At 50.0% G+C, this 69,470-nt stretch overlaps 3 protein-coding genes and 2 pseudogenes across 3 annotated transcripts in view; 2 read left to right on the plus strand and 3 right to left on the minus strand.

Annotated features, from left to right (window-relative positions):
* Positions 1-598: 598 nt before the first annotated feature.
* On the minus strand, positions 599-9,116 carry LOC100453485 (keratin, type II cuticular Hb1-like; annotated as a pseudogene).
* Positions 9,117-12,489: 3,373 nt separating this feature from the next.
* Positions 12,490-21,992, plus strand: LOC134759478 (keratin, type II cuticular Hb1-like; annotated as a pseudogene).
* Positions 21,993-36,836: 14,844 nt separating this feature from the next.
* LOC100937267 (keratin, type II cuticular Hb1) lies at positions 36,837-42,391 on the minus strand. The gene is made up of 9 exons (XM_024256957.2): positions 42,023-42,391; positions 41,006-41,214; positions 40,126-40,186; positions 39,271-39,366; positions 38,893-39,057; positions 38,505-38,630; positions 38,013-38,233; positions 37,703-37,734; positions 36,837-37,416 (listed from the first exon to the last, which is right to left on the minus strand). Exons 1-9 carry the CDS (start codon positions 42,389-42,391, stop codon positions 37,178-37,180), a joined length of 1,518 nt encoding a protein of 505 aa, XP_024112725.1. The 3' UTR covers positions 36,837-37,177.
* A 10,193-nt stretch (positions 42,392-52,584) lies between these two features.
* Positions 52,585-60,050, plus strand: LOC103892046 (keratin, type II cuticular Hb6). Its single transcript, XM_024256960.3, has 9 exons — positions 52,585-53,186; positions 53,998-54,206; positions 55,026-55,086; positions 55,846-55,941; positions 56,154-56,318; positions 56,577-56,702; positions 56,974-57,194; positions 59,127-59,158; positions 59,298-60,050. Exons 1-9 carry the CDS (start codon positions 52,818-52,820, stop codon positions 59,477-59,479), a joined length of 1,461 nt encoding a protein of 486 aa, XP_024112728.1. The 5' UTR covers positions 52,585-52,817; the 3' UTR covers positions 59,480-60,050.
* A 5,135-nt stretch (positions 60,051-65,185) lies between these two features.
* Positions 65,186-69,470, minus strand: part of LOC100446133 (keratin, type II cuticular Hb3) — a 7,127-nt gene continuing 2,842 nt past the window's right edge. Inside the window, exons 3-9 of the mRNA XM_002823257.4 lie at positions 68,802-68,862; positions 68,574-68,669; positions 67,752-67,916; positions 67,361-67,486; positions 66,784-67,004; positions 66,202-66,233; positions 65,186-65,703 (exon numbers count right to left, since the gene is read on the minus strand). Of these exons, the coding sequence (XP_002823303.2) occupies positions 65,516-65,703; positions 66,202-66,233; positions 66,784-67,004; positions 67,361-67,486; positions 67,752-67,916; positions 68,574-68,669; positions 68,802-68,862 (889 nt within the window). The 3' untranslated portion in view covers positions 65,186-65,515. The remainder of the gene's footprint in view (positions 65,704-66,201; positions 66,234-66,783; positions 67,005-67,360; positions 67,487-67,751; positions 67,917-68,573; positions 68,670-68,801; positions 68,863-69,470) is intronic.

The following is a 69,470-nucleotide window of genomic DNA, read 5'->3' on the forward strand; positions in this document are numbered from 1 at the left end:
GGTGGTGGTTGTTGTGGGGAGGAGGTGTGTGTGTGCATGGGAGGAGGGTCCTAGAGTCTAGATCCCCGGTAACAGGTCTGTGCCTAGGACCTTAGTGGAGGGATGGGTTTGTATCTGGATCCATGGGAGTGGGTAAGGACATCTGTGTTAAGTCAGTGCTTGATGGGGGCCTCTATGTCAGAGTCTCCGACACACAGGTCTGTGTGTCTGTGAGTGTGGCAGGTGTTCTGTGGCAGGGCCTATGCATGGGGAAATGTGTCCCTGATGGGCAGCAGCACATATGATGGGTACTGTGGAGCCACAGGGAGGTCTCTGTGTCTGGGACCCCAGGGGGTGATGGCGGTGGTGTGGGTGGGGGAGCTATCTGGGATGTGTTGGCTTCTGAGAGGAGGTCTGTATATTTGATCCTATGGTCAGGGAACTTTCAAATGCTGAGGTGGGGGCTGGGGTGGAGAGTGGAAAAAGTGGACCAGCAGCCACAGTGATGAGGTTCCCACCCAAGGTGTCAGGAGATCCAGGCCCTCTCCCTCCCGACTAAGAAGACGAAGTGCGCAAGAGGAAGGAGGGACTCTCAGGGCACAATGCATATGACCAGGAGCTTTACTGGAAATGCTGAGACAAGCACAGGGGAGAGGGAGGGAGCCAGGCAGCCAGGCAGGAGAGGTGGCCTGTCCTGCACGTGTATTAGAAGACAGTGGATTAGAAGGCACAGCAAGTCCACACCAAGGGGCCCCAGGCTCATCTGTCCCTCAGAAGCCACAGGCATCCAGGCCTCCGGACTCGGGTCTTTGCCTACGGCTGCGAGGACAGTCCTTTAGATTCGGGGGTTGGGAGAGCTGCGGGCTAGGAGCCCTGTGCTCCCGGAAGCAGTGAAGGGACTAGCGGGTGGGGATTCGAGACAAGAAGGCGCGGCGTGGGGGCCGGTGGGGAGGTTGGGCCCCGAAGCCTTCCTTCCCCACGTCTGGAGACCGTGGGAGCTCCGGGCTGCCTCAGGAGGCTGGGGCTGCTGCTGGTGTGGCGGCGTCGGTACAAAGTGGGGCGCTCAGGCGAAGCGCACGGAGCGGCCGCTGCCGCAGCTCTGGCCGCAGGGCGCACAGAGGCCGGTGCTCACCGCCACGTTCCCGCTGCAGGGGGCACTGCAGACGCTGCCCGTCACCGGCCGGGAGCCCGACACGCACAGGTCCCCTAATACGACCCCGCCGCGGGAGCTGCTGACGCCTGCCAGAGTGGGAGGACAGGGCTCAGTCTCCTGGCGGCCAGAGGCCCCTTCTGCTCAGAACTTCTCCCCTCTGTTTCTATCCGCTCCCCTCAAACCCTCACATCGGCACTCCTTCCTGCAGTCTTAGCCTCAAGCGTCCTTGATACACTGTTAGCCCACGTCCTCTCTATAGGCAGACATAGCCATGCTTCGCCTCACAACAGAGACATGTTCTGAGAAATACAGCATTAAATGATTTTGTCATTGTGGGAACATCATGGAGTGCACATACACAAACCTAGATGTTGTAGCCTACTACACACCTGGGCTCTATGGCAAGGGTGGCCAATCTTTTTTATTTTTTATTTTTATTTTTGAGACGGAGTCTCTCTCTATCGCCCAGACTGGAGTGCAGTGGCGCGATCTCGGCTCACTGCAACCTCTGCCTTCCTGGTTTAAGCGATTCTCCTGCCTCAGCCTCCCTAGTAGCTGGGATTACAGGCGCCCATCACCATGCCCGGCTAATTTTTTTATTTTTAGTAGAGACGGGGTTTCACCATGTTGGCCAGGCTGGTCTGAAACTCCTGACCTCAAGTGATCCACCTGCCTTGGCCTCCCAAAGTACTGGGATTACAGGTGTTAAGCCACCACACCCAGGCCCCAAAGGTGTCCAATCTTTTAGCTTCCCTGGGCCACATTGGAAGAAGAATTGTCTTGGGCCACACATAAAATACACTAACACTAACGGTAGCTGATGAGGTTTAAAAAATCACACACACACAAATCTCGTAAGTTTTAAGAATGTTTACAAATTTGTGCTGGGCCACATTCAAAGCCGTCCTGGGCTGTATGCAGCCTTCTGGCCACAGGTTTGACAAATTTACTCTATAGCATAGCCTATTGCTTCTAAGCTACAAATCTGTACAGCATGTGACTGCTGAAGACTAAAGGCAACTGTAATGCCATGGTAGGTATTTGTGTATCTGAACATAGCTAAACCTAGGAAAGTAGAGTGAAAATATGGTATAATCTAATGGGACTACTGTCCTATATTCCATCCATCCTTGACCTAAAAGTCCTTATGTGGTACATGACTGTAGCTAATTAAGTTACTATAAGCACTCACTGCCCTACTCCGTCTTTCCTTTTAGAGTCTGCAAACTATGGCTACATGCAGGCTTCCTGTTTGTCAATCAAGTTTTCTTAGAACGCAGTCATACCACTTCCTTCAAGTATTGCCTTTGGCTGTGGCTGCTTTACATGACAACGGAGTGGAGCAGTTGAGGCAGAGACTACATGGCCCACAAGCCTAAAGTTTTTACTATCTGAAGCTTTTAGAAAAAGTTTGCCTGCCCAGAACCCCAAGCTCTTATTTCAGGACCCACAAAATGAATTACTTACAGACATTTACAGCACCAACGCCCTCACACAACCTTATAGGGAAAGCAAAGAGACAGAAATTAGTTGTGGGGAACAAAGCTGGTGAAATCTGTTTAACCTGCAATTCTCTCCTCCAATTAGCGTTGATGCACATTCCAAGTAAATAATATGCAGACATGCTCCTGAGTGTTGAAGCACTGCAGCACTGCCTGGGGGAAACTGAGGGGACACCCTCCCCACAGCTGTGGTCCTCACCTCTGCTCCTCGCCCTCCAGCAGGCGCCTGTAGGTGGCGATCTCAATGTCCAGGCCCAGCTTGGAGTTCATCACCTCCTGGTACTCCCTGATCAGGCAGGCCATGTCCTGCTTGGCCTTCTGCAGGGCACCCTCCAGCTTGGCCAGCTTGCAGCGGGCATCGCTGAGGGCCACCTCACCCTGCTGCTCAGACTGGGCCACTGCGGCCTCCAGCTTGGAGTTCTGGGAGGCAAGGGAGGGTTATTAAGGATCTCTGTTCTGGCTTCAGGGTCAGAGGCCAGGTAACCACTGACTACTGACTAGCAGAAGAAAAAGAAGCCTTATCTATTTGTTAGGCCAGGGATTGCAAATTAATGCTCCCAGGCATGTTTGCATAGTGTCTTCAATTTTGGAAATTTAACACAATAATTGAAATTCATGGCTTCTTTCAAAAGATCAGAGGATCTGGCCACACTGGACCCGCGTTTCTGCATTGCCTGCCTCAGTTGGATCTGCCTAGCCCTGCCCTTTGCACTTTCCAGTTTACCATAGTCCCTATCATACCCAAGTGCCTTGGGAACAGCTTGCTTGCTTCGCTCATTTACTAACCCCGTTGATGTCTGAATGTGCGATCACTGATCTAGAACAACAGGCCAGAGAGGTTAAATGCCTTTCCCAAGTCTCAGGGCAAACTAGTGGCAGAGCTGGTTTGAGAGCTCAGGTTTCCTGCCACTTAGACTGGTGCTATTTCCTCTGCCCCACTCTGCCCTTGGAAGCACCTCATTCCCTCCATATTTCCCCAATGTCTCCATTCAGCGAGAATGGAGAACGTTTTCCATGGAGGAGGCTGGCTGTCCTCATGCTGGGTATTTGCCCTTGTCCCCACACATTGGCAAGGGGTCTAACCCAAATCCCTCTGCTGAGGGCTAACCCCAGTCTCTTCCTACACTGAGGGGTGGGCCGGGCTCCCATACCTGGCACTTGGCATTCTCCACCTCGGCCGTCAGCCTCTGGATCATGCGGTTCAGCTCGTTGATCTCCTCCTTGGTGCGGCGCAGGGTCTCCCCGTGCCTGATCACCGTGGCCTTCATCTCCTCACACTGGTGAAGTAGAGTTGCTTATGAGGCTCAGGGTGGGACTTCCCATCCATTCAGGACACCATGGATGATTGTGCAGGTTGTGCAGTGCTCAGCCTGTGCAACCACACATGGCAGTCCTGCCCTGCTACCCCAACCTCAGAGAGGCAGCCCTTATCTTCCCATCTGTAGGGACCAGAATCCCCAGAAAAGGAAGCCTATTTAATAGATACCTCGCATCCCTCCAACTGCCATGTCTAGCAGGCAAGTGTCCTGTGCCACTCACCTTGCTGCGGTACCAGGACTCGGCCTCAACCCGGCTGCGGGTGGCAATGTCGTCGTACTGAGCCTTGATCTCAGCGACGACGCAGTGCATGTTCAGGTCCCAGCTGTTGTCCATCTTGACAACCACTGAGGTGTCTGAGATGTGCGACTGGAGAACGCGGATCTCCTGCAGGAGAGGGGGAGTGGCAAGAGCTTCTTAGACCAGAGCCCTACTCTTGGTAGCCCACCCTCATCATCATCCCCTGTCCCCTTTCCCTGCTTCTTCGATGTCTGAAGCCCCACCCTCCCAGTTACAGTCTTCCACCTCAACCCTGGGACCCCCTCAGGACTCCTTAAGCCGAGAGTCCTGAGCCTAGAGGACTTGGAGTAGAGAGTCCATGTCTGAAGCCCAATGCCTGATTTTAATCAGGACCTTCCAGCTTGAACCTTTGGGTCTAGGACCAGAGTTTACCACCTTGTGGCAATTGTCACTTTAGTAACCAGGAACACCAGCTTGCCTGGGGCATGGCAGTGGGAGGTCAAGCCACACTTCTTCACCTGCTCACAGTGAACCTGCCTGGGGTTTCTCCCCTTGTCCCACCATGGGGTAGGAAGCTGAATGGTGACAAGTATTTTCCAATGTCTATCTAACTCATGTCCTCCTTGTTGCCCTGCTGCTTTGTGACCCCGCACCTCCTCATACAGCTGCCTCAGGAAGTCGATCTCCTGGGTCAGGGCCTCCACGTTGGCCTCTAGGTCTGATTTGCGCAGGTAGGCACAGTCCACATCCTAAAGGGGAGAAGATGGCACAGGAATTGCACTGGGAGACAATTCAGAACCCTTGTTTTTTTCCTACCAGGGAGGGGCACCCCATCAGGCTGAGCAGCTTCCCTGGAAACCCTCTGTACATGCTCATCCCAGTGCCTGGTATCATGCCATGGTGAAGCCCCTTATGCAGTTAGTAGTGGCATCAAGAGCAGGTTTGGGTAAGGGAGGGGGACACTGAGGTTTGCAGGTACTTCCTCTGGTACCCATTGGGATGATTCCTCTAGAATCCATGTCATGCACTATCACCAAAACTTAAGATCTAGTGTACAGTGGGTAAATTCTAATGATGCCCCACCCCTCTCCGCTCTGGAATCTCATGGAAGATAATCTAGATCTGTGGTCAGAAGAGGGCTCAGGGCTCAACTCTGTCCCTTCCAAGTCAGTGTGACTCTGAGCAGTTCCCTTAACCTCTGCACCTCATTTTCTCACAATAACCCTGCTTTCCTCATATGGAGGTGGCTGGAAGGGCCTAATGACAGTCCAGGCACTTGTACAGAGTCAAGTCTAAGAGGCAAGGAATGATGGTCACTGCCCCTGCCTGTAGTTCTGAGCTGTTGCTGGCCTGAGGATGCAGCCATTGTCTACAATTCACATGCTCTTTCACTCGCAGATATTTACAGGGTGCCTACTCTATGCCAGGCACAGGGCCGAAGGAGGTGAAAATCTGGTGGCTATATGGGAGCAACCTCAGATGGGGGAGAATATTGCCCTGCCTGAAGCAGGCAGTGTATTCTGCTGCCAGAGGCACCCAGGGAGCACTGGAGCACTGGGGAAAGGAATAGAAAGAAGCTGGGCCGTGTGATTCTAAGGGAGTCCCTCCACCTCTCCAAACTACAGAGAGCCTGATGTTAGTCAAGGCTTCCCAGCTCAGACCTTTGGGTCTAGGACCCTTCTGTCTCTGGCCTCCGTTCTGAGTTAGGGGATGAGGATTTTGGGGTCACTCACCTTCTTCAAGGCCACAAATTCATTCTCAGCAGTGGCCCTTAGTGCCACCTCTTCTTCTTGCCTGGGGACAAAACACACAAGGCTCAGATCTGGGGAGGAAAAAAAATGGGAATGAAGGCACAGGCAAACACATTCTAAGAACTGGATCTTCTGGAGGTGGTCACAAGAATGAAAAAAGTGTTGGTTGAAGGGAACTTGTCCATCCCTTTCTTCTGGGCATTCAAACCAACCCATGTTACTCAAAGCTCTTTCTACGTCAGGGACTTTCATTCCTGATGTGGGTCAGGGTGGGGGCCCTGCACATTTTCAAAGACCTCCTCTCTGTTTCTGGGCTGTAACTCCCTTAGGGCAGGAACCCTGCCCAGTTCTGGTACCTCTCCTTTCTCCTCCTTCTTACTTCCTTACTCCTTTCCCACTCAGAGCCCAACATAGCACCTACAACATTGAGTAGATGCTCAATAAAATGTTTGATGAATTAATGAAATAAACACATAATGATGAAGTAGCTGGAGCAGTTCAGAATCTCCAATGTTTAAACTCCCAGTCTAGAAAAGAAATTCCCCCCACCCCACAGGATTATTGTACTATTTTCTTCCTGTTGGGAAGTTCCTCTTATGGTCTAACCCAAATCAATCATACTTTGACTTAATCCCATTTAGTTTCTCCAAACCCTCCTCCCACTGCACTTACTTCTTCCTGTAACCCTCCAGCACCTCCTGCACGTGGTTGAGCTCCGAGGCCAGCCTCCCACTGTCGGCCTCCACGCACTCGGCCTCCCGTCACAGAGTTGTAATGTAGCCCTCAAACAGGGGCTCCAGGTTGCTCTCACAGCACTCACGGTTCTGGAAGAACTGCAGCTTTGTCTCCAGCAGCTTGTTCTGCTGCTCCAGGAAGCGCACCTGGTGTGGAAGTGGGAGAAAAGTTGGTTGGAGGAGCCAATATCCCCAGCCCTCCTTGGGGAACAACCAGAGTCAAGACAGAACTGGCAGTAAGATGTGCAGAAGCAAGGGGTAGACCACATGGCCCCTGCTGGTCTCTCCTGGCCTGAGGATGCAGCTGGAGAATCCTTGTTTCATAATTGCTTATTCAGGGCTAAGTGAGGGTCTGACCAGGTGGGCCTGGATGGGATGAGTGAGAAACTGAGAGACTTGTGGGCTCTGCTGGGTTACTGTCAGGCTAGCGGGGACAGATGGGGGTAGGGGGTAGTGACAATTAGGGAAGACTTCCTGGAGGAAAGGAATGTAGAGCAGTGTTGGGAGGGATAGAGTAGGGAGAATGCCTTTCACTATAAGCTCCCTCAGGGCAGGGCCTATGGCTTATTTATTGATGTCCTCATAGCCAGCCCTTGGCTTGGTGAACATTTGATTGAACAGATGGTTAAGGTGGGAAGGGCTTCCTAGTTGGGGAGGTCAAAGAGGCTAGGCTCTTACCAAGCAGGATGCCTGGGGCCTGAAGAGGCATCGGGGAGTGTGGGGCGTGGTCCTAGGTGGCCTAAACTCTTATGTTGGACACTGTGTCATATGTCTCTGGGGGCCAGACATAGGTAATGTGAATGGGGGGAGGTTTTGGAAAACAGAGAGGGTGAGGACCCTAGGGAAGTGAGGCTTGTACGCTTTTCCTGGATTTCACTGAAACTGGAGGAACACATGGCAACAATACATTGTGCTGGCCAGAAAGGATGTCAGCAAACAAACTAGGGCCCTTGGCTTCCAGTTTTCCACTTCTGGTACATTTGAGCTGGAGCTGAGATGTCTCCTTGCCTTTAAGCCCTGGGGTCCTTTTCATCCAACTCCATGAGTGCTGCTGGGAATTCCCAGGTTGGAACTTGCAGACATGGGGAGTGCGGACTGCTGATATTACATGGGATAATTTCAGGTGGTCTTGGCTATGGGGTCTCATGGCTGCCTTGGGCCCCATCTTCCCTTTCAGAGTCATAGCCAGCTCACACGCTACACCACACACAGCCCTGGTGAGGAAGCCACTGGGGTGGAGAAGGGAAGCCTCTGCCCAGTGCCACACAGTGTGTCAGTAGAGGAACTGAGCATGGAGGCCAGGTGGGCTGCTCCTGGGCCAGTGTCCATTCCACGAGCTGCTCCTTGGTCACCTCTCCAGTGTGCAGTGCCTGTTGAGGTGAACCAGCCCCTTCTAGAGGGAGTGGGGCAGCTGGGATCCCAAGCTGTGGACCTTCTAGCCCAGGGGCTGGAGAGTTGGAGAGGGCCTGGGCTTGGAACCCTGTTCTGGCACCCACTCTCTGTGGGCCCTTGGGCCAGCCCCTCACCCTTTCTCTGCCTCCTTTCTCTTCTGTGTACACCCAAGGCTGACTTCAGGATTTTGCCATCCCATATACTATTTTACTCCTAATTTATCTATAAGTGGATTCAATTAACATTTACACGTATGAGGTTAAAAGAGTAACTTCATATTACCACCAGAGATGCAAAACCATCATTACTAGGCATACATAAGGGGAAATTACAGAACATTAAATTCTAGTAGAAACAGTTGTCCTAGACAGTTCTGAAGCCGGGGCTTGCTCTCTTTATTAGAAGCAGGAGGGAAGCAAGTATTAGAGAGATGCTAAAAACATTAGCATCCAGTGATTTTTTTTTCCCACCTAATCTTAAGGATTGAAACAGACATTAAAGAAGATGTATTTTCTTACCACGTGTTTCAATGTTATTTAATACGATGGGCCGGCACCGCCTAACGTTATATAAAATATCAGCTATCCTCATTCCCCATTTCTAGAGAGACCACTCTGGGAATTTCCATCTCCTTCCAGGACTTCCCGGTTCAGGAAAGGTGTGATCCAGGACACCCACCTTGTCGATGAAGGCCGCGAACCTGCTGTTGAGGGACTTGATCTGCTCCTTCTCCTCCTGCTTCACGCACTGCGCATTGGGGTCGATCTCCAGGTTGAGGGGCGTGAGGAGGCTCTCGTTGACCGACATACATGGTGGTGATGCATGGGGGGCTGGGTCCGCACACGCCCCCGGAGCGGTAGCCGAAGCTGCGTCCGCAGGAGCCGGCGCGGAAGCCCCCGCACACGCTGTGGCTGCCGAAGCCTCTGGTGAGGCCGCGGTAGGGGGCGGCAGTGATGCAGCAACGGCCAGGCCGGGGCCCGCAGGCCGAGATGCAGCTGAAGGCGCGGACCCCGCAGGGGGCGTTGAGGCGGGAGGAGAGGCAGGACATGGTGCGGTGGCGGCAGGGGCGGGCAGCTGGACCCCAAGCCGGCGCTGCGCCTTATATGGCGGCCCGCGGTCCCGGGGAGGGAGCTCGCGGCCAAGGCGTTTACGAGCTTGGAGGGCTCGGCCCTCGCGCCTCGCGGAGCCGGGAATGAAAGCGAGCCAGGCCGCCCGGCCGCCTCCATAAAACGGCGTTCGCCTCCCGCCCGAGCTTTATGGGGCCGGGAAGCGCCTGGTCAGCTCCGCTGCCCGTGCGCTGCGGTCACTGCGAGTGGAACCCTCCACCTGTCCGCCCCTCCGCCGGGACTCGGAGCGTTGCCTTGTTGGATCCGGCCTCCACTTCGGTCCCAGTCCCATAGCCCTGGTCCCCCGCCGCGGGGTTATCTGACATCCCTGCAAGGTGTGTGGGGCGAGTGTGTGCGTGTGTCGAGAGTGTGGGGCCTCTGAAGTCAGTCCCGCAGGTTCATGTCATGACCTTGGGCAGCTGAGTAACCTTTCTGAGCCTCAGTTTTCTCACAGGCAAAATAGCGATAATAATAGTAAGCACTAAGAGCTGTTGCCAGGATCTAATGAGATAATGACCAGAAAGCATTTAGGGCCCTACCTATCATTTAATAAGAACTGTGTAAATGTTTGTTTATTTATTCATTATTTGTTCTATTTATTCTATTGTTAATTTACCATTCATCCTGTGTCCCTTTGGGCAAAAACTTTCTCTTCTCTTCTATCTCAGGACTCAGCTCATACCTCCTCTTCTCGTAAGCGTCCCTCCTTCCTGTACTCCTCTCCACTCTGCTTGGGCGAGGGGAAGGGAGTTGTATTCATGGAGTGCCCTCAATGTGCCTAGTACTGTGCTGAGGCCTTTTTATACTGTATTATTTCCTCTAGCTCCCAGGGTGTCCTTCTGAGGTTGGTATTATTGTGCCCATTTACCTGATTGGGAAGGTGAGCTTAGGATGGTCCAGTGACTTGTTTAAGGTCATGCATAGAAGGATCCATAGAGGGGTAGAGTTGGAATCTGAAAGGCGACCCCTCCTCCAAGCCCTCCTCCACACTGGTCTCACCCAGGGTCTGAATCTTTGGAGGCTGAGTGAGGGTTGAGTTCTTGTTGGCGGCAGGAGCACAGACTGCTGCTGGGCTTTGGGCCCTTGGAGAAATCAGCCTGATCCAAGGCCTTCCCCCAACTGAGGCTTGGTCATGGCCACCAACTCTAGAAGGCCATAATCCATTATAAAGGAGGTTAATTATGTGTCCAATTATTGGCAGAGGAAACCAGGAGTGTGCACTCAGCAGCCAGCATTAAAGAGAAGCATGCAAATCACCCTCGACTTCCTTTGCTTTTAAATATGAGTTATTATTGTGAAAGCAGTAATTAAATCTTAGAACTCCAGAGGTCATCACAGCCAGTCCTGGCTTTGAGCTGCCTGGCATCACATTTCCTCTTACCCCTTTTCCTGTCTTTTCTGCACTCTCATGGGCTTGGATTCCTTTGGCCTAGCCTTGGTCTGTTTTGTAGCAGTTTAAGGCCAACCTTAGTTCAGTCCTCTGTAGAAGTTGGAGCCCAACCCCACAGGCTTGTGCCCCTGCTCCAGCTTCAGCTGGGAGTCAGTGTAAGAATTAAAGAAAGAGGAAAGAAACATGAAAAGTGGTTTGCCAGTCAAGATGGGCTTATTTTAGAGAAAACAAACCTGAGAGGGGTGTCTGACCGAGTTAGGTCAGAGGCACACTCTCTTACAGACTAAGAGTTTTTTTTTAAGGATTCAGGGTGGGAGAGTTTAGAAGAGGCTTGGGCTGCTTCTGTGTATTTGTTGTGCTTATCTGGGAGGGAGAGGTGTGTGTCTGTTCCCATACATCTTTCTGCAGCTTCAGGCATATCCCCTGAGTCTGCTTTTAGCTTCTCTATCTTAGTGCACCTGAAGCTAAAGGAATGTGCTTATTAAGGCCCACTGTTTTACTGGGGCCCATTGTATGAGGGTGAAGTTTGGCGGTTACCCACAAGACTTTCCTCCTACTTCCCTCTGTGCCCGAGCTGTCTTATCTGTGTTTTACTGCCCGCTCTTTCTGTCTGCTTGTAGTTAGAAGAGAAGTGATTTCTTTGAAATGCATGAGGCTAGAAAGGGAGCTGGAACTTAAAGTGGCGGTGTTTGTCCAAGATGACAGTGCTCCTGCTGTGTCAGTCACCAGCTGTGTGACTAATGCTTGGCTTCAGGATTATGTATTTCGATTCCAATTTTCTTTTGAGAATAAGTAGTATTGGAGGAGTGTTCCCTTGGTGTCTCCCAGATGAGAGGATTTGGACTTACCCTGGAGCATGGAGGATTTAAATTAGACGTGTGGAGGCACTTACATGATTCTTGCTTGGACCACTTTCTGGGTTCTTGTGGGTGGATAGACTGGACTTTCTATGCTATTACAATCAATGAGGATGTTAATAATCAGCCTTTGTCCACACAGATAATTACGTGCATTTAAAATCCAGAGAAACAGAAGATCTGCAGGCTGCATTGTTCCCGCTAAGAAAACAATGTGAAGGGGCTGGAATGGAGAGGTTTGACATCTAGATCACAGTGGTCTTCCACAATGTTAATGCGAATCCCTGGCCCAGCCTCAGGGAAACATGATCCCTCTTTGTCTGTTTATTATTCTTGGAACTCAGGGGAGAGAAACAGGCTGAAGCCTGAGAAATTTCAGAAACAGTTAAGGACACACTTCTTCATAGAGAGGGTTGGTTGTCACAAGTGCCAGGGAAGAGGAGGGCTTCTTCATTGTCAGCCAGATCTTCTGGGAAACACCCCCCCCCCCGCCCCTTTTATCACCAATATACCAGTCTATCAGTGAAAAGCTAATGTCCTGTTTGGGTTATCATGCCTCTTCTTTAACCTCCCAGTGGGTCCCAGGGGCCAGTTCAAGGCAGGAAGCAAACATCTACTGAATACCATCAGGAACCAGGCTCAGAGCATGAAGGAGAGACTGGAGTCCTCAGGCAGTGCAGGCATGCATACAGAGGACCCTAGTGCAAAGCTGCAGGGGGTCTGGCTATAGTGGAGCAACACCATGCCATGGGAGCTTGGGACCAGGGGTCAGAGCAGGGTCCTTGGAGATGACACTTTGGTTTGGCCTGAAGAAGGTGAGGACTTGGAAATGCTGAGATGAGAGAGGGGAGGATTCAGGCAGAGGGAATGGTGTAAGCAAAGACACAAAGCAAGGGAGGCCAGAGGATGTGAAGGGAATAGTGGTTCATCTGCTTTGGCTGAAAAATAGGGGTTGGTGAGAGCAGGGGGAAGGAGGCTAGCTGAGGTCACACGGTGAATATGGTGGATGGGCAGAGTAGGCTTAGAATATCAAGCTAAGTGCTGGAGGTGCTTGACCTGCAGAGGGCCATGCTCAGAGGTGCGTGAGTGAACGGAACATGGGGATAGTACACAGAGAGTGTATATGTGTAAAAGTGTGTGTGTGTGTGCGCACGAGCATGTTTGTTCTTCTGGTAACTTCATTATGAAACATCTTGAACACCAGTGTGTCCATTTCAGAAATACATTTCTTCCTTCTTTATGGTATAGTGATCAAAAGTGTCTCTGGAATCAGACACGCCTGGGCTCTGCCACTTACAATGTGGGTGAAAACTTGCACACAACCTCTCTGAGCCTCTGTTTCTTTTGTATCTATAATTGAGGTAATATAACTTGCCAGGGACATGGCAAGGATTAGGTGAGGTGTGTGTAAAGCACTAGCATGCCGCCTGCTGTATAATAAGTGGTCTGTACATTCTAGCCACTGTTGAGTGCTGTTGTTATTTCACTGTCCTGGTCACCATCCAGAGCCCCCCAGCCCGCTGCCCTGCTCTTTCAGGTCTGGGGGCTGTGGCCTCCTACACGCTGTTGCTCTCCTGGCTGGGGACCCCCACTCCCACGGCTCAGTTAGGCTCCTGTGGGCCTGTCTCAAAGCTGATGGGACAAGCTTTCTTGAGGGGTACCTCTGATAAAGAGGGAGCCTTTGCAAGAGACTGGAGAGCGTGGCCCTGTGCTTCTGGTGGAGTTGAGGGAGACACTGTTGGGTGGGGGTGAGGAATCTTAAAGGCACATGGGAAGGAAGGGAGGTGGGTGGGCAGGCAGAGGGATCCAGATACTCGGAACCCTCAAACCAGATGCTTACACACATCCACCCATGTGGGGGTCTGTCTGGCAGACCCTGACCCAATGATGGATGAATAACGTGCACCAACGCAGATATTATGCTTGTCAGTCCAGCTGAGAGTCTGGGCCACCTACAGACTCCCTGGAGAGTGCTGTAAACAGTTGTGACCTTGGCCTCGACTAGCCAGTGAGACTTGCATTTATTCAGTAAAGATTAATTGACAAAGTCTTGAGTCAACGCCACTAGAGGGTAATTGACATTGTGGACCTCCTGAGTAGAAAGCAATTAAGCACCCACTGTAGATCAAAGGTTAGTCTTAGGACCACATGAGTAAACAAGCTAGTTAGATAAACTCCCCCACATTCCTTTGTATCTACTTTTAATCTATTTAACTGAAGGAAAAGGGACTAGGCTGCCTTCAGCCAGATCTATCACTGAAGTTATGCCAACTCTCAGGCCTTCCAAGAGGCTTTGTGGGTATTATAACTAAAATTTTTCCCATCAGCCTGACTGAACCCCCACATGCCCACTTCATGGCTCCTGTGGCAAGAAGAGCTGAACAAAACTGTTTTGGTTGTATGGTTGACTCTTCCATGTCTTGATAGAGGTAGACACAATCTCCTACTGGCCATGCCAGGAGTCAGGTGTCACAGGCTGCCTTTAGGACTCAGCCCTAGGGCCCTTCCTGGGGAGCCCCTGGAAGGCTCTTCCACTTGAAGGAGCCAGGGCTCGCCACCCGGAGTGAGGATGGCCTGTCCTTTGTCCCTGGTTGCAGCTCATCTGATGGCCCAAACTGAAAAACTGTGAGGTTGTGAGCTCAGCTAACCACCTGAAAGGAAGTGTCCCAACCTGGCTTCCCCCTGGCTCCACAATTACCTCACAAAGTATGGAGTCCACAGGTTTTGGCTGACCTTGACTCCTGGGCACCGTCAGCCCTCAGCTGTGGAAGAAATGCTGCCAACGTTTCAGAATTGCCTGAGTGTAGGATTTTCCAAAGCCCCATATTGATGATGTTACCCCAGGAGGGAGGAGAAATGACTGTGAAATTTCCCAAGCTCATAAAGGTGACAATATGGCCTCTCCACATGGGGAGGCAGACAGACCCAGGTGCCTGCGTTTATAAAAGGTGCTAGCAGTGAGGGAGAGGTCAGAGTCCTCTTCTTCCTCTGGCTTCATGTCCTCCAGCAGAGAGTCGCCATGACTTGTAGATTGTCTTGCCTAGGCTCCCGAGCGGAGTCTGCAAATCCAGGTCCTGTGCAACCACTCAGAGATATGGTTATGACCCCGCCCTCAGCTGCATCTTGCCCTCTGGGCCCTGGTCTGGTGGCTGCTGCATCACGGCCAGCCCCTGCTACCATGGCCTCACTGGGGGCTTTGGCACTGGTTCCTGTGGACACAGATTCAGCTACCACTCTGGCAGCATGTGTGGGCCCAGCACTGCCTGCATCACCATTGTGTTGATCAGTGAGAGCCTCCTCATGCCCCTCAACCTGGAGATTGCATAGTGCATAAAGCAGGAGGAGAAGGAGAAGATCAAGTGCCTCAACAGCAGGTTTATTGCCTTCCTCCACAAGGTGGGTGTCCTGGATCACAGCCTTCCTGAACCCCCACCATGTGCACAGCCAGGACTGGGCACTGAGGAAAGAATCAGAGGCAGGCAAGTCTCTGCCTGCCTGAGGTCCCAGTCTGATGGGATAGGCACACAGACAGACAGACAGATAGACAGACAGAGGCACCCAAGGCCCAGAAAGACTCTGACAGTTCAGATACAGAGAGCTTGTGGAGGAAAGATGCCAAATTTCAAAATTTCAATGAATTTAGTTTAAAGATCTTAGTTGGATTTTATATGCAATTTTGGAATTGGACAGCCCTTAGAACTGATCAGAGGAACTCTGGCTGCACTGCGTTCCCACAATACTTATGGACAAAAACCAGAAAGTGACACATGGAAAACAGAAGTGAGGTACAGAAACAGCTGGATTGTTTACAGCTGGTGTTTGTGAACATTTGGCTGCCTGTGATTGACTGAAGCTCAGTTACTGTGATTGGCTGAGACTCAGCTATTTGTTACAAAGGAAAATTCTGAAGTTAGGTTTGTAAGGGATAATTGGAAGGACAGCCGAGAAAGGAATGAGGCCAATAGACCCAAGTTCAGGCAAGCTGATTTACTGTCAGTCCTGCCGGGCTACCTCCTGACAAAAGCAGAGGAGGCAGCCCCGCTTATAGGCTATTGCAAGGTTTTATAGGGCATGTATTCCTAATTCCAACTAGGAATGTTGGAATTAGCAGTTTCTGGCCAAGGATCTGAGGTAGAATTATTATAGGTTAAAAGAGTGCTGGCCAGGTGCGGTGGCTCACGCCTGTAATCTCAGCACTTTGGGAGGCTGGGGGTGGGGGGGGTAGATCACGAGGTCAGGAGTTCGAGACCAGCCTGACCAACATGGTGAAACCCTGTCTCTACTAAAAATACAAAAATTAGCTTGTTGTGGTGGCAGGCACCTGTAATCCCAGCTACTCCGGAGGCTGAGGCAGGAGAATCGCTTGAATCTGGGAGGCAGAGGTTGCAGTGAGCTGAGGTTGCGCCACTGTACTCCAGCCTGGGTGACAGAGCAAGATTCTGTCTCAGGAAAAAAAAAGTGCTATAGTACCCTGGCACATAAGTCAATTTGCAAGAAAATCTGTTTGGGATTTTGGTGCAAACTTGCCTTGCAATATACTCATTAATCTTGGTTCTTGAATCACATGACTGGGTTAAAGTAAAACAGGTCGTGAGAACAAATGAGTCTGGAAGTCTAATTCCATAATAGGGACCACTGCCATAATACACCATAGATTGATCCCTTATGAAATAGCTACTGGAAGGCCTATGCCCTAATAATAGAATCTCATTTATTTTCTACTCCCCTAAACTCTGACATAACTAAATGCTGCAAGGTTTTAATGCATTATGCCAAAGTATATTTTCACCAGGTAAAGGAAGCTTTTCAAGATCTATCAACTGAGGACAATCAAACCCTTCACAATCTAGAACACAGAGATCAGGTCATCTGGAGATGATATCTGAGAAAGACTGCCATTGAGCCCCATTGAAGGGGACCGTATCAAGTTCTTCTCATCACCCACTCTTCAGCAAAACTTCAGGGCCTTGGACCTTGGGTCTACATCTCACAACTCAAAAGGGCCCATTCAGACTCTTAGAACTGCACATCCATTGGAGACCTTAAGATAAAGCCAAGCAGAGAAGTTTCTTCCCAGAAACAGACAGTATTCTAGATGTGGACAGCTTTCCCAAGACCATGGATCAATACTTCTCTGCCGTCATGCAACTCTTACGTCTCTTAAATTTTTCCTTGCTTACGCCTTCCTCATTCACTTGGCAGGATAATGCTGTAATTCGAATTTCATAATCAGTAGCTTCTGAGAGTAACTTTTTTTTTTCTTTTTGAGACAGAGTCTCTATTGCCCAGGCTGGGGTGCAGTGGTGTGATCTTGGCTCACTGCAAACCTCTGTCTCCCGGGTTCAAGCAATTCTCATGCCTCAGCCTCCCAAGTAGCTGGGATTACTGGCATGCGCCACCACACTGGCTAATTTTTTTTTTTTTTGGTAGAGACAGGATTTCACCATGTTGGCCATGCTGGTCACAAACTCCTCACCTCAGGTGATCTGCCTGCCTCAGCCTCCCAAAGTGCTAAGATTACAGGAGTAGGCTGCCATGCCCAGCCTTCTGAGAGTAACTTGATGGAGTGTTGTATCTGTCATGTCAAACTCAAATCTTTACATTACCTACAAAGTCCACCTATTGGCCAACTTCAGCAACATCCCTAATGCAACTATTTGTTCAAATTATAGCTATGTTCTCAACTTAAGTCACTGCCCCCACCTCCTGCAGGAGATCCACGTTCTCCAATCCCACATCTCAGACACCTCTGTGGTTGTCAAGCTGGACAACAGCCAGGACCTGAACATGGACTGCATCATTGCCGAGATCAAGGCACAGTATGACGACATTGTCACCTGCAGCTGGGCCGAGGCTGAGTCTTGGTACCACAGCTGCCTGCCAGATGTGGCACCTGCCTGCTAGATGTGGCAGTTGGGAGGGCAGGATGTGAGATACCTATTAGATAGACTTATTTTGCCTGGGGATTCTGGATAGTAGGCCAATAGCTCTCAGGTTGGGGTGGCAGGGCAGGACTGCCATGTGTGGTTGCACAGGCTGAGCACTGCACAACCTGCACAATCATCCCTAAAGGAAGAGATATCCCACACTGAGCCTCATGAGCATCTCTGCTTCCCCCGTTTCAGGGAGGTGAAGGCCACGGTGATCAGGCATGGGGAGACTGTGGGCTGCACCAAGGAGGGGATCAAGGAGCTGACCCATATGATCCAGAGGCTGATGGCCAAGGTGGAGAATGCCAAGTGCCAGGTATGGGGCATCTGTGCCCAAGGCCAGAGAGACTGATGGCCTAACCTTTGTCACACAGCCTATGTGTGCCCTACCTGGATCTCAGCATTCATTCTCCAGTCCTTTGTCCATGTAGAGTCCCTGGTTGTGGTCAGTCAGGGAGTGCCAGGATGATGAAGGCAAGAGGCCCTGTTTCTGAGGTGCTCCCAGCCGAATGGCAGACTGGACATATCCAGGTAATGGACAGAGAGACCATAACCTATCTTGTTCTCTTCTGGTCCCCCAGAACTCCAAGCTGGAGGTGGCGGTGACCCAGTCTGAGCGGCAGGGTGAGGTGGCCCTTAGCAATGACCGCTTCAAGCTGGCCGAGCTGGAGGGCACCCTGCAGAAGGCCAAGCAGTACCAGGAGGTGATGAACTCCAAGCTGGGCCTCAATGTGAAGGCTGCCTCTTCTTGCCACTTCTAGATAGTGAGGAGCAGAGGTGGGTGCAGCTTGCAGAGCTGGGCCCAGAGCTCATCTGCATAGACCTGCCCCACTTTTTAGCACCATCACTTACCCAGCCCTCACTACTACTTCTGTTTTCATCTTGGAACCCTTTTAGGACCTCTACCGGTATGGAGCACAGTCCAAGGAGCGGAGTCTTAGTTGAGTCCACAGGCCGATTTCCAATAGGCTCCTTGCATGATCTATTAGGGACAATGGTTTGTCTCAGAGAACTTGTTCTCTGAGATAAACAACGCCCTAATTTATAACACTTACCGATTTCAGAGTTGTATATACCTCTGTCATGGCTGATTTCAGGCTGTTGCTGTGACTTCATGTAGAATTGGCTAGAAATGTGCACAATAGGCTCTTGTGAGCTGGTGGGAACTGGTCCAAGAACACCACTGGTTGGGGCCAGGATGGAATGGTGTCTCACACTGAAAGACAAATAGGAAGATATTTGTCTCTTCTCTTAGATGAAAAACCTGAGGCTTAGGGAGACTGTGGGGGTTGGGGAGTCAGCCTGGGGTGGAGTTATTGGGACAGTTGGAGAGTTCTTTTGTGTCCTGCTGCATTTTTGCAGGCTCCACTTCCCCAGGGGGATCTGGGAGAGCCTGGCACTTGTGTTGTTTTGGGACAGGGTTGGGACGATGCTGGGCCTTTGAGGGTGCTAGACCCAGGTCTTCCCTCCTCTCACTTTCTGGGAAGAGCTTGGGTGACCTCTTGGTTGACTGAGTTCAGAGCTGGTGACCACATGGTCTCTGGTGTCAGGAATTCATGCCCAGTGCTAAAGCTGACCTTTTCTCTCCTGCACCAGGCTGTGTGATGGCATCAGTGCTGTGAATATCTGTGAGTAATTCTGGCCCTGAAGGGAGACTCTGAGGTTTGCCAGTGGGACGAATTTTTTAGCTCTGAGGGTGGAAATACCAAGGGAGAAGTGGTTCCATTCATTTACAGCTGCACAGCTACAAAGAGGGAGCCGACTGACAAGTCTTGAGTGGAATCATTCCTTACGCCAGACTTGTCAGAGTGGCAGTCTTATTATCCTCACCACAGTGAAGGAACCAGAATGTGTCACCTCAAAATATGTATCTTTGACGTAAATATATATCTTTTTTTTGAGACAGGGTCTCACTCTGTCACCCAGGCTAGAGTGCAGTGGTGTGATCATGGCTCAATGCAGCCTTGACCTCCTGGGCTCAAGCCATCCTCCCACCTCAGCCTCCTGAGTAGCTGGGTCTACAGGTGTGTACCACCACACCTGGCTAATTTTTTTCTGTTTTTTTTTTTTCGTAGTGATAGTGTATTAGTCCGTTCTCTTGCTACTCTAAAGACATACGTGAGAGTAGGTAATTTATAAAGGAAAGAGGTTTAATCAACTCATAGTTCATCACGGCTGGGGAGGCCTCAGGAAACTTACAATCATGGCAGAAGGTGAAGGGGAAGCAAGGCACCTTCTTCACAAGGCGACAGGAAGTAGAAGTGTCAGCAGGAGAGATGCCAGATGCTTATAAAACCATCAGATCTCATGAGAACTCACTCATCTTCACGAGATCAGCATGTGGGAAACTGCCCCAGTGATCCAATCACTTCTCACCAGGTCCCTCCCATGACATATAGAGATTATAGGAACTACAATTCAAGATGAGATTTGGGTGGGGACACAACCAAACCATATCAGATGGGGTTTTGCCATGTTGCCCAAGCTGGTCTTGAACTTCTGAGCTCAAGTGGTCCACCTGCCTTGGCCTTCGAAAGTGTTGGGATTACGGGTGTGAGCCACCGTGCCTGGCCTGACATAAATATTTTATCAAGCTAAAGGCAATTAAGAAGATGCAGGGGAGCTCTCTGCTTTCCCTGTGTTTGCCCAAAAGCAGAACAGAGAATTACGAAGACAAAGGTCTTTCTATCCTCTCTGCTTTCCTGCCTAAAGCCAAGATGTAAATTCTCCTTACAACCATTATGAGCTTAGAGGTGGCGCCAGAGGAATGTGGGTAGACTTTACTCCATTAGTTTACCCATAAATTTACCTTCCCGCCTTTTCTCACCTTTGGAAGCCTTAAACTGCTTTTCTTTGTCTTGTCATTTCTCTAAAATTGATTATTCCTTGTCGAAGATGAATATACAGTTGGCTCTCTGAATCTGTGGATTCAACCAACTGCAGGTTGAAAATATTTGGAAAAAAAACTGTACTGAAGACGCACAGACTTTTTTTCTTTTCATGACTCCCTAAACAATACAACAACTATCCATATAGCATTTACATTGTATTAGATATTATAAGTAATCTAGAGATGATTTAAAGTATATGGGAGGATGTGTATAAGTTAAATGCAAATACTATGCCATTTTATATAAGAGACATGAACATCTTCAGATTTTGATATCTGCGGGTGTCCTGGAACCAGTCCCCCATGAGTACTGATGAATGACTACATAAGCCACACAGCCTGTGTGTGCCGTACCTGGATCTCAGCATTCATTCTACAGTCTGTTTGTTCATGTAGAGTCCCCGGTTGTTACTTTTCTCCTTCCATGACGTGCACTGCTCCTGTTGGTAAACTTGCTTGTTTTCCTCTTGTTAATCTGTCTGTTGTTGCAGGAGTCTGTCTCAACTATGAATTTATGTGGGTTGAGGAAAAGTATAATTTTTCCCCTTCAGTAGGAAGCTCTTATTCTCTCCCTGTCCAAACATACTTGTCCATGTTCAAGATGTCAGTCACTTTACTGGATTAAAACATGCATTTAATCTTCTTTAAATACATGTGGATAGAATGAGCTGTAATCAAATCCACATGTCATGGATCCTAAGGTCATCCTGATTTTTTTTTTCTTTTGAGACAGGGTCTCAGCCGAGTATGGTGGCTCACCCTTGTAATCCCTTTGGAACTTTGGGAGGCCAAGGCAGGTGGGTCGCTTGAGCCTAGGAGTTTGAGACCAGCCTGGGCAATATAGTAAGAGCTCATATTTATGGAAAGAAGGGATTGAGGCTGGGTGTGGTGGCTCACATCTGTAATCCCAGCACTTTGGGAGGCTGAGGCAGGTGGATCACTTGAGGTCAGGAGTTTGAGACCAGCCTGGCCAACATGGTGAAAGCCCATCTCTACTAAAAATACAAAAAATTAGCCAGGCATGATGGTGCATGCCTGTAATCCCAGCTACTTGGGAGGCTGGGGCACAAGAATTGCTTGAACCTGGGAGATGGAGGTTGCAGTGAGCCGAGATCGTGCCACCGCACTCCAGCCTGGGTGACAGAGTGAGACTCCATCTCACAAAAAAAAAAAAAAAAAGAAGGGATTGAGATTAAACCCCAAGATGGAGTCCCTCCTAGTCAGGGTGTCAGTCCCTCGCACACACTACAGGGAAGCAATGCCATCTTCACCCCTGGAGATGGAGGTGAGCAGAAGCCATCCTCCTGGCTGCTCCCAGCTGGTAGGAAGCCAGTGCTGATTGGAGGTGGGGCTTTTTGGGACCAGCTCCCACCCCGACCAAAGGGTTTAACTTCTTATTGCTGTCTCTGTGCAGGTGTGAGCAGCTCCTTGGTGGGGTTGCCTGTGGGGGCTTCTTGGCTACCTGCACCTGCGGCATCAGCTCCTGTGGGATGGGGCCTGTGGCAGCAGCTACAGGAAGTGTTAAGTTGGCAGAGCTTGAGGATGCACCTGGCCCAGCCTCTCACCCTTGCGAGGGTCCCAGCTGGCCCTACCTGACTTTGTGCAGCCTGGTGGCAGGGTGCCACTGCTTGACCCACCCTGATCCATGTTGTCTGCTTCCCACTTCTTACTTCTTGTTGTGTGGGAATCTCTCTTCCTTGGCCCCTGCTGCCCTCAAGCTGAGAAAGGCTATTGAGAGGAGTGGCACGTAGCCCATGGGAATGTTCTGTTTGAGGATTCTGACCTGACTGAACCCACGAAGAGGATAGCCTCTCACCAACCATCTTCCAACCTTCTGCTTCCCTTGCTGTCTTGCTCTTCCCTTCCCTTCTCCGGTCTTCTTTTCCTCCTTGCTTCTTGCCTCCTTTAGAAGGCTAAAATTTAATAGACTGACAATACCAAGTGTGAATCAGCTGAAACTTTCGTGGAGTGTAAAATGATTTAGCAACTTTGGAAAACAGTTTGGCAATTTCTTATGAAGCTAAACATGCACTTATCAAATGATGCAGCGATTCCACTCCTGGGTATTTGCTCAAAAGAAATAAAAGCAGATCTATACAGAGACTTGTACATGAATTTTATAGAAGCTTTATTTATAATAGCCCTAAATTGGAAACAACCCAAATGTGTACCAGCAGATGAATGGATAAACAAATTGAGATATAGTCATACAATAAAATATCATTCAGCAACAAAAAATAATGAACTAGATTCATTCAGTGGTGATTAGACTGGAGCATACATTTGTCAAAATTTGTTGAACTGTACTTTTAGAATGTGTGCGCTTTATTGAGATACAATTGTATGCAAATTATATCTCAATTAAGTTGATAAAATAATGATTTAAAATGCATAAGATAATTAGAAATAAATCTAACACATATGTGAAAGACTTACACCTAGAGAAATATAAACGTTACACAAAATATTATAGGAAAGAAAAGATAAAGAAGACATAATTAAATGAAGAGCTATACCATGTTCTTAGATAGGAAGCTTTACTATCATGAATATGTTAATTATCCTTAAAGCGATCTATAGAGTTGATGCAACTACACTCAAATTCAAAACAAAGATTTACATAATTCTTGACAAGTTGATTCTAAAATTTATGGGGAAGAACAAAGGTCAAGAACAGCTAAGGAATGATGAGAAGGAAGAAATAGGTACTCTCCCTTTCAGGGATTATAATGTATTATAGAGTTATAGTAATTGAGAAAGTATAGTACCCACACAAAAATAGACAAACTGACCAATGGAACAAAATAGCCCCTAAATTTATTTATAAATAAGTAAATGATTTTGTTGTAAAATAGAAGTGGTATGGCAGATCAGTAGTGAAAAGGACTATGCATTGGTTAACCACATGTAAAAAATAAAATTAGATCCCTGTTTTCTCTTATACACAAAATCAGTTTCAAATTAATTTAAATTACAAATGCCAAAGGCAAAACTTTAAGAGTTTTAGAAGAAAATATTGGAGAATATTTTTCTGACCTTGGTGTAGAGAAGGATTTTTAAACATGGCACATAAAATGCTCAACATAAAAGATTGATAAATTAGATTACATTAAAACTAACAACTTTATTTTTCAAAGTAGGTGATAAAGTGAAAAGATAAGCTGTAAACTTGATAATAATTGTGATATATATATAAGTGATATAATAGTAATACTCGGAAATATAAAGAACACTTATAATCCTTTAGAATACGGCAAAAACCCAATAGAAAAAAATGGACAAAAGAAAAGGAAATACACATGTAATAGACATTTAAAGAGATATTAAACTTTAACAGTAATCATGAAAATATGAAGCAAGACCAAAAATGAGATTGCATTATTTAATTGTTGAAAATTAAGACACATTAAAGAGGATACGAATCTTTTTCACATTGCTGAGCAAAGTGTGAATTGTTATAACAACTTTGGAAAATAATTTTATATTATCTTATAAAGTTAACACCTTTATAAGATTCTGACCATCCTATGAGTCAGAAGTTCTGTTTGTAGTTGTGTACAAATCCTCACATATGTGCATTGGAGGACATGTAGAAAAATGTTCATGGCACCACCTTTGTAAGAGAAAGAAACAAAACAAAACAGTAATAGAATTACCTAAAATGTGGTATAGTCACACAATGGAATACTATAAGAATGGAATACTAATATTACAATGGAGGAATACTAGCTACATAATGTTGAATAAAACAAGACCCTGTGTGACAAACTTTTTATAAACAAAGAACAAAAAAACTGAAACAAATATATATTTAGGCATATGCATGTATTTGATAAAACTAAGAAAAAACAAAGGAATTATATCAACTTTAGGGAAGTGGTTACCTCTGGGGTGGTTAGGAGAGGACAGGGTAGGGAAGGAGCATGGAGCTAAATGTAAATTACTAGTAAGGTTTTAGTTTTGGGATCAGTAAGTGGGTTCATGAGTATTTCATTTTCATTATATTATTAAATAATAAAGTAATATGCTAGTTATAAGAAATAAACTTAAAACATGAGGACATAAGTTGAAAGTAAAAGAATGTGTTAAGGTGATTGGTTAGATCAGATTGCCTTACACATAGTAGAAGTAAATGATTTTTCCATGAAACTTATTTCAGTAGATGTGTGTGTATTTGTACGTAGGTAGTGATTCATGATACAACATATATTTCTTATTTAGAGTTGAGGTTAAAAAACAGTTTGACAACTAGTACCCCAAAGAACCTCTTGTTGAGGTCCACCAGCAGATATGTACAAGCAAGTTCATGGCAGCATTGTTTGTTACAACAAAAACAAAAAACACATGTGCTACCTATAGGAAAATGGAGATATATGTATATGTGTGTGTATATATCTATATCTATCTATATATATGTAGTCATACTTTGGAATACTATACAGCACTGAGAAATAAAACCACATGCATCAAAAAGATGAATCTCAAAACTAGTATGTTGAGGAGGAAAAAGCAAGTCATAGAAATGTACAAGGTATAATTCTATTTATATAAAACTTAAAGGTAGGCAAAAGTGAACACTAGTTTACGGATACACACATATGACATAGTAATAAAGAAAAGCAAGGGAATGACCAACATAAAAACTCAGGACAGTGGTTACTTTGGGGATCAGATGGGGTTAGAGATGGATCAGCAAAAATCCCGCAGGGGGCTTTGAAGGTACTGGTGGGTATACAAGGATTTGTTTTATTATTGTTGCTATTGAAATCAATAAGTGTAGGTTTTGCATACTCTTTTGCATGTATGAGAAATTTATGAAACAAAAGGAAAATGCTGACCACAGCTTGTGCTCTCTAGCCCCTACTCATTTCTACAGGTTAAAGTTATTGCCCTACCCAAGGTTTCCTACCAAGTCTTGGGACTGGCATCCCCAGTCCCAATTTATTGCCCTCCTGTCAATCTTCTGCACTGCTTCTAGACAATCACATCTCATGTCAGGCCACTGTCCTGCTTAGACACCCTCTGTGGCTCCCCAGTGCCCATCCATAAGCCTAAGCACCTCAGTTCCACACATTTTCTCCACCTGAGGTAGCCTTCCCCTCCTCTACTTTCCTTTAAGTTCCACTTCAGCCCAGAAACTTCCATTTTCCCATCTGGGGTCAGAGTATGGCCCCCTTCTACCCTATGCCCCTGAGGCCTACTGGGCAGAACTCTGTGATTGTAATGAGGTGAGAGGTCACAGAGCCCCCAGGAAGAAGAGGCCCTAGTCCTCAGTGGCAAGGATTCCGGTAGCTCTTGGGCTAGAGCTGGGCTTTGGTGCTCAAGAGAGGCTTGGAGGAGACCACAGTTCTTTCTCCATGGTGAGACTCATACACGTGGCTCCCTGGTCACACAGGGATGAGGTGTCTTGGACTCCACCCAGATCTGTTGGGCATACAGCTTTTGGGAACAGGAGCAGAAAAGTGGGGGGCAGTGGGAACACAGCAGAAATTGAGATGATGTTTTGAGGTCTGTTCCCCCACACTCCATCTCCCCTAGAAGAAAGTTTGCAATGGGCTGGTGTGAACAGTTCTTGCTCTCTGGGTTGAGGGGGTGTGTATGACCTTGGTGGAGAGGAAAGAGCATGGGCTTAAAATGCAGTCTGGCTCAACTGTTGGCTGGCAGGGTCACTCACTCCCCTCTTGCACGTGGTGGATGGAATGAGCCCCAGTTTGCCTGAGGAAAGACAATGGGAAAAGTCACATCCATCTGGCCAACTTCATGGGTGGTTGTGAGGCCCCAGTGAGATGGTGGAGTAAAAGCTTGTGAAAAGCATCAGGCACTGTGCAAGTGTGAGTTACTGTTCCCTGGCTATTTGTGTATTGAATGCACATGGGGGCAAGAGGCAAGAAGGGAAGAGGTCCCCTGATTTCATAGACAGCACTTCCCATAGCAGCCTTGGGTTTGGGGAAGAGCTGGAATCTAGATCACTGTCCCTGGTTTCTGATTAATGGCATTGAAGTTAAGGACATTTCTTCCTAATCCTAGATTTTAAAATGTGTTTTTTAAATTAGGAAATATTGAATTTCATTAATTTTTTTGTACTAATTTAAGTGGTTAGATGTTGTAAACTACAATAATCAGTTTCCTAGAGTTTAACTCTCCCTGTTCCTTGGATAAACCCTATGTGATCTCGGTCCCAAAACTCCCCTCAACAGATCGCTGCCCTGTGTTGCTGCCCTTCCTGCCTGAGTTCAGGCTTCCTTTGGCATCTTCTGGCCCCATGGGCACAAGGCAAGCTCACTGTGTTCTTTCAACAACCTTTGGAGATAGGAAAAATGATCACTCCCACTTCACAGATGGAGAAAGGGATGCCCAGAGAGGCTAGGTGACCACTGGTGACAGCAGGTAGATGGGCAGCCCTGTCTGCCCTCCTCACCTCCTGACTATAGCTCCCTTCTGCCGCCTGCTCCACAGTGTGAGGAATTAAAGGCAACTGTGCAGAAACACACGCAGAGCCTGAAGCCCAGCAAGGAGGATCTGAACAGGCTTAATCAGGCCATCCAGCGGCTGACTGTGGAGGTGGGCAGTGCTGAGAGTCAGGTGAGAGGTGGGACTGGGCGGCAACCGAGTGGCCGTGGCGGGATGGTGACCATTATTTATGACAACTGCCCCTCCCCACCTACCCTTTGGATTAGATGGCTACACTTTCTCTTAGTGAATGTCTAAGCATTCAGCAGTGCAGCTGCATGCATATATCATGCTTACCTTTGCCTAGGACTCTGTATATTTTATGTAAGTAATGAACATGTAGGTAAATCTGTATGAAGACATATGCTTGTTAGTACATCATTATCTTTTTACTTGTGTATGTTCATTTTTATGTCTGTGTTTTGTTTTTCTCACTTAGTATTAAATTTGAGCCCATCTTCAGAAATTGCAAGATATTACCTAGAAACCCAGTTTTCTGGGTTCTATTTCAAAATGTGAAGATCTGGCAATGTTAAATTATGATTCTCAAATGGCAACATTTGGCTAGAGGAGAGAGGCCTCTATCATCTCTCTCTTCTTCACATGCGGTATAGGCTGCCTGGTGTGCCGCAGTCCCCACCACTCCCAATCCCATCCTTTGGATTTGAGGCAGAGGGTCCCTTGCCATTTATCACCGTCCTGGCTGCATGTTATTATCCTTGCAGAAGAGAAAAGGTGCTGAGTCAATGTCGCTAGAGAAATGCAAGTCTGAAAATATAAAAGAGGTCCTGGTGATTTCAGGAAATGGGAGAGGGCAGATGTCTGTGGAACTGGGTACTCCTGATATATATTTAGCTTTCACCTTTTGATGCTTCCAGCTAGGCCTCTTCAAGCACTTGCATTTGTGAGCCTTAGAAAGGAGCTGGTCCTCCAGGATGCTATCTTTCTCCCATTCTCTCTTAGCCTCCTCTTTTACCCCACCCCCCTCCCAGCCCTCTCACACCCCCGCTGGCTTAGGTCTCACTCCATGGAGGGAAGTGCTTCTGTTCCTGGTCTTTTCTTGCTTTCTGCAGATGCAAGTGTCTCAGGCTTGGAAGGGTATTCATGGAGAGAGATCTCCCTTGTACAGGAATGGGTGACTCTGAGAAGGGATAAGCTGCTGAGGTTCCGAGGGGGCAGAGTGGGTGGGTGGGCCATCATGGTCAGGCTCCCACCAGCCACAACTGTTCTGGTTTCCCAAGCAGCAAATACACTTCACCAAGGTCTTAATATTTTTCCTCCTGAAGAGTATAAACTCTAGTTTCCTGTGAGGAATGGATATTCTTCTTGCTAGTTTTCCTTAGGAAACAATAACCACAGCATTACATGCCAAAGAGCATTGGATGCTTCTGGGATTCTGGCTCTTATTAGAAGTTTCTCCATACTAGACGTAAAAGGCTCTCTCTCAGCCATCCTAGATATCCAGTTTCAAATCTTCACCCTGAAGGTAGACAGGTGGGCAGGTTCTTTTCATCTTGCCATACAGACAAACACAAGTTTTGGAACAGGTGTGCTCACTCCTTGCAACCATGGACAATCTCCAATCCCTCATTGGCTCTGCAGCCTCAGAGCAAGGTCTGGATCCTCAAGGGGGAAGGAGTGAGGGCCAAGAATGTCCTTCTGTCCTTGGTCTATCCTTCGCCCCCTAAGCCCTGTGAACTAGAGGAAGCCAAGGACCTGCCAGCTCTGCAGGAGGAGGGTGGCTCTGGCAGCACCAAGGGTAAGCTGGCCTGGCTGGAGGCTGCCCTGCAGTGAGCTAAGCAGGATGTGATGCAGCAGCTGTGTGAGTACCGGGAGCTGTGATCGTCAAGTGGGGCCTGGACTTTGAGATTGCCGCCTACCACAAGCTGCTGGAGGGTGAAGAGAGTGGGTGATGGGTCAGCTGGGAAGTGCTTCAGATGTGGCTGCAGTGAGGAGTGCAGGGGCACAGGGCAGGCACCATGGTCATCAGCCAGGAAAGGGTGGAGAGGGATGACCTGGGTATCCAGGAACTCCTTCCTCTAGAGCTAGTTTTCTCTCACCATCTTATAGCCCTTTGAACAAAAAGTTCTAGCTGATGTGTACTTTTGGCACCTGGAACGGGGTGACCCATAGTCATCCACCCCAGTATCAGACACCAGGGGCCAGTTTGTCCATGGAGACAGCTGCAGGGACCAAGGCCTAGCCAGTGGGAATAAGGTTCCTGTGTGAAGTGCCTTCTTCTCAACTCTGCCCCTCTCCCCAGGCCTGGGGAAGGTGGGGTTACATGACCAGATGGGGCTTGGCTTTCAACTCAGTAGACAACAGTAGGAGACAAGGGCTGTCACCAGGCTAGGGGAGGGAGGGAGAACTGATCACCCATGCCACAGGCATATTGCATTGATCACCTCCTTTACACCTCACAAAACCCTGGCAGGGAGGTCCTATTATCCCCATTTTACAGATGAGGGGTAACTTTCAGAGAGGTTAAGTGACAGCTTTAGGGACACACAGGTAGAGTGATTGAGCGAGGCTTGAACACTAGTCTTCAGATTATGGAGCTACCTGCTCTGGGGTCTCCTTTAGAGGTTTAAAATGTTCCCTCACGGTGTCACCTTCCAAAATCAAGTCAGGCCAAAGAAAGTGTAGTTTCTTTTTTTTTTTGGTCTTCTCTTTCCTCCAAAAAGTCATCAACAAAATGAGTTATATGAATTTAAGGCAGGAGTGATCAGAGCGCGCCAGGGAGCTTGCAGGGTGGAAGGACTGCTGTCTGGGAGGGTCAGGAGTGTGTATCCTGGGGAATGCAGAATACCAAACCTAGTAGACAGATGGACTCACCTGCTTCCTTCTTCCTGCTGGCTTGGTCTGGGATGTGGGGCAGGGAGCATCAATAAGTAAACAGTAGGCTGGCGTGGTCGGATCTTATCTTATTATCTTATTCTCCTTATTCCCTCCTTCCCCGTCCCGTCCACACCTTGGCGTGCCTCCTCTTGAGAAGGCAGAAGGGCTGTGTTTCTGTTCCTGTGTCTGTGACAGCTCCCTCTGTGCCTCTCCTTTTGTCAGGGGCTATTTCTTCTCTCGGGGGTGACTCTGTGTTTGCGTGTGTGGGGAAGGGGGTCCTGTGGTCTGTTCTTTGGGGAGGAGTCTGTATACCTGTTCCTTTGGGGGAGTTTGTACATCTGTCTCCTGGTGGGGAGGAGGGTCTGTGTATCTTTCCGCTGGAGGAGATGTCTGCAAGTCTGTCTTCTGGGGCTTGGGGTAGCGGGGAGGAAGGGCTTTCCTCCGTCGGACAGTCGTCCTCGGTTCAGCCGGGCCCCGCCCCGGGCTCCGCCCGCCGGCTCCAGCCCCGAGCAGGCTCAGGCGCCCTGGAGACGAGCGCCCCTGGCGGCGGCTACGCGCTCTGCGGCTCTGCGGGCTGTGTCGGGGACTTCAACTGCAGCAGCTCCCGCAGATGTTGAATCCTTCCCGCCTCCCTCCGGAGAAGACAAGGAACCCTCAGCTTCTGCCCTAAAGACTTAGCCCTCTTGTGTCAGATGCCCCCTCCCATAGAGCTAACCCCACATCATCTTTCCTTTTTGCCCCCCACACCGGGACGTGAGGCGTTGGAGCACAGCTTACAGGACGATGACTGACCATCCCCAGTGCAGATGGCCTGGACGCTGGTGCCATTGGGTAGAGGTGGCCAGCTTACCTGGACCAAGAACCCTGTCCCTCTGAACTGCTCCCACCCCTTCTTTCCAGGGACTTCTCTGCAATAAAAAGTTGTGGAGTGGTCTGAGCTGCCAGGCGTTTAAACCCGGATTCTCCAGGCCATTCCCAGAGCACAGACAAACCTGGCTGCGGTGGAGGGGTCAGGGCGAGAACGGTACCAGGAAGCAACCTCTTCCCCTCCTGGTGTGAGGGTCTATGTGACTTAAGTATATGGTGATTCCGTATTATAGAACCAGAGTCTTTAGGATGGGGAGCTCGGAGTCTGTGGGGAAAGCGAGAGAAAGGGTTCATTCATGCAGAAGGGTCTAGCCTGGGTCCCATAACTTCTGGGCAGCAGAGCTGAGAATTCCATTCTCCATCCATCCATTCACTCTACACATACTTACTGAATGGCCTCATAGTGCTTGGTGCAGGGGACAGGATGGTGAGGAAGACACTCTAGGATTCCTGGAGATGAGGTTCTGGGTAGGGAGGTGGGCCATAGACGAGGAAACCGAGCAGAAACAGACAAGGGTGGGATGGGGATTGGGCCAGTGCCTTCTATCACCCTGATGGGGCATTTGAGGACAGGTGGCCCTTGCCGATGGTGACTGGAGAGATATGAACACAATTGTGTGGCCCAAGCCTGGGTTCTGGTTTAACACACAATTGGGCCACCCAGTTGTGTTAATATGATCTGGTGGCAGGCAGAGGAACAACACAATATGGTGGAGGAAATTGTGGGCTGTGAAATCAGATGGAGGCTCCAGCTCTGTCTCTACTTCAGATCCAGGGTGTAAGTTGGTCCGAGTTTTTACAAGGCATTGGACTTTGGCGGTCGGAAGATAGACCAGTCTGGGGGGTGGGGTGGCTAGATAAAGGCTGGATTTCTGGGTTCTTTGCCTGCCACACAGGCCCAAGAGAAGCTTCTGTACAGTGAGCCCACATTCCTTTCTATTGCATGAAATTACATCATCAATGCAACAATAGTTTCTGCTTTCTGTGTCCCTGGGTGGGGCTAAAGTGCGTCATTGGTCAGAGGCTTGGGCTTTACTTTTTAAGGCACTCTAGTGCCAGAGTGTCTGCTGTGTTCTTCTAGGTGCCTGCCCAGAGGACAGGTATCCAAAAGGCCCTCTTCTTGTGTAAACAGAAAAGTCTCATGCAAGAGGAATGGGACTGAAACTTGGCTAGCAGGCTGCCACCCTCCTGAGGGGTAGGGGGCATGGCCCCACTGGGCTCACACATCAGCCCTGGTTGATAAATACTGACCTGCCAACACTCGCAAATGCAAACAAGCCGCCTGAAGATTCTTTCAAGATTCTTTAGTCCAGCTCTGTGCTCCTTGCATTTTGCTAGGGGATCATGAGATTCTCTGCTATTCAAGGCCCATTTTCTCCAGCTCCTGCGATGATGATCATGCCAACAAGGGAACTTCGTGGGAATTGTGGGCAGGATATAGGATGCACATTCTGCAACCTGCGTCCCTCAGGACTGGTTGCTTACATTTTCCCTTTTCAGACACCGAACCTGGACTTGCCTAATGTCAATCCAGAAGATCCCCAGGGCTTTGGGGTCAGGTTTGAGTTTCTTCCTGGGCCAGGGCCATGTGGGTCACAAGCAATGTTTGTGGTTTGGAGACTAATTCCCTGAGAGGCTTCCCTGGCCGTGGGCCACATTCCAGGCTGGGGTGGGAGGAAACTGCCCAGTGCATTTATGGAGAGTCATTCCCCAGCCCATTTATAGGTTTTGTGAATCGGGGTGGCTTCTGAAGGGAGGAGGGCTGTCCTCGGTTCAGTCATTGCGTCTCAGCAGAAGGGCAGCATAAGGTGTGAGTCCTCTGTTGGCTCTGCATGCCTGCCTCACACTCCATCATATTTAAACATGTCAGATGCTAACTTGGCTATAGTCATGTCTCTATCTGACCACAGATATCTGCCCCTGGAGGGCAGTGAAGGTCTCATCTGCCCCTGGAGGGCAGTGAAGGTCTCATCCATCCCCAGGGTCTGCCACAGAGCAGATGTGATGGGGTTGAGGCTGCATGGTCCTGGTTGGTGTGTCCTGTCCTGGGATGTATTGGGCCCTTTTTTTGACCATTGGCATGTGGCATTCTGCATAACCCCTTGGAAGTCTCTTGTGGAGTCTAAGTGCAGTCCTTCCTGCTGTGATTTCAGCGGCAAGAGATCAACCAGACCAGCCTGGAGTAAGGAAGGAAGGGCCTTGATCCTGTTCCCAGTGTTATTCTTACCTTGACCAAACTCTTCACCTGTTTCTGGGCCTCAGTCCTGCTCTCCTCTAGATCTAAATTGTGAAGATTCATTTTTTCCTTCTTATTTAATTTTAAATTTATTTTTGTAGTGATGAAGTCTTGCTCTATCACCCAGGCTAGAGTGCAGTGGCAGGATTATAGCTCACTGCAGCCTCAACCTCTTGGGCTGAAGCGATCCTCCTGCCTCAACCTCCTCAGTAGCTGGGACTACAGGCACATGCCTCCACACTCTGCTAATTAAAAAAAAAGTTTTGTAGAGATGGGGTCTCACCATATTGCCCAGGCTGGTCTCAAACTCTTGGCCTCAAGCAATCCTCCTGCCTCAGCCTCCCAAAGTGCTGGGATTACAGGTGTGAGCCAATGTGCTTGGCTTTCTTTTTCCTTATTTTCTTCCCTACTTAGTCCCTCTGAGCCAAAGGTTAGCTGCAAAATAGAATAGTAACTATCAGAGGGTTGTTTGAGAAAAGATATTGCTGCATGTAAAGTGCTTAAAGCATAGAAAGTTATATAAATGTAACTATTATTTCACTTACTGGAATTCTTTAGAAGATTTTTGAGGTCCCTGCAAAAAATTTTTTTTTTTTTTTTTTTTTGAGACGGAGTCTCGTTCTGTCGCCCAGGCTGGAGTGCAGTGGTGCGATCTCGGCTCACTGCAAGCTCCGCCTCCCGGGTTCACACCATTCTTCCGCCTCAGCCTCCCAAATAGCTGGGACTACAGGTGCCTGCCACCATGATGGGCTAATTTTGTTTTTGTATTTTTAGTAGAGACGAGGTTTCACCGTGTTAGCCAGGATGGTCTCGATCTCCTGACCTCGTGATCTGCCCGCCTCGGCCTCCCAAAGTGCTGGGATTACAGGCATGAGCCACCACACCTGGCCAAGTTTTGAGCCCCTTTAAAGAAAGCTCTACAAAGTCCAAGGGTGGCTGAACTCCATCTGCCCCACCTGGAGTGAGCGTGACCGTAGGGCAGGAGGAATAAGTAGGCAAGCTTAGGGGTTAGAGCAAGGGCTCCTTAGCCAGAGGGCACCTCCCTAGTATGACCCCCAGCAGCATCTGCCCATCACTACTCCCACTTTAGCCCCATTCCCCATCGGTGACCCCTACCTCACCAGCACACATGGGTCTACCCATGTACCCACACTGCACTCACATCCACATGTACCCACAAATCTCCCTTTTTCAGCACATAGATGCACACATGTCCACATGCATAATCACACATTTAGAAACCCTCACCATCTCTCTCACCCACACGTTTCCACACAGGTGCCTGGAATGTGCATGTACCTGGATGCAATCATATTGCTCCACTCACAGTTACCTGTAGGCATTGAGCAATGCAGAATGAATATACAAACAAGATGCGCATACACTGCACAGTTGCATGAAACCTGGACTCCCCATTTCCCTCTAGCCCCTAATCCTGTCCCACCTCTCCCAAAGAATGACAGAGTTGGCCGGGCGCGGTGGCTCATGCCTGTAATCCCAGCACTTTGTGAGGCTGAGGTGGGCGGATCACAAGTTCAGGAGTTTGAGACCAGCCTGGCCAATAAGGTGAAACCCTGTCACTACTAAAAATACAAAAATTAGCCCGGCGTGGTGGCAGGCACCTGTAGTCCCAGCTACTTGGGAGGCTGAGGCAGGGGAATTGCTTGAACTAGCGAGGTGGAGGTTGCAGTGAGCTGAGCCTGCACCACTGCACTCCACCCTGGGCAACAGAGTGAAACTGTCACACACACACACACACACACACACACACACACACACAGGAATAATAGAGCTTTAAATTGGTAAGGGATGTTAGCAGCCACCTAATCCAAGCATTTTTTTTTTTTTTTTTTTGAGACAGTCTTGCTCTTGTTGCCCAGGCTGGAATGCAATGGCATCATCTTGGCTCACTGCAACCTCCGCCTCCCAGGTTCAAGCAATTCTCCTGTCTCAGCCTCCCAAGTAGCTGGAATTATAGGTGTGTACCACCACGCCTGGCTAATTTTTTGTATTTTCAGTAGAGATGGGGTTTCTTCCTATTGGTCACGCTGGTCTCAAACTCCTGACCTCAGGTGATCTGCCCGCCTCGGCCTCCCAAAATGCCGGGATCACAGGCGTGAGCCACCGCACCCAGCCCCAAACATTGTATTTCATTAGCAGATAGACTAAGGCCCAGAGAGGGGAGGTGACTTGCTAAAGGTCACACAGTGAGATGTTCCATTTTCTTCACCATTCTGCACCCCAGGCATTATGTGTTTGATTCCTTCCTGCCTTGCTCCTCTGTCTGAGCCTGTGCAGGAATGGGAACCTAGAGGGAGGTGAGGGTTGTGGGGCTGGAGTAGGAAGGAAGAGAGGGTCAGAGCTAGAGGGAGGGTGAGGGAGTGAAATACGGCAGGTAACTAAGGTCCAGCTGGGCTGAAGTTGGAAGAGATGAAAAGTCCATCAGGACTGGAGTTGTAGTTGGCTTCTGAACTAGGGAGGGATGGAGCTGGTGCTTGAGTCTCAGGTCTGGACTCCTGACAGGGGCTGCTGCTGCTTCTTGTTTTTTTATTTTTTTGAAACAGGGTCTTGCTGTGTCACCCATGCTGGAGACAGTGGCGCAAACATGGCTCACTGTGCAGATTCAACCTCCTGGGCTCAAGCTGTCCTGCTTCAGCCCCCTAAGTAGCTGGGACTATAGGTGCACACCACGTCACCCAGCTAATGTTTTTATATTTTATAGAGGTAGAGTCTCACTGTATTGTCCGGGCTGATCTCTAACTCTGGGGCTCAAGCAATCTTTTCACCTTGGCCTCCTAAAGTGTTGGGATTATAGGTGTGAGCCACTGCACCTGGCTTAGGGCCAGCTTCTGAGCTGTGTGATGTCACAGCATAGAGGGCTGGTTGAAATGATTGATCACAAATTCTGGAACTTTCTAGGATTGTGTCCTGCTCAGAATTCCATCAGGGGTGGCTGAGAGACCTTGGTTTGATTCTAGCTTTTACAAGAGACTTTGTTCTTTTCAGTCCACTCACTTCTGGTCTCTTGATATTCTTAATCATTTCTAGTGCCCAGAAGGGTAGGGGTGGGGGACTCCCATTTCTTCTGTGTTTTCTGGGCCTTGGACTGAAAGTTTAGAGATTCACTCTGGCTTAAAGATGTATGTTCAGGGAGTTCAGTGTCAAGTTAATACTTCCATGCATGAAGGAGCTGAATGGCCCTGGTAACCATGGAGATTTCTCTCTGTACTTGCAATCTCTGATCACAGATATAAATGTAATAAGAGGTTGGCCATAAGAGGCCCTGATCCCTAGAGGGACTTCTACTTTACATTCTGCAAAAGAATAACACTAATGATAAAAAATGAGTGATAATTTTGTGGCATGCACCATCTAAGCCTTTTACATATATGAAATCCTTTAACTCATCAACTTATGAGGTGGTTGCCCTTTCTATCATCCTCATTTTGGAGGTGTGGAAACAGGCACAGAGAGGGTAAATACATTGCCCAACCCACTCACCTAGGAAGGACCAGGGCCCAGCTTGGGGCCTGGGCAGTCTGGCTGGAGTCCGTGTCCCCCGTCTATGCCACATCATCTTGCTATGTGCTGTTTTCTGTCTTTGAGGAAAATGTATCAGCTGTGGCAGGTCTCCAAAACCCCAGAGTGACGCCATTTAAAAAAAAAAAGAAAGCCAACATCAAAGGCTTTTTGAAACTTTAAATCATATTCATGTATTCACCCCTTAAAGAATTCCAATAAATTACTGAGGCATGAGTCTTCCCTACCAAAGCAATGGGTGATGTTGCCTCAAGCTTTGAGTGATTGGTGAATCTGATTTTCATGATCCATCAGTTTACAGATATGCATGAGATGTTTTCTGGGAAACAGCTGCAGTTTAGTGAAATGAGCACTAGCGACACACACAGGGCTTAAACCCCAGATGAACCACCCAACTAAGTGGGGGACCCTGCCCCAATTATTGAGTGCCTCTGACTTCTGGCTTCTTCATCTGCAAGGTATATCATTAGGGTTGTGTGGATAAAGTTACATCACATAGGGGCCTAGCACAACTCTTGGCTAAATCTGAACCTTCTGTGAGGTGAGGGATAGAAAACTGTACTGGAGACCCTTGGCTTGGCCTTTTGCTGCTCCATGTGACTTCGGGGACCCTCCCTAACCCTGACCCCTGAGGAGGGTAATAGAGACACAGACAAGACCCAGGTTGGCTACATTAATTTATTGAAACACAGATCAAGAGCAGAGGAGGAAGGGGAGAGGCAGGAAGGCGTGGCCATGGGCAAGGTTCTGGTCCTGGCCCTTCCTGCTCCTGAGGCCCCTTCCTATGGGTGCCAGGGGACTTCTTTCTAGGGTAGCCTTTCCCATTGTGGGGTGGCAGAGCCCAGAAGTGGGGGATCACATAGAGAAATGCGAGGCCAGGAGTGGGAGGGGTCTTTCAGAGTGCAGGAGAAGTAGCTAAGCACTTGCTCCAGGCGCCTGGACTGGATGGACCAAGCAAGGCAGGGCAGGAAAGACGCCTGGGGCCTGGGACTTGAGTTGGGGTGCCTAACATTTCCGGCAGCTGTTGCCGCAAGACCCCACACCCAAGGAGCTGATACCACAGGAGCCCACGCCGCAGGAACCCCCTCCGCAGGTGGTGTTCAATTGGCCGCAAGGCGCACACAGGCCGGTGCTCACCGCCACGTTCCCGTTGCACGGAGCACTGCAGACACTGCCAGTCACTGGCCGGGATCCTGACACACAGAGGTCTCCGCACACGACCCCGCCCCGGGAGCTGCTGACACCTGTGAACCCCGAAGGCTGAGTCAAAATTCTGAAGGGCCGTCCTGACCACCGCCCCTGCCCAAGACCTGAGCTCTGGTATGAAAAGTCGGAAGCATCTTTAGTGGACAATTCTAGGTCCATCTAGTCGAAGAGCTGGGGTCTTTTGGATGTCTGACCCCAAATCCCTCCTGTTGTGATGCCAGCCCACTCTTTTATATCCAATCTCAGTGACACTCCTTTTTCCAAACTCTGTCTTCCATCACAGGGAGTTAGTAAATCTGTCCACACTGGACCCCAAATACTCACAGACATTCACAGCCCCAATGCCTTCACATAGCCTGAGGGCAAAAGAGAAAAAGGCAACATTAGTGACTGCCCCAGAGTGGCTGAAAAAGCTCCCCAGTTCATAGGGTAGGGTCCACAACTGGTCAATTAAGAAGAGTCTGAGGGAACAGCTTGCCTCAGACAAACTCACACACCAGCCCTCCCCACACCGGAAGTGAATAATAATAATTTTTTTTCCCCCAGAGCCCTGGCCATTGCTCAGCCAAGGCCAAGGGTAGGCTTGTGCCGGGGTGGGGAAGGGTGGTTCTGGGCCACACTTGGTTGGACCCACCTCTGCTCCTCGCCCTCCAGCAGGCGCCTATAGGTGGCGATCTCGATGTCCAGGCCCAGCTTGGAGTTCATCACCTCCTGGTACTCCCTGATTAGGCAGGCCATGTCCTGCTTGGCTTTCTGCAGGGCGCCCTCCAGCTCGGCCAGCTTGCAGCGGGCATCGCTGAGGGCCGCCTCACCCTGCTGCTCAGACTGGGCCACAGCGGCCTCCAGCTTGGAATTCTGAAGAGAACAGAGAGAACAAGGTAGATTAGAGTCCCTGGGTCTCTCTGATGCTTACCTGGATGAGACCATGCTCCCCACCAAGCTGGGAGCACCCCAGAACAGAGCCTCTTGCCTTCATCACCTGGGACTCACAGAGAACACAATCAGGGACTCTACATGGACAAAGGGGCTGGAGAATGAATGCTGAGATCCAGATAGGGCACACATAGGCTGTGTGACAATGGTTAGACCCTCAGTCTCTCTGACCTTGGGCACAGATGCCCCATACCTGGCACTTGGCGTTCTCCACCTCGGCTGTCAGCCTCTGGATCATGCGGTTCAGCTCATTGATCTCCTCCTTGGTGCGGCGCAGGGTCTCCCCGTGCCTGATCACCGTGGCCTTCATCTCCTCACACTGGGGGAAGTAGAGATGCTCGTGAGGTTCAGGGTGGGACCTCCCATCCATTCAGGACACCACAGATGATTTTACAGGTTGTACAGTGCTCAGCCCGTGCAGCCACATATGGCAGTCCTGCCCTGCCACCCCAACCTCAGATTGGTAGCCATCTTTTCTCATCCCTAGGGACCAGCATCCCCAGAAAAGGAAGCCTATTTAATAGATATCTCACATCCCTCCCACTGCCATGTCTAGCAGGCAGGCATCCTGTGCCACTCACCTTGCTGCGGTACCAGGACTCGGCCTCAGCCCGGCTGCGGGTGACAATGTCGTCATACTGTGCCTTAATCTCGGCGACGATGCAGTCCATGTTCAGGTCCCGGCTGTTGTCCAGCTTGACAACCACAGAGGTGTCTGAGATGTGGGATTGGAGAATGCGGATCTCCTGCAGGAGGTGAGGGCAGTGACTTTAGTTAAGAACACAGCCCCACCCACCATATCCTGGACTCCATCTCCTCAGGCTTTCTCTGGTCCCCAGCCCTGCCCCCTCACACAGCCTCAGGGACTGCAACCTCTACCCACATCCTGTCCAACACTCCCACCCCCATCTCTCCTCTCTGCTGGCTGCTAGGTCTCTGTCTGGCCCCTGAGCCCGCACCTCCTCGTACAGCCGCCTCAGGAAGTCGATCTCCTGGATCAGGGCCTCCACGTTGGCCTCCAGGTCTGACTTGCGGAGGTAGGCACAGTCCACATCCTGGAAAGGTGGAGAGTGTTGGAACTCAGAGGACCCTGGTGATCCAGCCCCCAGACTCCTCTCTCTGCCCATCCATTCCATGTAGCCAGGGGAAAGCAATCCCTGGTGTCCCATTCCCATGCTTCTCCTCCCCTTCTGCCCTTCCTGGGATGAGCTGGCATCCTCTGCCCCTCTGATGACAAACCCTGTTTGCCTTGACCATGCCTCACCAGCCTTTCACCCCTTCTTGCCCTCCTGTTTCTCCCTTCTCTCGTCTCCTGCTCCAGGAAGCCTGCCCAGATTGACCCCCCAGCTCTCACACCCTGACCCTTTCCTGTCTCCCAGTAGTGCTCCAAGAGCCCAGTGTCTGCTCCTGGTTCTTCTCCATCCCCCCTTAGACTCTGGGATTGTGTCTCTGCCTCAAGGTCAGACTCCCCAAAATGCTAGACACACTGCACTGCCTCTCAGCAGAGACATTATATCTGCTATGGCTCCAGGGGCCTCAGCAATAGACCACAACCTCTGGAGCAGAGCAGGACACACAGAAGACAGTGCAGCCATCCCCTTGCCCAAGGTAGGTGCTGATAGATATTCCCAGGTCATTGCCCTTTGTCAAGGCCCTGGATGCTCCATCCAATGACCTGCACCTGGGCAGTCCTAGCCTGCTGTGGAAAGGTCATTGTGCCCCACGCTGAGGTTGAGACCCCCTGTGTGTCCCCAGGAAGAGCCTGTCATTCTGAGATCCCACAGATGTGTGCTTCTCAATCCTGTGTCACTTGCCTTCTTCAGAGCCACAAACTCGTTCTCAGCTGTTGCTCTCAGAGAAACCTCCTCCTCGTACCTGAGACAGAGCAGAGGGCAGAGAGGGGATGTCAGGGCAGGGCAGGTCTCTGCAGAGCCCCCATCACATCACACTTTATCACAGCGATAGGGGCAGTACTAGAAACACCTCCACACAGCCCAGGCCTGGCAGCCTAGCCTAGTCCTTTCTGGTTGGATGTGGGATGTGTCTGGGATTCTCTCTCCACTTTCAACTGGGGTTGGAGAGTGCTCATCTGGGACCTCCCAGTCCTGTTCCCAAAGGGACTCTGAGGTCCCCCAGGAGGCAAATAGGACTCAGCCCCCAGCCCCATCTTGGGAGTAAACAGCATGGCCTCCCGGGGACTGTAGCCCCAGCCTCTCTTCACCGGTATCAATCCCAGCTTAGGTGTGGGACCTCCTGGACCTGAAGACCTGCAGGACCTCCTGGACCTGCAGACCTGCACCCAAGGCAGTGGGACACCCAGAGCCCAAGACCTGTCACTCATGAGAGACCCTGGGCTCACATCTGACAGGTGCTACAGGTATAGGGGTTGAGGGTCAGGAGAGAAGGCCTGGACCCTGCAGAGGCTTCCTCCCCACCGAGCGCAGGGGAGAGCTGCTGGGTGATGTGGCTCAGGGAAGAGAAGGCTGAAGTGGGACAGAGACAGGTCATGGGAGTCACAGCCCTCCTCTTACACAGGTGTCTGGGCAAAGATTCCACAAAGGAAAAGACCTCGCCACCCTCGGTCAATCTAGTGGTCATGGCCACTCACCCTACCTGGGAGTTCTTATTGTCTAATCCAGTGTATTTAACCTAAACCCCATTCCTGTGCCCAGCATCCCTCCTGCCCACACTCACTTCTTCTTGTAGCCCTCCAGCACCTCCTGCACGTGGTTGAGCTCTGAGGCCAGCCTCCCGCTGTCGGCCTCCACGCACTCGGCCTCTCGCCGCAGAGTCTCGATGTAGCCCTCAAACAGGGGCTCCAGGTTGCTCTGGCAACACTCACGGTTCTGGTAGAACTGCAGCTTTGTCTCCAGCAGTTTGTTCTGCTGCTCCAGGAAGCGCACCTGCCATTCGGGGTGAGAAGGAGGGGCAGATGGTTTCTGGTGCCCCAAAGCCTCCTCTGGGGACCTGGTGGAGGAGGGATGCTTTAAAGGGAACCCCCAAATCTGGAGCTTGTCTGAGATTGAGTAGAGGTGGGCAGTGGGAGACAGAATTTCTAGATTTCCTGGTCATGATCTGTGTCTAGATTTTCCACTCAGGAATGGAGCAAGGGCTGGTGGGGTGTCAGTGCCTGCTCTCTGCGGAATTGAGTGACCCCAAGCAGATGAACAGAAGTGGAGGCTCAGCCCCTCACTAGGAAGCCAGGTGAGGCAGCATCTCTCACAGGCAGAGTACTCAGGTTCAGATCACAGATGGGATTTCTGGGGATGATGCCAGGAAGAGGATGTCACAGGCCATCTGGAAGGCAGCCCAGCTGTCCCAGCCCTTCTCCTATGTCATCTGGAAGTCAGTGAACCCTACTCTCTCACCCTGGGGCTGCCCAAACCCCTCTGAGTTCAGCAGCAGAGGTCACATGCCCCCTACCCCCAAATCCCTGATGTCTATCTAGCTTGTGCCCCAGAGCAGCCTGGCCACACCTTTCCTTCACAAGCTCCCTCTATCTGAACTGCCATCTGAGTCTGCGTCTTGAGTGCCTGTGTGTGTCTGTGTGTGTGTGTGTGTGTGTGTCTGTCTGTGTGTCTGTGTACCTTTCCCATCAGATCAGGATCTCAGGCAGGCAGACGTCTTTCTGCCTCTGACTCCATTCTTAGTGCCCAGCCCTGGCTGTGCAGGTGGTGGGGGCTCGGGAAGGGTGTGATCCAGGACACCCACCTTGTCGATGAAGGCCGCGAACCTGCTGTTGAGGGATTTGATCTGCTCCTTCTCCTCCTGCTTCACGCACTGCGCGTTGGGGTCGATCTCCAGGTTGAGGGGCGTGAGGAGGCTCTCGTTGACCGACACGGTGGTGATGCATGGGGGGCTGGGCCCGCACACGCCTCCGGAGCGGTAGCCGAAGCTGCGTCCGCAGGAGCCGGCCCGAAAGCCCCCGCACACGCTGTGGCTGCCGAAGCCCCCGGTGAGGCCGCGGTAGCAGGAGATGCCGCGGTAGGGGGCGGCGGTGATGCAGCAGCGGCCGGGCCGGGGCCCGCAGGCCGAGATGCAGCTGAAGGCGCGGCCACCAAATCCTGATCCGCAGGTCATGATCCTCCTGGACGTTTGGGTTGCAGAGGACAGGATAGGGGACCTGGAGTCCTGATGGAAACTCCAATGTGCTCCTCAGGGCACCGCAGCCCTATTTATGCGCAGATTCTGAAGGGGCTTGGCTGTGAAGGTGGTGTTGGGGCAATTTGTGCTTTATGGGCTTGGGTGGTTAGCCAGGTCCAACGCCTCTCCAGAATGTGCTTTAATGGGGGAGTGGCCTGCACCCTCTTCTTTGTAAAATATGTCAGTCTTGAGCTCTGGGGGAGTCAGCATGTTTCATCTTCAAAGTGTCTTGCCAGCAGGGCATTCCCTCATCTACAGGCATTGGGGAGGGAAGGGGAAGGCAGAGGAGAGGACGAGAAGGAGTAGAGCCTGGCGAGGGGAAGAGAAGGGAGGCCAGGTGCTGGGAGAAACTGGGAGGAGGAGACCTGTGTGTTAAGTGTGATGTGGGGAGAGGGGTTTCAGGAAAGGCTGAGGCATTAATAAATACCATCTCTCATTTCCGTCCCAGCTGTGGCTGAAGTGCTCCTGAAACACAAATCTGGATTTCCCCATCTCCAGATTTTTCAGTTGGCAGCTGAAAACCATCTCACTTTTCCTACCATGGGAACAGTCAGCAGATTATTAAATATTTGTTTTTTATCTTTTTTATGATGAGAGCTTTCAAACATTGAGAAAAATTGGAATAATACAACACGCATGCATTGATGCTCCACCTGGTTACCCCGATTCAATAGTTAACATTATACCATATTTGCTTTCACAGTTGCCCAATTATTTGAGTGGCAGAAAGCATGGCATGTAACCCTTAAACACATCAGCAGAAATTTCTTAAGAATAAGGAGAGTACTATTTTCTTATGCAGGAAAATTAACAATAATTCCAAAGCACCACTTACTATTCATCTCAGATTCAATTTTCCTAACTTTCCTAAGGATTTTAAAACTACATTTTACATAATTTAATTTGTGGCTCTAGCCTTTGTATTTTCTACAAATTAGAAAGTAAATCTTTACCTGGGATGTCCAATTTGGTAGACCATAGACAGATGTGGCCACTTAAATTTAAGTTAGTAAAAACTAAATAAGTTAAAAATCTAGTTATTCAGTTGCACTATCCACATTTTGAGCCCTCAGCAGCTACCTGTAAATAGTGCCTACCTTATTAGACAGTGCAAATAAAGAACACTTCTTTATTATTTATTTTTATTTTATTTATTGTTTATTTTCACATAAAATTCTGTTGGACAGCACTGGGCTAGAGGCTGGATTAGGTTTAAATTAAACATTGTTGGGCCAGAATACTTCATAAAATATGCTGTATAACCCTTATTATATCACCCTAGGAAGCATAAAATGTCAGATTGGTAATGCTAAATTGAATCACAGCTGGGCACAGTGGCTCATACCTATAATCCCAGCGCTTTGGGAGGCTGAGGGGGGGTGGATCACCTGAGGTCAGGAGTTCAAGACCAGCCTCGGTGGAGGAGTTTAAGACCAGAGACGGTGAAACCCCGTCTCTACTACAAATACAAAAATTAGCCCGTTATGGTGGCACGTGCCTGTATTCCCAGCTACTCGGGAGTCTGAGGCAGGAGATTTGCTTGAACCCAGGAGATGGAGGTTGGATCACTTCTGTACATTTCCCCCTGTATTAGGAAAAACTGTGTAGAGAATTAGAATTAGAAAGAACTGTGTAGAGAAACATAGATCTTAGTTTGATAAGCATATGTTTCTTTTTAATTGGTCACCTACTATATGATCATCATTATATATCGTAAATAATCTCTAATTCTCACATCAATCATATGAAGTATGTACCATTATCCTCATTTTACTGATGAGGAAACCAAGGGTCAGGGAGGTTAAATAACTTGCCTGAAGTCTCCCAGCTGGTAAGTGACGGAGCCAGGAGTTGCAATGCCTTCTCACCTATAAGCTGTGACAACCCCTTGACTTCCTAATCTTTGGATAAGTTCAAGAGGGTAGTGAAAGTTGTTTACAGGGGAGTATCTGTGAATTTAGGGTGTGAGAGAATCAATCTAAGGAAGACGGGCAGAGTCAGAGTGGGTTGGGATGGTTAAAACCATGAGGGGTCATTTAGGGACACACGGCGATGTGAGGCTACTTGGGGGCTGGGAAGGAGTATGAGTTAGATGTGCAGCACCCTGTGGCTAAGAATTGAAGGACGGGGTGGAAAACATCAGTTTTAGTTATTTGCATACCTCTGGTATATGGCAATACTTTGATAGATTGTACTATGTTCTGCTTACCCAATGAACCACCCCCCACTCCAATAGAGCAGGTCCTAGAAAAATTAGCTCGTAAAGTACAGAGGTTTGCATTAAATTGAGGAGAAGAAAAGAGAAGCGAAATGACCTGGCTTGTAGCCCCCTGGAGCTGCTATGCTTCAAGGGCAAAGGCAGGCAGAGTAGCCTTAGAGAATGAGAACAGAGGCAGGATTGATGGGAAAAGAGAGGAGAGGAAAAAGATAGAAGAGAATAGGGCTCTCAGGGTATCTGTGCAAAACATTCAGAGTGTGGCCTTGTGAAGGACAAATGTGGGAGGTCACAGACTGTGTTGAGCTATCTGGTCAACCCAGAGAAGAGTATGGCACCTGCTGTTCCTTTGTGAGTTCAGGGTAGGTGGGCCAGCACTTCTGAAGCTCTTTGTACCCTCATGTGGAATTCGGGGCACTGCTCACAATTGAGCAGTGATGTCCCCAGTAAACCAGTGGTTGGGTGTCCTGAGGAGCATTGTGAGTCAAAGTACATCTCATCCACACTTCACCTTTTCTACCAGTATAACTCCTTGTAAAAACAACATGTATAAACAAGCTAATTACTAATGGCTGGTCCTTACTAAGCAATTTTAAAGATGTAAGAAGCAATTGAAAACAAGGTATGAAAAATTCAAATGTGACACCATTTCATTGAACTTCAGGAATTAATTGCTGCTAATTTTTGAAGACCTAAAAGGACATTCAACTTGTTTTCTTCAGAGTGAAAAAACCTTGTCATGGGGAAGGGAGGAGGGGAGGGAAGGTGGCAGGGAGGAGGGGAGGGAAGATGGCAGAATTCCACTCTATGGTCTTGGCTCTGGCAAGGTAAAGAGGATAGATTTTAACTTTGTGGAGATAACAATTATTTTTATTGTGAAATATTTCAACACAAAAGAATGCATAGGTGTAGCAATACCTACCACTTATAGGAAAAAATAGAACGTGTGTATTTCAGGAGCTTCCTATGTACCTTGTTCTGATTGTCCCCTGCTCCTTCCTGGCCTAGGGTGACTCCTCTCCTGCATTTTGTGTTTAATTATTCCTTTGCTTTTCTTACAGTTTTAGAACTAATGTACCCATCTTGCAATGACATATTGTTTCTTTTTCCAGCTTTTGAACTTCATATCAATGGACTCATGTTGCATGGATCCTTGTGAATCTGGTTTCTTTCATTAAATGTTGCTTCCTGTAGCTGTCCTGTGTTCTTTTTCACTGTGGATTGCACTCATTGCATGGCTATACCACAGTTTATTTGCTTTCTACCTCGATAGCCACATGGTTGTTTCCAGAGTTCTGTAGATTGAACAGAGCTGCTATGAACATCCTTTCTCATGTCTTCTGGTGCATTTATGCAAGAGTTTTTCTGGGGTATGTGGCTATTTTTTAAAAAAGTTATGTAAGTAGTAGATGTTTCATGTAGAAAACTATTTTATGACTATTCTTCCAAACTTAATAATAAAATCTTTTGATGTTCATCTTACACCATACTAGATACTATTTTAAGAGTCCAACATGCATTAACTCATTTAATTTTTACAGTTACTCTCTGAGGTTGGTGTTATTATTCTCATTTTATAGATGAGGACACTGAGGTCTAGGGAGGTTAAGGCTCAGGTTGTGTGTTATAGCAGAGCTGGCACCCAGAGCCTGTGAGTCTGATCCCAAAGGAAGGGATGCGTTTGTCCCATTGCACTCCCTTCTGTACACCATCGACCATCAGTAATAAGTATCACACAGTAGCTGGTGTTTGTACATAACATAAAAACACAAACACTCATCTTGCCCCATGCCCTCTGCAGGGCCCTGCAGGTTGATCTCAGGGTTCAGGGCCAGAGAATGTAGGAGAGCTCACCCTTGTTCTTGGCAAGCTTCCAGTATTAAGAGAAAAGCAGGGACACATACCCAGATGATGAACAAAAATGGAAACCCTGCAACACATCAATGTGTACAAATGTTTTCTTCGTGGATATATTCCAAAGGCTTGGCACATAGTAGGCGCTCAATAAATATTTTTTGAATGAATGAAAAGAATACCAGCACATATTAAGTGCTGAGTAATGGAGCCATCAGAGCTTGGTGGTTTATTGTGCAAAGCTTTGTGGTAGGATAGGGTGGGGACACATGAAGCAGATGATGTGGCCATTCCTGGGGGTGGGGGTGGAGAGGGGTGACCTTCCTTGCTGGGGCCTGAAGGATGAATGAAGTGAGTGAGATGTGTCCTTAAACCAAGCCAAGTCCTTGGCTTGGGCTATAAGGGAGTGGTAGGGAAAGTCAGCCAATGAGAACAAAGACCTTGAAGGCCTTGGGGCAGAGTAGAGACCAGGTGTCGGATTGGAGAAGGAAAGAGAGAAGCCAGAGGAGATTTCTAGGAAAGGAGGGAGAAAGAAATACTTGGTCTTAGACTATTATTCTCAAGGGTGACTTAGAAGAAGAGAAGGAGAGTGCTGCATGGGTGGAGAAGAAAATGAGGGAGAGATCTTGGGAGATAGTCAGGAAGAGGAGGAAACTGGAGGACAGTGGAGGAAAAATGGGAGAAGATCTGGGGAATATGGTGGAGGGGTCACTCCAGGGATGAAAGAGCAGGGGAGGAGGAGGTGGATGGGGGAAGCAGCACAGCACCAAGGGAAAGTGTGTGTAGACTCACTGGAAGAGGTGGGCACCATAGTTCCAGATTTGTAGTAATGAACCCTCACAGGGCAGGGACATGGGGTGAGGGAGGTGCAGGCACTCAGCTGGTTAGTGGGATGAATGTTACCAGGGCAGAGCTTTTGAGTCAGGCTCCAGCCCCACCCAGGCATCCTACAGGGGACTACTGGCCCTTTGTCCAGTGGGACTTCTCTCTGGTGAGTTCTGATGGATAATTGGCCAGCGTCCTGGGCTCTCTTGGCTGAGAAGGCAGGGCTCTGACTTGGGCCTCCCCCCAATCACCCACACAACTGGCCTGTGGTCAATTCCATTATCAACATCTCAACATCCCAGGTGTTGTGTAAGCAGCCACTCCACTACCTCTCAACTTCCTTCACTGGACCCTGGCCTACACCTGCTTTCTATGAGTAGAAAGCATGAGTCAGCTACAAGGTTAGTAAGGGCATGGCCCTCTGGACACCTGTAAGCCCAGCATGCAGATGCTCCTGATGTAGAGCCTACAGGCTGCCTTCCAGCCCACAGCTGTGTAGCAGAGTCTCAGGGATGACACTGTCCCTGCTTATAAGGGCTGTGCCTCAACCGGCTTTCTCCCTCTCTCTCCACTGTCACAGTATCTCATGATCCTCTCCACTCCTGCAAGGGCCCACAGGATCACCTGTTGTCCACCCACTAGCCCTGTCTCATTGTCTCTCACTGTGTGAAGTGCTTCCATGCACATCTTCTCATCAACACTGTCCTGCCCGCCTTTTGCCCAAAGCTTGTCCTAACCCTTTCCAGGGAGCCTTTCTTGCCTTTCCCATCAGACTAGCTGCAATTGCACATCGTCCCAGAAAGGACACTGTCAGCAGTCATTGCATTCCTCAGTATCTGACACTATGTATGAAAAATAGCCCTCTTTAGACTTCTGACCTTTCTCATGAATTCGGATATGCTCTACCAGACTGGGAGCTCCAGAACCCATGTCTCCTTCCTCCTCTTCATGCCTCCTTCCCTCCAAAATTAAGACAGGATTGAGCATAGAGCTAGGAAATATCAGTCACAAAATCGCCAAGTCCCCCATCTGGAAAATGTTATCTAGTCTAAGCGATCAACTATCTTGAAGAGTCTGCCTTATAATACCCTCCAGGGAGCAGAATGAACCGAAGGGAGCACTGAACAAGAACTTTCTAATGTTAAAACCACCTAATTTGCCCATTCTTTGCAGGTGCCCTTGAAATAAAGGTCCACTTGGGCTAAAAGAAGAGATTCTGATCTCCAGATCTGAAGATCTTTTGGTTCACCTTGTCTCCACAAAAATGGTGGCCACTGCAGAATAAGAAGTGTCTTTCTTTTACTTAAAGCCTCCCTAAATGGAAGAGATAATGCAAGCTCCTTTAGAAAATAATGACTATTTGTCTCCTTCTGGGAAGTTCTTCCTCAGCTCCAACTTCCATTTGTCCATCTGCAATGAAAGCTTGCCTTCTCTTGCTCTCATTGGAGCACCATTATACTTGGATGAATTATCAAGGCCATATCCTCCATCCTCAACCTCATGAAATCCTCTGGCTACTGACCAATCAGGAGGTTTTAGGATCAGGCAAAAATAAAGATGAGTGAGTGTGCCATCATTTAATTTATGATTGAGGATTTCTGATGGTCTGTTAAGTCCAAATAATAAATACACACTTATGAATTATTCACAGATTACAGAATTTTTTGATTATCCAACCCTCTCTTCTCATCCAGTAGTATGGTTGCCCAAGGATTGGTGGTGTGTTCCTTTACCAAAGAGAAGAGATTCTCATTGGACCTTCTCTGAGGCAATCAGGCTGGAGCAGAGATTGAAGGAGGGGCATGTGTTTTGGGGTTATTTTCGAGGACAAATGGAGTAACCTTGGCCAAAGATCTCAGATCCTCTGGCCCTTGGACTGGCTCCCATTGTAGAACACAGTAGATAACATTTATTGAGCATTTTCTATGTGCCAGGTGCTGTTAAACATTGTCCGTGCATTATTTCATTTAATCCTTCTACAAGTTCTTTAAGACAGGTGGTTAATGAAAACTGGACACAGATGGCTTAGGCATGTGGGCGAGTATATCCCATCAATGCTGTTGATATGTCTGCAGCTGTAGCAGCAGCAGCAACAACAACAACAACAACAACTAATATGATTACACACTTAGAGTGTGCCAGGCTTAGTTCTAAGTGATTTACATGGATTAACTCTTTTAATCTTTACAACTTTATGAGGTGGGTACTATTATTGTCTTCATTTTAGAAATCATGAAATGAGGTACATGGAGGCTAAGTAATTGCCTGAGTTTACACAGCTAGAGAGTGGCAGAGCTAGAATTCGAAATGAGTTTGGAATCTGAGTCTGTGTGCTTAACTAATATGCCATGTATTCAAACTTTTTATTTATTTATTTATTTATTTTTATGTTTTCTTTTTATGGGTACATAGTAGTTATACACATTTATGGGCTACATAAGATATTTTGAGATCAAATCAGAGTACTTGGAATATCCATCACCTCAAACATTTATTATTTCTTTGTGTTGGGAACATTCCAAGCGTACTCCTTTAGTTATTTTGAAATACACAATAAATGATTAACTATAGTCATTCTATTGTGCTACTGAATACTAGATCTCATTTCTGTTATCTAACTGTATTTTTGTACTCATTAACTAACACCTCTTTATCTTCCCCTCCCCATTACCCTTCCCAGCCTCTGGTAACCATCATTCTACTCTCTATCTGATGAGATTAATTTTTTTAGCTCTGGCATATGTGTAAGAACATCGGAAATTTGTCTTTCTGTGCCTCAATTATTTTCCCCAACATAATGTCTTCCAGTTCCATCCATGTTGCAAATGACAGGATTTCATTCCTTTTTATGGTGGAATAATATTCCATTGTGTATCTGTAACATATTTTCTTTATTCATCCATTGATGGACACTTAGTCTGATTCCAAATCTTGGCTATTGTGAATAGTACTGCAATAAACATGGGAGTGCAGACATCTCTTTGATACATGAATTTTCTTTCTTTTGGATGTATACCTAGTAGTGGGATGGCTGGATCACCTGGTGGTTCTATTTTTAGCTTTTGGAGGACACTCCATACTGTTTTCCATAGTGGCTGTAGTAATTTACATCCCACCAGCAGTGTACAAGTGTTCCCCTTTCTCCACATCCTTGCCAGCATCCATTTTTTTTAATCTTTTTGATAAAAGCCATTTTAATTGGGTTGAGATGATAATCTTATTGTGGTATTGATTTGTATTTCTTTGATGTTATGTTGAGCATTTTCAATATACCTGTTGGTCATGTATATGTCTTCTTTTGATAAATGTCTATTTAGATCTTTTGCCCATTTTAAAATTGGATTATTTGGTTTTACTTGTTATTGAGTTGTTTGGGTTCCTTATATATTGCAGCTACTAATTCCTTGTCAGTTGAATAGTTTGCAAATATTTCTTCCATTCTGTAGGTCGTTTCATCACCTTGTTGATTGTTTCCTTTGGTGTGCAGAAGTTCTTTTAGCTCGATGTGATCCCATTTGCCCATTTTTTGCTTTAGTTGCCTTTGCTTTTGAGGTATCAATCAAGAAATCTTTGTCCAAGCCAATGTCCTAAGCATTTCCTCAATGTTTTCTTCTAGTAGTTTCATAGTCTCAGGTCTTACATTTAAGTCTTTAATCCATTTTAATTTGGTTTTTGTATACAGTGAGAAATAGATATTTCAACTTTTCAGCTGCAATTATAGTAAGAAATAATTTTACATAGTGACTGGGTATGCACATACATATACATATGCCATACAACTGAAACAAAAAGGGCATGTAACAAGTTATTCCCATGACATATGGTGCAATCTGCTATTTTCTTGTCTATTCTACTCTATTTGATTTTCTCATGATCAATTCATTAAAATAAAATTCTGGTTGGTTCAATTAGTGGGTCAGAACATGAATTCTGAATAAACACTGCCCCTGAGCCCACCGCCTCCTAATGATTGTAATGAAGCCCATCTGCTCTGTGCTCTGGAGTCCACTGAGCATGTACACATTTCTGTAACTCTAAGGCAGTGGTAGGAGGAAAAGCCTTAACCTATTTCCCAGGAGAGTCAAGTGCCTTCCCCTAGATCACACAGGGGTACTCAGGGCAGAGCCTTGGTTCCTACCCAGCCCTCATGAGTTTAAGACCCACACTATTCACACTGGATGGATGGCACATACAAATATAGATCTGTTCTCTGGCACCTGTCAAGGGTATTGACAAACTTCTGTGCAGGAGTTTCAAGGAGTATAGTGTGGAAAGCAGCAGGGACTCAGGGGATGATGGCAGGGGCTGGATGCTCTCCTCATGTGGCTCTATTTGATCTCACATTCTGAGCCAGATACTATACAGATGCATAACAGTGGTGCTCATCCCAGACCTTCTAGGCCCTGGAGGTTACACAGAGGCCTGAGAGGACATCCAGACATTCATTCTAGGGCCTTGTGGGAAGTAATTGTGCTTTCCTGGGGCCAGTGGGCTAGTGTGTGCCCCTGAAGCCGCATGGGACACTCTGAGGGAGGGAATGCCTCCGCTCAGCCGAGGCTGGCCAATATGACCTAATAAGGTGGTCTGAGGACTAGTCTACATGCTAGTTGAATGTGCAGGTGAGGACCTGTGAGTGTGTGTGTGTGTGAGATGGTGGGTAGAAAGGCCAGCATGTGAAAGCATTGTGTGTGAGTGTGTGTGTGTGAAAGAGAGAGGGGGAGCTGTGAGTAGGAAGGCCAGCATGTGAGTGCATTGTGTGTGAGTTTGTGTGTGTATGCGTGTGTGCACCAGAGAGTGGGAGAGAGAGAGAGAGAGAGAGAAACATGTTGATAGGTATAGATAAGGGATTTGGGAGTAGGTGTGGAGGAACTGGGTTTCTGAGAAGGTGACTAAGTTAGAGATTCTGTAAACGTGGGGCTTTTGGGGTGCAGAAACAGGTCATCTAGTTCGGAGAAACCACCAAGTGCCCCCTAAGTTCCACATTATGGGATTCCCCCTACCAACATTCCTGGCTAGTCCTATGAGCACCGCGGACAGCGGCATCGACAATGTCAAACCCCGCAGGACAGGAAGAGCAGCAGCCCCGCCCCTTCCCTTCCATTCCAACCTGAGTCACTGCCCACTCCTTCGTCCAACGTCAGTTTCCTCAGCTGTGTATTGGGAGTTTCAGGTGGGTGTGCGGGATGTGAGTCGGTCCTTTGAAGAAGAAAACTGCAGTTTAGGGCAAAGGATCATGAACATCTGGCTGCTTCTGGGCACCAATTAAGCACATTAAGTGGGGAGCGACAGCAGCTAAACAACCCAAGCCCATAAAGTCTTCTAATTGCTCTGATCCACGTGGTCACAGTCTCCCTACTTATATAAAAGGCCTACAGAGGTGCAAGTAGTGAACGCCTGACGCCCCGACCACTGTGCTCTCCATTCGGACGTCTCCATCCTCAGAACCTCCTCTCTTCCCCAAAAAGCACCATGACTTGTGGATCTTACTGTGGTGGTCGCGCCTTCAGCTGCATCTCGGCCTGCGGGCCCCGGCCCGGCCGCTGCTGCATCACCGCTGCCCCTTACCGTGGCATCTCCTGCTACCGTGGCCTCCCTGGGGGCTTTGGCAGCCGCAGCTTGTACGGAGGCTTTCGGGCCGGCTCCTGCGGACGCAGCTTCGGCTACCGCTCCGGGGGCGTGTGCGGGCCCAGCCCCCCATGCATCACCACCGTGTCGGTCAACGAGAGCCTCCTCACGCCCCTCAACCTGGAGATCGACCCCAACGCGCAGTGCGTGAAGCAGGAGGAGAAGGAGCAGATCAAATCCCTCAACAGCAGGTTCGCGGCCTTCATCGACAAGGTGGGTGTCCTGGATCACACCCTTCCTGAACCCCCACCACCTGCACAGCTAGGGCTGGGCACTGAGGTTGGAGTCAGAGGCACAAAGACCTCTGCCTGCCTGAGATCCCAGTCTGATGGGAGAGGCACACAGACAGATGGACAGACACATACACATACACATACACATACACACACATGCACTCAAGATGCAGACTCAGCTGACAGTTCAGATAGGGGGAGCTTGTGAAGGAAAAGTGTGGCCAGGCTGCTCTGGGGCACAAGCTAGACATCAGGGAGTTGGGGGAGGGGGCATGTGACTGCTGCTGCTGAACTCAGAGGGGTTTGGGCAGCCCCAGGGTGAGAGAGTAGGGTGCACTGACCTCCAGATGACACAGGGGAAGGGCTGGGAGAGCTGAGCTCCCTTCCAGATGGCCTGTGACACCCTCTTCCTGACACCATCTCCAGAAATCCCATCTGTGATCTGAACCTGAGTACTCTGCCTGTGAGGGTTGCTGATCACCTAGTTTCATAGTGAGGGGCTAAGCCTCCACTTCTGTTCATCTGCTTGTGGGGGGGGGGGGGTCACTCAACTCCCCAGGGAGCAGGCACTGACACCACCCAGCCCTTGCTCCACTCCTGAGTGGGAAATCTAGACACAGATCGTGACCAGGAAATCCAGAAATTGTCTGTCTCCCACTGCCCACCTCTACTCAATCTCAGACAAGCTCCAGATTTGGGGGTTCCCATTAAAGCACCTCCCCTGCAAACCCCCAGAGGTGGCTTTGGGGCACCAGAAACCATCTGCCCCTCCTTCTCACCCCGAATGGCAGGTGCGCTTCCTGGAGCAGCAGAACAAACTGCTGGAGACAAAGCTGCAGTTCTACCAGAACCGCGAGTGTTGCCAGAGCAACCTGGAGCCCCTGTTTGAGGGCTACATCGAGACTCTGCGGCGAGAGGCCGAGTGCGTGGAGGCCGACAGCGGGAGGCTGGCCTCAGAGCTCAACCACGTGCAGGAGGTGCTGGAGGGCTACAAGAAGAAGTGAGTGTGGGCAGGAGGGATGCTGGGCACAGGAATGGGGTTTAGGTTAAATACACTGGATTAGACAATAAGAACTCCCAGGTAGGGTGAGTGGCCATGACCACTAGATTGACCGAGGGTGGCGAGGTCTTTTCCTTTGTGGAATCTTTGCCCAGACACCTGTGTAAGAGGAGGGCTGTGACTCCCATGACCTGTCTCTGTCCCACTTCAGCCTTCTCTTCCCTGAGCCACATCACCCAGCAGCTCTCCCCTGCGCTCGGTGGGGAGGAAGCCTCTGCAGGGTCCAGGCCTTCTCTCCTGACCCTCAACCCCTATACCTGTAGCACCTGTCAGATGTGAGCCCAGGGTCTCTCATGAGTGACAGGTCTTGGGCTCTGGGTGTCCCACTGCCTTGGGTGCAGGTCTGCAGGTCCAGGAGGTCCTGCAGGTCTTCAGGTCCAGGAGGCCCCATACCTGAGCTGGGATTGATACCAGTGAAGGGAGACTGGGGTTACAGGTCCTGGGAGGCCATGCTGTTTACTCCCAAGATGGGGCTGGGGACTGAGTCCTATTTGCCTCCTGGGGGACCTCAGAGTCCCTTTGGGAACAGGACTGGGAGGTCCCAGATGAGCACTCTCCCTCCCCAGTTGAAAGTGGAGAGAGAATCCCAGACACATCCCACATCCAACCAGAAAGGACTAGGCTAGGCTGCCAGGCCTGGGCTGTGTGGAGGTGTTTCTAGTACTGCCCCTATCGCTGTGATAAAGTGTGATGTGATGGGGGCTCTGCAGAGACCTGCCCTGCCCTGACATCCCCTCTCTGCCCTCTGCTCTGTCTCAGGTATGAGGAGGAGGTTTCTCTGAGAGCAACAGCTGAGAACGAGTTTGTGGCTCTGAAAAAGGCAAGTGACACAGGATTGAGAAGCACAGGTCTGTGGGATCTCAGAATGACAGGCTCTTCCTGAGGACACACAGGGGGTCTCAATCTCAGTGTGGGGTGCAATGACCTTTCCGCAGCAGGCTAGGACTGCCCAGATGCAGGCCTTTGTATGGAGCATCCAGGGCCTTGACAAAGGGTAATGACCTGGGAATATCCACCAACACCTGCCCTGGGTGAGGGGATGGCTGCACTGTCCTCTGTGTGTCCTGCTCTGTTCCAGAGGTTGTGGTTTGTGGTTGAGTTCCCTGGAGACATAGCAGATTCATTGTCTCTGCTGAGAGACAGTGCAGTGTGTCTAGCATTCTGGGGAGTCTGACCTTGAGGCAGAGACACAATCCCAGGGTCTAAGCGAGGATGGAGAAGAACCAGGAGTAGCCCTTGGGCTCTTGGAGCACTGCTGGGGGACAGGAAAGGGTCAGGGTGTGAGAGCTGGGGGTCAGTCTGGGCAGGCTTTCCGGAGTAGGAGAGGGGAGAAAGGAGAGATAAGAGGGTATGGAGCAGTGAAAGGCTGGTGAGCTGTGCCCAAGACAAACAGGGTTTGTCCTCAGAGGGGCAGAGGATGCCAGGTCACCCTGGGAAGGGCCAGAAGGGAAGGAGAGGGCATGGGAATGAGACACTGGGGACTCCTTTCCCCAGGCTTCATGGAATGGGTGGGAAGAGAGAGGAATCTAGAGGCTGGATCACCAGGGTCCTTGAGCTCCAACACTCCCCACCTTTCCAGGATGTGGACTGCGCCTACCTCCGCAAATCAGACCTGGAGGCCAACGTGGAGGCCCTGATCCAGGAGATCGACTTCCTGAGGCGGCTGTACGAGGAGGTGTGGGCTCAGGGGCCAGACAGAGACCTAGCAGCCAGCAGAGAGGAGAGATGGGGGTGGGAGTGTTGGACAGGATGTGGGTAGAGGTTGCAGTCCCTGAGGCTGTGTGAGGGGGCAGGGCTGGGGACCAGAGAAAGCCTGAGGAGGTGGAGTCAGGACATGGTGGGTGGGGCTGTGTTCTCAACTAAAGTCACTGCCCTCACCTCCTGCAGGAGATCCGCATTCTCCAATCCCACATCTCAGACACCTCCGTGGTTGTCAAGCTGGACAACAGCCGGGACCTGAACATGGACTGCATCATTGCCGAGATCAAGGCACAGTACGATGACATTGTCACCCGCAGCCGGGCCGAGGCCGAGTCCTGGTACCGCAGCAAGGTGAGTGGCACAGGACGCCTGCCTGGTAGACATGGCAGTGGGAGGGATGTGAGATTATCTATTAAATAGGCTTCCTTTTCTGGGGATGCACTAGGGATGAGAAGAGATGGCTGCCACTCTGAGGTTGGGGTGGTAGGGCAGGACTGCCATGTGTGGTTGCACAGGCTGAGCACTGTACAACCTGTAAAATCATCTGTGGTGTCCTGAATGGATGGGAGGTCCCACCCTGAGCCTCACGAGCATCTCTACTTCCCCCAGTGTGAGGAGATGAAGGCCACGGTGATCAGGCACGGGGAGACTCTGCGCCGCACCAAGGAGGAGATCAACGAGCTGAACCGCATGATCCAGAGGCTGACAGCCGAGGTGGAGAACGCCAAGTGCCAGGTATGGGGCATCTGTGCCCAAGGCCAGAGAGACTGAGGGTCTAACCATTGTCACACAGCCTATGTGTGCCCTATCTGGATCTCAGCATTCATTCTCCAGCCCCTTTGTCCATGTAGAGTCCCTGATTGTGTTCTCTGTGAGTCCCAGGTGATGAAGGCAAGAGGCTCTGTTCTGAGGTGCTCCCAGCTTGGTGGGGAGCATGGTCTCATCTAGGTAAGCATCAGAGAGACCCAGGGACTCTAATCTACCTTGTTCTTTCTGTTCTCTTCAGAATTCCAAGCTGGAGGCCGCTGTGGCCCAGTCTGAGCAGCAGGGTGAGGCGGCCCTCAGTGATGCCCGCTGCAAGCTGGCTGAGCTGGAGGGCGCCCTGCAGAAAGCCAAGCAGGACATGGCCTGCCTGATCAGGGAGTACCAGGAGGTGATGAACTCCAAGCTGGGCCTGGACATCGAGATCGCCACCTATAGGCGCCTGCTGGAGGGCGAGGAGCAGAGGTGGGTCCCATAGACCTTTCCCTTTCCCAGCCCTGCCAGGGTTCTCAGCGTGCTCTGTCCTCACACTCCTGGCAGCATTCAAGTTTTGTTTCTTAACCTCCCCACCCTGCAACCAGACAGGTAATTTGTGTAAGTCCTTTAAGTATGATCTAGGCCCGTTTGAGTCTCTCATGTTCACCCAGGCACTGATCTGAGATTGCAGTCTTGTTCATCTCAGTTGAGATCCAGTAATCTGGCAGCAGGTATTCCTGTTACTGAGAAGCCTAATAAAGGCATGGGGCCAGCTTGCCTGGGTGGTGCTAATTCCCTTCCAGCTGTAGCTGCATGTGCCTCTCAGGATTCCTTCTCTTTTTCCTAGTCTGGCCTTGGCCTCATCTCCAGACCTGGGAGTTCAGATGTATCCCATAAGGACAGCTTCAGATAGATGACACTATCAACTCATGCTTTTCTATTATAGTGGCAATGAGCATCCCAAAGTGGTCTTCCATTGTGGCAGGTGGGAATGAGTTAGGCAGAGACCAAGGACTTATCCCTTGGGGCAGTTATGCCTTGCTTTCAGGATTTTTGCTTTTTTTCTTGCTTCAGAGGTGGGGGGAGTGGAGAAGACCCATTGGTCACTCAGCCTTCCTATGGCTGGAGGGCAGCTATACAGCTCCTGCTCCCAGAAGGACAATGCTCCCAGAATATGAGCTCATTCTTTGCCCTTGGTTTCTTTCCCTTAGTTGGTCAGTTGGTCTCACTCGAAGCTCCTTTTTTTTTTGTGGACAGTCAGGCCCTTGGCCCTGGGGAGAGGACGGTGAAGGTTGGGGATGCAGAGGGAGCATCTTGTGTATTTGGGAAATGGGGAACACAGGCTTGGGACCTAGAAACTAAAGTGACCACATGATGAGATTTCCACCAAACTCGAGTTGTTCCATTGGAAAGCTTAGAGGCAGGGATCTGGCTGGGCTGGGGAATTTCATAAGTGAAGAATTCTGGGAGGAGGAGTTTTCCAAATCTGAATTTGGAAGTTGGACAGACACATGGAGATGGCATTGGAATATGAGTGGCCCACTCTGCCATCACACAGGGCTCTTGGAATGAACTCAGGAGCTTTGGTGTGTGTTACCTAGGGAACCTGGGCATGGAATGATTTGATGGTGGCCGTGGCTTCTCTTATCTGAAGCTGATTTCACCAATCCTTGGCCAGTGTACTTTCAGGGGAACTCCATTTTCTTCCCTTAGGGGAAGCTGTGTGGGAGGGAAACGCGGGCTGAGTAGAAATGAGTGCCTGGGGTGACAGCCCTGCCTTGTCATTGGATATGTCCTCCCTCTGGGCCTCAGCCTTTCCATCTGCCGGATGAAAGGACGGTGGTGGGCAGTCTCTGAGCCTGTTCTAAAATCCCATTCGTTTATCCAAGAGTTTTGTATTGAGCCAGGCATTGTTTTTAGGTGGTGCAGAAAGGAATAGACAAAAATGTATGCCCTCCTGATGCCTATAATCTAATGACACCAATCAGACAGTATTTCAGAAGTTAAATCTGCTTCCCTCAAATGCACCTGCAATTCAGTCAGAGCCAACTTCGAGGTAGTGTCAGCTAATAGCTCTTAAGGGCTATGAGCCAGGCACTAAGCACTGGACGCCTCTTATTTGATTCAGTCCTCTCAAGAGATCTACGAAGTAGGTTTTCCTGATAAGGAAGCCTAGGCTGAGGTTGGCTGAAGCTGGGGTTGCACAGCTCAGAAGCGGTGGAGAGCGAGGCGCTCACAGGCCTTCTGTCTCCAGACCGTCACAGTGACCCGAGTCTATGCTGGCTCCTGGCCGAGAGCATTTCTTGCCCGTTCCTTTGGGCAAGTGCCCAGATGGAGGGTCACAGATGTCCCCCTCCACCTCAGTCACGGGGCCCCGGCGCCTTTTCCGCGGCACTGATCTCTCCACTTCTCTCCCCGCAGGCTGTGTGAAGGCGTCGGCTCGGTGAATGTCTGTAAGTATTGGGGTCCGTCTCCTCCTCCCGCTGGGCGGGTCTGGGAGCCTCTGGGGAAAGGGCGCGTGGGTTCGCAGTAAAGCCACTCACCCAGGTCGCAGCTGCGCCTGACGCGCGCCTCCGTCTCTTCCCCCTGCAGGTGTCAGCAGCTCCCGCGGTGGCGTCGTCTGTGGCGATCTCTGCGCCTCCACTACTGCCCCTGTTGTCTCCACCAGAGTCAGTAGCGTCCCCAGCAACAGCAACGTGGTGGTGGGCACCACTAACGCCTGCGCCCCCTCCACCGGGGTTGGCGTCTGCGGCGGCAGCTGTAAGAGGTGCTAGGAGGCTGCCGCCTCCGCCAGCGCCTGTCGTCGTCACTCTCCACCCAGCCAGTACCTCGCGCCACCGGAACGCGCCGCCCGCGCCGGCCTCCCAATAGCGGCCGCCCGCCTGCACTCTAAGTGCCCTCCCCACCGCTCCGCTCCGGGAGCCATCCCCGGTCGCAGGAGTCCGGGGAGGCCCCGGCGGTGCCGTGGTCTCTCTCTGTAGCCTTTCCTGGTAGTCAATTTGTTGTCCCGAGGATTCATCCTTTTCTTCCGCCTGCCTTCTGTTTTTTGCTGTATGCATTGGTATTGCCTGACCTCTTCCCCAAAGCTTGGAGGAACGGGGGAGGCCCGGGAATGTCCCTGTCTGCACGACCTGGGACTCTGCGCATGTGCTTCTGCCTGTGGAATGGAGACGCGGACCCTGGATGGTGGTTCTGTGACTCTGCGAGGGACAGGCCCACGCGTGGGGAGAACATCTCCCTTCGGGGGCTGCCCACAAGAGCTTCTGAAAAACTAATGACTCTGCTGCCTTCTCCTTTGTCTTTGTTTCACTCTATGTTTCCAATAAACTCATTGTAGCGAATCAAGCCTAGTGTCTCAGAGTCTTGAAAATGCCAGAGCCTTCCTGTGATAGGGGCTCCCTGCCAGAGCCCCTCAGGACCTGTTTATCCACTATTTTTCAGTAGCGAAAAATGACCACAGTAGGTGCTGCCCATCTGTACTTGAGCAGCCCAGGCCTTGGGGAAAACGAGAGAAGACTCAGGGAGCCAGGGAATCTTATGGGGTCATGGGTTTCTCTAGACCAGGATTTTTCAGCTTCAGCACTATTGACAGTGTGAGCTGGGTCATTCTTTGTTTTAGGGCTGTCGTGTGCATTTGGTAGGATGTTTAGTAGCATCCCTGGCCTCAATACACTAGATGCCAAGGGTCCTCCACTACCCTCTTGTGACAACTAAAAATGTCTCTAGATGTGGCCATATGTTTTCTAGGGGTTCTCAACCAAGGTGATCACTCACCGCCCCCACCCCAGGGCCTTCCTGGAGGGGAAAGTGTATGGAGAAAAAGACGGGGTGAGAATGGAAGGAAGGTATGTGAGAGAAGGGAAGTATGTGAGAGAAGCACTGTGCGGGGAGGAAGAGCCTTGGGTTGAGAGTCAGGAGAACTGGGCTTCTCATTCCGAGCCTAGATGGCCATTTGCCACATGTGTGACTTTGGACAAATTGCTTCCACCCCCGATCTTCAGCTGCCTTGGCTGTGGAATGGGGAGATTGGACAGTATTCCCAAGATCCTTCTAGCTCCCTATGTAAGATTGTGTTTGAAAGGGCTATGTTAATGCCCTTTGAGTTTGAGTGCCACTTCAGCCATTTACTAGTCTGTAACTGTAGGCAAATCACTAAGCCTCACTGAGCTTTAGTTCCTTCACATTTAGAATGGGATGATGATATCTACTGGGCCATAGGGAGGTGTTTCAGATATCTATTACACACAACAAGTCACCCACATGGAGAGGCTTAAAACAGCAATACTTTATCATGCCCCAGGATTCTGTGGGTTTGCTGAACAGTTCTATTTTACATGATGCTGTTTGGAGGGCTAGAATGTCTGAAAGGTCCAATATGGCCAAAATCTCACATGGCTGGACTTGGTGCTGGCCACCAGCTGGGAGTTCAGCTGATATGGTTGGCCAGGGTGTATCAGTCAGGGTCCAATCAGAAGACAATAATTTGAACGGAGAAAGTTTAACATAAAGCATTATTAACCATAACAGAGATTGGCCAGTAAAAAGCAAGAACTCTAAAGACCACAGGAGCTGCAGCCATAAGAAGCAGCCCCTACCCCCAGGCCTTTTCTCCAGCATCCAGTGATAATTTCTTCTCTGGCTCTCCAGCTTTCACTAATTGTCTCCTTGAGCACATTTAGGATCTGCCTGATGCCTGGGCCCAAAGTCAACGGTACAGGTTTTGAGTTTTGTTTCAGCAGCATCTCTCTGCCAGGTACCAACTTGCCCTCCACTTATATTGCTATGTAACAAGACATCCCCAAATTTAGTGGCTTAAAACAACAATATTTTTCATAGTTGTGTGAATTTCCTGGGTGATTCTTCTGCTTCATATCATTGACTGGGGCTCTGGCACTGCTGAAAAGTCCAGGATGGCTTCACTTGTACGGTTGGCATTTGGAGCTAGCTCTGGTCAAGAGCTCAGGAGCTGATGGCAAGGGCCTCTGTTCTTCCCTATGTGCTCCAGTCCCTTTAAGGCCTCCTGGGCACAGAATCTGCAGAAGGTGCTTTCCATCAGATTCTATTGGTCAAAGCAGTCACAGGGCCAGCCCAAGATCACGGGAGGAAAAACAGGCTCCACTTTTGATATGAGCAGTGCCATGCACAGAGAGGGAGGAGCTGTTGGGGGCTCATTTCTGAAGATAGCTACCACAGGACGATTAAATGAGACAACACAAATAAGTTTGAAGTATAGTGTGGCATATAACAGATACTAAACAATTAGTGGTTATGACTTCTCTTGTTGTTATTACTATTACCACGACATCATAACAGTGCAGCATTCTCAGCCTCTGAATAGCAGGGGTAGAGTGGGCTGGTAGGAAATACTGGGAGCTGGAGGTTTGGCATCCTAGCTTTTGTCAGCAGGAGTGTGTGGCCAAGCTCCTTCAGCTTTTGGAGCCTCGGATATTTTACCCACTTAAAGGCAGGTGATAGCAGCAGCCCACTGAGTGAATGAGAGCTTCAGCTGGTGTGCAGAGAAGGGTGGATGCCATAGCACTGTTAGTCTGGGTACTGGCACTACCACACTGGCCCTATCTCAGGCTTGTCAGCACAGAGGGATCCACCATCCAGCTAGCTCACATTCCTCAGCAGCCAGCAGGAAGCTTCTGGAGAAGAGGCAGCTGGCTCTCTGTGAAGCATGGAAGGCCTCATGAATTGGCCCATAACATCTACCTCTGCAAGAGGATGGGAAAAGTGCCTGGAAGGAAGGAGGAATGAGAAATGCCCTTGGGTGAAGAAAGCTTTCATGGAATGGAGTTGGAGCTGGGGTAGGAGGGGCTATGGAGGAGGAGGTAGGAACTAAGTGCTCATTTTCAGCTTTTAGAGGCATTGGAGAGCAGCTCCCACTCTCCTTTGTGGCCTTCCTGATGCATCAGAGCTCCTGGACGGCCCCATGCTCCTTTTCCAGCTCCATCTTTATCTCTCACATACTGTTCCCATGTCTGGAGCACATCTCTCATCCTGGCTAACTCCTTACTTCAGTTCACTTCTTGCTTTCAAATGTAAGCTTTGCAGGGACAAGCATCTTTAACTATTTTTTTCACTTATAGGAACCCAGGCTTGTGTAACAGTACCTGCTACACAGCAGGTGCTCAATAATGATTTGTTGTTGGAATAAATGAGCTCCTGGTTTTCCTTTAGGTCTCAGCTTCAATATTACCTCCTTTAGGAAGTAATCAGCTTTGCCTGCTTAACAATCCTCCGGCTGTCCCAGCACCAAGGCTCAGGGCTCTTCACAGCCACCCCCTCCTTGGTGGAGAGGTGGTAGTGGTGGTGGAGAAGATGGGGCTCAGGGACTCAGGACCAGAGGCTCCAACAACCTTCTCTAGCCCGTTGAGCTGGTTGGGTGGAAGGAAGATGCGTCACCGCCAGAGGCATGGAGCCTCTGGGTTCCCCCAGGTGGCATGTCCATGACCTCCCGAGGCTGGCAGTCCTTACAGTATCCTCTTTAACCCCTGAGAAGGGAGTGTTAAACCCCAGAGCAGAAATCAGAGCCCCTTCCCAAGAAGGGCAGAACTGAAAAGGCCCCTGGAGAGCCTCTGGTCCAACCCCTCACTTGACAGGTGTTCAGGACATCTTGAGCCAGAGTAGGGGAGAAAGGTGGGGGGCAATGGGGAATAGGGAGCAGTGAGAGGCACTGAGCGATCAGTCAGAGCTAGACATACAGGGAATGGTACATTGTGTTTAAGTCTGGACTTTGTCCCGGGGACAGTGGTGACCCACTGAAAGCTCAGCCTTGTGTTTGATGACAGTCTCTTTGGCTGCTGTGAGGTGGAGCACGGAAGGGAGAAGAGCAGGACTCCAGGCAAAATGGTGGTGGCTGGGTGTGCTGGCAGCAGTAACGAGAGAGGAAAGAGGCGGATGGAGAGGTATTTGGGAGGTAGAAAAAGAAGTCCTTGGGGTTTAATGAATATTGAGGGTGCAGGCATGGATAAATCATAGGTTCTGGTTTGGGCAACTGTGTTGATGATCTTGGCAGGAGAGACTGGAGGAGACTCCGGTTGAGAGGGTGGGAAGCAATGAGTTAAGTTGGAAGGTGTGCTGAGTTCGAAGCATCTCTAAAACTGACAAGTGGAGGTGTCTTGTAGGAACTGGAGCTGGTGGGTCTAAGCCTAGGAGGGAGGGTAGGAGGGAATCATCAGGGCTCTGAAGCCCAGGTGGGGGATTTTAACCAGGGAGGACATTAGCTGTAGGTGGTAGCTGAAGGCGAGAGACTGATGCGACCGCCTAGGGAGAGTGCAGAGAGGTGGGAAAAGGCCCTGGGGTAGTTGGATGCTTGAGGCAAGGTGCAGGCTGAGGTGTGAGCCAGTGAGCAGAACTGCCTGGGAGGAGCTGAGAGCCTGGCCTGGGAGACAAGGAGGTGAAAGTCCCGAGACTCAGGAATTGGGAGGTGGGAGGGAGAGAAGGCACTGGGGAGCCCCTGGAGCTTGGGTGGAGGCTAAAGGGTCCTGGGGAGCCTGGAGATTCCAGGGGGAGCAAAGGAAGGGGGTGAGTCCTCCAAAGACATCTTGGTGAGATAGGTGGGAAAGTCCAGGGGATGGGTGAAGAGGAGGAATGAAGAGGGCCAGCAAGGAAGGCAGTGTGCTACCCTGGAGGTGGGCTGCAGCCTTGCAAAGACTGTTTCAGGTCTGATTCCTCAAGGGTGGGGTTAGGGACTTCTCAAAGTCTTCCAGAGCTCTCCAGAGCTTTCCAAGAGGAGGACAGGAGAGATTGGGCCAAGCAGCGGGCAGAGGAGCCTCTTAGCCTTGGGGTTGAAGCTGTGAGGTATCTCGGATGAGGGCAGCGAGTGGGGCAGTTGAGGGAGTGACTAGATGATGTCCTCGTGTCAGCTGTGGAGAAGGCTGCCAGGTACTGAGGAGGTGTATGCATGGGGGAAGGGTGGGCCAGGGGCAGGTGCCAAGGCTCTCATCTTTCCCTGTTTGGTGGGCAGCATGAGGAGGACGTGGCAATAGGGTGGGGTCCAGACTGACACAGGGCAGCCCCCAAGGGTGGCTGCTGGCACTTTTGGTGGTTGCTGCTCTGGTACCTACATGGTAGGATGGCTGGGGGGCAGAACGAAGATATACTAGGAAGAGAAAGTAGGGACTGTGTATGCAAGAAGGGGGCAAAACTCAAACACGCACACAAGCACGCATACACAGGCACACATATACACATGCGCATGCACACGCACTGCCTTCCGGCTGACCTCTGGCCTCCTCGGTCCCCTTCAGAGTCATCCAGACTGACAGGTGTGACAGGTAGAAGGTGCTGTGAGCACAGTCGGCACTGCCTGGCCAGAAGATGACAGAACCATCTGGGGACAAGGCCCTGTGGGTGTCCAGGCGGAGAATAGGCCAGAATGACTCTAATCTTCAGGCCATATCATCAGGCTGGGGTGCTCACCACTTGGTGGGTGTGGGCGGGCCCCAAGAAAGCAAGACATTGCAGCACACAAAGCAGGTCTCCAAGTTTATTGGAAAAGGGGAGACAAGAGGCCAGAGAGGCAGGAGGAACAGTCTCACAGTGCTCCTTCCAGGGAAGGAAGGCCCTTCTCCCCGGGAGGGGCTGAAGGCTGAGACAGGGGAAGGAATGGGTCTATTCCCCAGCCACAGGCCCCTTTCCAGTGGGATGAGAGGTGGGGAGGAGCCGCTGGTGGGAATGAGCCGATGGTGTATTCTCAGAACACAAGGGGAAAAGCCAGCGATGTGCTGCTGTTTTCAGCTGGTGGTGGGGCAGTGGCACGTCTGGCAGGCAGAAGGGGCTCCCCTGGCTCTCTTTTGGGCCACTTAACACCTCCCCTGGCCGCAGGAGGCCCCTCCACAGGTGGTGTTCAGCTGGCCACAGGGCTTGCACAAGCCGGTGCTCACCACCAGGTTCCCGTTGCAGGGGGCATTGCAGACGCTGCCTGTCACCGGCCGGGAGCCCGACACGCAGAGGTCCCCGCACACAACCCCACCCCGGGAGCTGCTGACACCTGTGGGAACAAGGGCAGGGTCAAGAGACCCCTGCTGTTGGCCATCCCATCCAGCCACCTTCCTTTGGTCTGTCTGATGTGTCGACCATCCAGGGAAGGATGCGAAGAGCCTCCAGTTCTATTCTGAAGGTGTGGAGGGAACCCTAGCCTGGGAGCCAGCAGACCGGGGTTCTGGTCCTGGTTCTGCTTTGTGACTTTGGGAGTCCCTTCCTCTATCTGGGCCTCAGCTTTCTCACCTATACAAGGTGAAGGTTACGAGTGAGATCTGAGGTCCCTTCTTGCAATGACATCTTATTATTTTTTCCCCTCCCCAACACATTCATGCTGTGAGGTTCTCCCTGCGAGCTAACCTCAGTCTGTCTTGCTGCATGACCAACCTACCCTCTTTACTGGGGGTATTATTGGAAACACTCCTCCCAAAGTCTCTGCATATACTCATAGTCAAGAAGTCCTTTGTCCCCAGTCTATATTTTCCTTTTCAGGGCTCAAGATACTTACAGACATTCACAGCTTCAACACCTTCACACAGCCTGAGTGGGGAAAAAGTAAGGAAGGGGAAGATAAAAGAAGTCAGAATGAGGTCATCGAATTTCCCCTAGGTGCTGAAATGGGTCATCTCAGGGCTATTTCTGACCTACATTTATTCCCTTGTGCAGCTTAGAAAAAGTTGCCTTTCTGGCAGTTGAAGCAATGTCAGGTCACACTATTTAGCAAGTAGAGTATGGTTGGATTTCAATTCTTATTTGTCTCTCAGCTGTCATTTGCCTTTGTGCAGTGAACAACCTGAACGACCATATCTGTCAGGTCTAGATAGGCTCAACTTTCAGAAGGGGAAGGCCCTCTTGGGAAGACGAAGTCAGGGGTGGAGTTTGGCCAGCAACCCTGCCCTAGAATAGGTGATGTCCTAGAAACCAGGCAGGGTATGGATCTTGGAAGAGCTGAGAATGAGACAACTTGAAGATATGGATCTGGGATCCACAGAGGCAAGAATGTCACCCGGGGACTGAGACTGAGATAAGGAAAAAATCAAAGGTGGGCAGGTCTATGCAAGTGGAGTGCTTAGGGCTGGGTTGGACCCACCTCTGCTCCTCGCCCTCCAGCAGGCGCCTGTAGGTGGCGATCTCGATGTCCAGGCCCAGCTTGGAGTTCATCACCTCCTGGTACTCCCTGATCAGGCAGGCCATGTCTTGCTTGGCCTTCTGCAGGGCGCCCTCCAGCTCGGCCAGCTTGCAGCGGGCATCACTGAGGGCCGCCTCACCCTGCTGCTCAGACTGGGCCACCGCAGCCTCCAGCTTGGAGTTCTGGGAGGTAGGGGGAATATGGAGAGCATAAAGTGAAGTTTAGTTTCCTGAAATCCCAGCCAGTCTCCAATAGGATCATTCAACTTCTATCTTAAAATATTATCTCTCCAATCATCTTCCTAACCTTCCTTCCCTCCTCACTTACACTACACACACACACACACACACACACACACCCACAGATACTCACACACACCTTGGCCAAGACAATCAGAAATATTTCAGTAGATTTCTCATCTTACTCTGTCACCCATGAGACTGCACTGGGAAGACTTTTCCAGAATCTAACTCAAATCCCTCTGCTGAGGGCTAACCCAGTCTCTTCCTACATTGAGGGGTGGGCTGGGCTCCCATACCTGGCACTTGGCATTCTCCACCTCGGCTGTCAGCCTCTGGATCATGCGGTTCAGCTCGTTGATCTCCTCCTTGGTGCGGCGCAGGGTCTCCCCGTGCCTGATCACCGTGGCCTTCATCTCCTCACACTGCAGGAAGCAGAGATATTCATGAGGCTCAGGATGAGACATCCCATTCATTCAGGACATTTCAGATGATTGCACAGATTGTGCAGTGCTCGGCCTGTGCAACCACACGTGGCAGTCCTGCCCTGCCACCCCAATATGAGAGCTATTGGTTTTTCTCTTACCATCCTTAGGGATCAGAATCCCTAGACAAAGAAGCCTTTTTTACTAGATACCTCGCATCCCTCCCACTGCCGTGTCTAGCAGGCAGGTGTCCTGTGCCGCTCACCTTGCTGCGATACCAGGACTCGGCCTCGGCCCTGCTACGGGTGGCAATGTCATCATACTGTGCCTTGATCTCGGCAACGATGCAGTCCATGTTCAGGTCCCGGCTGTTGTCCAGCTTGACAACCACAGAGGTGTCTGAGATATGGGATTGGAGAATGCGGATCTCCTGCAGGAGGTGGGGAAAGGAAGGACAACTCACTTATCTGGTCTTCTCCTAATCCCTGGATGCCTATCATCCTTTTGGCTCATTGGGAGCGAACCTCTCGTGTTTGGAGAAACAAACCTGATGAAATTGCATAACTTTCTGCACAAATAGGAAATCCCTTTAGAGGAAAACACAACTGCTTCTCAACTGCTTGCTTTTGGAATTATTCAGGCCCATGTGCAGCCAGCATGGTCCAGATGCTTTCCAGAGGCTCAGACCCTGTATGGGGGCCCTCTTTCCATTCTCCTAGACCAATCCCATGAAGGAAGGCTATTGCTGCCAGAGAAAGCCCTGGGCCAGAGCAATGGGTTCAATTCTGTCTGATGCTGTGTGGGGTCTATGCTGCAGCCCACTGGCTCAGGGGAAGGATGCGGGGCGGGTTCCCAAGGCACAGGTGTCTGGGGTGCTCACTCTCCTGCCTGTTACTAAATTTGTTCCTTTTTGGTTTTCTATCCCTTTGCCTCCCTGTTCCTTCCCTTTCCTTGCTCCCTGCCAACCCTCCAGCCGTGAGCCTGGGTTCATATGTCAGCAGGCCTGGTTCATGCCTGTGGGTGTCTGGGCAGAGGGTCGGGGATCCCATGGGGGGATCTGTGCCCACTACGGCTGAGAGCCCCTCACCTCCTCGTACAGCCGCCTCAGGAAGTCAATCTCCTGGATCAGGGCCTCCACATTGGCCTCCAGGTCTGACTTGCGGAGGTAGGCGCAGTCCACATCCTGCGTGGGGTAGAAGGGGCTGTGAGACCGGCTTTCCTCAGAGGGCTCTGAGGACCTGGCTGCCATGTGGCAGGACAAAGAGGATGGGTGGTGGGACTCAGGGCAGGCTCAGGGCCTGCTGGGCTCACTCACCTTCTTTAGAGCCACAAACTCGTTCTCTGCTGTGGCTCGAAGTGCAACTTCTTCTTCATACCTGGGGTGAGCAGGGAGAATAGGACCTTGTCTGAACAGCTCTTGATCTCGGCCATGAGCATGTATGCAAAGGAGTCTCCTTCCTAGACCTCCCCCTGCTCATCTCCTGCCCCCAAGTGAAATGGGTGGGGCTCTGGAGGAACCAGGCTGCTGGCCTGGGTGCTACTGGGATGCACTGGAGAAACGAAGCACCCACTCCCCTGTTTTGTTTTGTTTTGTTTTGTTTTGTTTTTGAGACCGAGTCTTGCTCTGTCGCCCAGGTTGGAGCGCAGTGGTACAGTCTTGGCTCACTGCAAGCTCCGCCTCCCAGGTTCATGCCATTCTTCTGCCTCAGCCTCCCGAGTAGCCGGGACTACAGGTGCCCACCACCACGCCCAGCTAATTCACTCCCCTGTTTTGGTGGAGGTTGGGAGGGCAGGACCTGGAAGCTGAGTGTGTGAATGTGTGTGGTTGGGGAGTGGGAGGTGCTGTTTTTCTCACCTAGGTCTCCATCTTTTCTTCCTTCGAGCCCTCCCCTACCCCCACTCAGCTGCAGGTTGTGGGATCCTTGCTCTATCTCTCCACTCCTGGCCTGAGCTGTGGGAGGCAGCTCAGAGACAGGGAGGGAGG

Source organism: Pongo abelii, chromosome 10 (assembly GCF_028885655.2).
Source record: "Pongo abelii isolate AG06213 chromosome 10, NHGRI_mPonAbe1-v2.0_pri, whole genome shotgun sequence".
NCBI classification, from domain to species: domain Eukaryota; kingdom Metazoa; phylum Chordata; class Mammalia; order Primates; family Hominidae; genus Pongo; species Pongo abelii.

Excerpts from the sequence above, each read along its gene's own strand:
- LOC100937267 (XM_024256957.2), bottom strand. The coding sequence starts at position 42,391 with ATGACCTGCGGATCAGGATTTGGTGGCCGCGCCTTCAGCTGCATCTCG. Across the intron at positions 41,215-42,022 it reads TCGCGGCCTTCATCGACAAG|GTGCGCTTCCTGGAGCAGCA; the intron begins GTGGGTGTCCTG and ends CCCGAATGGCAG. Across the intron at positions 39,367-40,125 it reads AGTTTGTGGCTCTGAAGAAG|GATGTGGACTGTGCCTACCT; the intron begins GCAAGTGACACA and ends CCACCTTTCCAG.
- LOC103892046 (XM_024256960.3), top strand. The coding sequence starts at position 52,818 with ATGACTTGTGGATCTTACTGTGGTGGTCGCGCCTTCAGCTGCATCTCG. Across the intron at positions 56,319-56,576 it reads AGTCCTGGTACCGCAGCAAG|TGTGAGGAGATGAAGGCCAC; the intron begins GTGAGTGGCACA and ends TACTTCCCCCAG. Across the intron at positions 57,195-59,126 it reads CTGGAGGGCGAGGAGCAGAG|GCTGTGTGAAGGCGTCGGCT; the intron begins GTGGGTCCCATA and ends CTCTCCCCGCAG.